The sequence below is a fragment of the Haliaeetus leucocephalus genome, unplaced genomic scaffold, assembly GCF_000737465.1.
Source record: "Haliaeetus leucocephalus isolate CR32 unplaced genomic scaffold, Haliaeetus_leucocephalus-4.0 Scaffold808, whole genome shotgun sequence".
Lineage (NCBI taxonomy): Eukaryota > Metazoa > Chordata > Aves > Accipitriformes > Accipitridae > Haliaeetus > Haliaeetus leucocephalus.
In genome coordinates this window covers 1,047,403-1,112,482 of record NW_010973244.1, presented here as the reverse complement: position 1 = coordinate 1,112,482, position 65,080 = coordinate 1,047,403, and the positions used below count along the sequence as shown (strand labels likewise).

The following is a 65,080-nucleotide window of genomic DNA, read 5'->3' as shown; positions in this document are numbered from 1 at the left end:
GGGGCGAGCCGCTGGGCGGCGGTGTGGGCCGGGGGCGGGCAGCTGGCTTTGCCCCGCGGAGCCGACCTCCGGGACCGGGTCGGGGCCTGCTCCTGGCCGCAGCTGCGGTCCCAAGCGGGGGACGGGCCCTCTGCCTAGGTCAGCCCGGTTTGGGGGGCTGCGTCGCGGTCATCCCCGCGGCACGTTAACTCGGGAGCCTAATGGTGGCAGAGTGCCTGCGTCTCCGCCTTTGTTTCAGCCGACTCTCTTAAGCGAGACGGTGAGACAAACATCGTAGCTTCATGTCCGCTCCTCCTTCCCCCCAGCTAATCCCCGATCTGGTGAATAGCTGAGGCATGTTCTGCCATGGTAAGGAGATAAGTTCCTGACATCTGTCGCTGGATTTATACACACAATTATTTTTAGTGGTGAAAGCAGAATGTGAGCTTTCCTCAAGGGACGAGTACAAGCTGAGGAAACATTTAATATACTGAGTTTAGGAGGAATTGTCACTGGCAGAAGGGAACATGAAGCACTGAGAATTGTTAGGGGCTTTTTGTATAGTCGTGGACCACTCCGTGCATGAAGGGTTTTATAGATGACAAACAAAGCGGGGAGATACCAGAAGAGAGTTTCCATGTTAGTAACAGTAATTCAAATAATAATAACAACGATGCCTTAATAACTGTATCTTCCACTGTTAAGTCATTGACTTAAATGGGAGCTTTGCATAAACACAGCATGATTTAAACTCGTAATGTAAGTGATGTAATGGAACGTAAGCATAATATAGAAACTGGCAGCTCAGTACGTGTTTTTGTTTTATCAAGCTGTAAGCATTCAGGGACAACACAAATTGGTTTGAGCCCTCCCTTCCTCCTCACAATTACTTGACTGAAGGCAGTTTCTAAGTTTGGAAATTCCAGTTTTTATCACCTCAGCTGGAAAGCTTCGACCTCAATGTTCGCATCGTGCAGCCATTGTGCTCTTATTTGCAAAGCAGGCACACTTTAAAATCTCCCTTGTTCTCTGTACTCAGTTTTCTGCAATTTTTGACATCTTGGACATTTAGCCAGCGTTTAGTCCATCTCCCTCTAGGATTTAGTTTCATTTGCCTCACATTTCAGTATGAGCTAATTTTTGCATATTCCACAGAGTCTGAGAAACTGATAGCAATAAAGGAGCAACCCAGATGCAGTTTGTTCTGATTAAAATACCAAAATATGTTCATTTACACAAAGAAATGTTGGATTCTGTTAAATGGGGGAGGGGGGGTGGGAAGGAAAGCTGGCAATACTGAGTCTACAGAACAGCTAAAATAAGACACAAAACAGTTTGGATATTTCATGACATGGAAAAATGTACATGCTAGATATGATTAGCCTTTTCATGAGACCACAAAAATGTTGGAAGAGTCTTAGCATGACCCTGTACATGTATTGATTCAGGGGTCTTCAAGAAATCCTGGCCCAACATCTGCAGCCCTTTGAGTATCTATATACTGTATTACTTCTTAACACATATTCCAGAACCCTTCTGTTGGAAGAGTGGCTGAGTCATAGTTAAGGTGTCATTAATACTGTGGTCTGCAGCCATTCAATACTTCCTAGAGCACAGAGAAGCCAAGAATGATTATTCCCTGTCTTCAACACCTGCATTCAGTCATGCCCTGAAATCACACAGTTTTAAAAATCATCGGTTGCGGGAAAGGTGTCACTGGTGGTTGACAAAATGCACATGCAGTCACTCCTATTCTCCCTCTCTTGTTCCCTTCATCTTTTCTTGACCAGTAATCGTACTCCTTCCCTTCACTTTGTGTGCAAAGGAAGCTCCATTGCTGAAGTCAATCAAGTCTTTGTATTGATTTTAATAGCTGTTTGGATTGTGCCTAAAAAGTATCAAAGACATTCTTTTGGCCATTAGTGCTATGGTTCAGATCAGGAGTACACCTCCGAAACTAAGCTCTCGATTGTCCTGATTTACTCTGCTTTGATTTGCATTGTTGAGTGGTCTTGGAACAGGCAAACTGGATTTGTGTAGGACAGGACACTGAGATGCACTGCAGGAGTGCACCTTGGGCACTTCCACTGCTAATGGGCATTCTGTCCGGGACCAGACTAGAGCTAGTACAAAATAACCTCCTCCCTGTAATACATATAGTGTGGTTGCCAGGACCTTGATACCACCTATTTCACTCTGTGGAAATGCCCCTTTCGCACCATGCTGCTTGTTAATGGATGTGGCCTTTGTCCTTTTCATCTCCCTTTAGAACTATCTTGTTTAAGACAACAAATGTCACTTTATTTTGAATTTTTGTCCCATGGCCCAAGCTGCATATTGTAATGCAATAAAAAACAGTTTAGAGTGTACCCCTCATCCTCTGTTTGTAAAATGCCCCCTGGCACCTTGCCTAAACCAAGTGGAAAAAATGAGCACTTTAATCCAAAACTAACAGAAATACTTCCATGAAAATGCATTACATTAATAATTCCTATTCAATTGTTAGCAAGTGACCATAGTGACAGTATCTCTGTAGCACCCATAACATTTTAGGGTGTGACTCTGGCTCCACAGTGTAAGAGAACAACCGGTCAGAGGAGAGTAGGTATTGCAACTATTCCCCTCCATTGACCGCATAGGAACTTAGGGTTGGGCAGCCCAAGGTAGCAGCACGTTTGAATTGCTCACTGATCTTTGGTGCTTAAATGCTACAGCAGGCACCTAAAACCCTATAGACAGCATAGTAGACATTTGCAACGTGGCCCTAAGGATGTATGTAGCGATTGTCCTTTGTTATGTATTAGCATATGTGCCAGTACAGCTCTGCACATAAAATACTTGCAGAGAAAAATTACAAAGTGTAATTAAGGAGAGTTGTAATTAATTGTGTCCTGGTAGTATTTGCATTATGTACCATAATACAACTGAGAAATCAACTGATACTGACAAGAATTTTATTTATTTTAAAAAGCTAAAGATAAGATGGACATGTCAGACAAAACACATCTGAATCTTTGAGAGAAACACTGATGTGCAACTTCCTTTCCCAGGGAACAAAAAATACTTGTTCCCTTACTTTAGCACACATTTTACAGCACACAATATGTATCTAAAGTATGCATAATTTAACACTGTAATTTTATCTTAAATTTCTGTTGACATGAATGAATGAACCATGTTCTTTGGAAAACCACCTTACCACGCATAAAACTTCTATTCCTCCTTCTAGATCTCAATAAATCATCCAGGGTGAGAGAGACTTCATTTTTCTAAGGGATGAAATAGAAAGGGAACAAAACCACTTCCCGGTTTTTGAGGGCACCCCCCTATTTCAGCCCAGAATCAATTAGCCTGGCATCTGCTGGGTCTGTGGGTGTGCAGGCCTTTGTGTTGTGAAGTATTGCAGAACTGAAATCAATACAGGGAGGTAGGATTTCCTAGTATTATGGGTAATTTCTTCTTTTATGCTGGTGGCACAACTGTATTAGAATTTATTAGACAATGTTTTATTACCAACACATAAAAATGCATGAAATGTATTTGTGATTTAATGGAGTTTCTAAGTAGCAGGACTGAAGGAAAGAAACCACCCAGCTCAAATCCACCATGTATTCTGGGGAGAATCACCCCCCCAACAAAAGGAAAGAGCTAGAAGCTTTCACCTGCCTCCAGTTTGTACCAGTTGTGAGAAATCATAAGTAACAATGAGTGAAGAATACAATAAACTGTTGCTTGGCTAATTATCAACATACTCATACTTTCCAAGTTTGTAACTTTGTGTGCTTTTGTGTGTGTTTATGTAAGGGATGGTCAGGTTTTAGGGACATACTACACTTGAGGTATTTAACTGGTATGCCCAAGTGCAGGCTTGGTATGTAGCTCCCACTTTACACAACAGAGAGCAATGGCTGCCTTGAGAGGGTGCTGCATGTATTGGGGGACTGAATCTCCTTCTGAGTATGCCTGTTTCTCTCAAAAAACTAGCAGGAGAATCTGACGTGACAAAGCTTATTTTGGTGCCTGCTGTTAAGCAGTACAAGTCCAGGTTTTAGGCGACAGCCTACTGGATTGGGATTCAGGTAATCTTAATTCTACTCTGTGGTGCTTTTGGCTGGGATAGAGTTAATTTTCTTCATAGTAGCTGGTATAGGGCTATGTTTTGGATTTGTGCTGAAAACAGTGCTGATAACACAGGGATGTTTTCATTACTGCTGAGCAGTGCTTACACAGCGTCAAGGCCTTTTTTGCTCCTCACCCCACTCCACCAGCGAGGAGGCTGGGGGGGCACAAGGAGTTGGGAGGGGACAGAGCCGGGACAGCTGACCCCAACTGACCAAAGGGATATTCCAGACCATATGACATCACACTCAGCATCTAAAGCTGGGGGGAAGAAGAAGGAAGGGGGGGACACTTACAGTGATGGTGTTTGTCTTCCAAAGTAACTGTTACGTGTGAAGGAGCGGAGCCCTGCTTTCCTGGAGATGGCTGAACACCTGCCTGCTGATGGGAAGTAGTGAATGAATTCCTTGTTTTGCTTTGCTTCTGCACGCGGCTTTTGCTTTATCTATTAAACTGTCTTTATCTCAACCCACGAGTTTTCTCACTTTTACCCTTTCGATTCTCTCCCCCATCCCACCAGGAGGGAGCGAGCAAGCAGCTGCGTGGTGTTTAGTTGCTGGCTGGAGTTAAACCACGACATACTCTTACAGTATCACTAATCTGCTTTGATCCTGGCCAGTCCACTGTCTGTCTGTTTCCCATCCTAACTTTCACCTGCCTTTTATAGTTAGAGGTTAAGCTCTACAAGGCAGGAATAGTCTTTCTTTCTCTATGCTTTTGCAGCACATACAACCCAGGGAGTATTTTTGTGATGTGCATAGATAAACATCAGCTATTCTCAAAATGAAGCAGTCCAGTCCAGATATTGAACACCACAAATCAACACACACAAAGGTTGTGTGGGCTGTTGCTCCTACTACTCTTGCTCAATGCAAAGACATCTTAATGTCAGCTGATGGAGGAGCTTCCCATCATCTGTGACTGCCTTCAAACTTGTCACAGGTGTCCCCCTACACTTGCAAACAGATTCATGCTCCCTAAGAACAAGATAGTGGGATTACTGTAATAAACTGTTGGGATGATAGTTGCATTTGCTTAGCTCTTAGCTGTCCAAATGACATTATTCTCAGTACTCCATCTGAGCTAGTCATGGTGCTTAGCACTCATAGCTTTCTTACCATTTTGAAAAGATAATCCATCCCTGAATGCTTTGTGCCTATAGAGAAAGTGCAGTGAAGTGACTTGAATAACAATGAATCCAAGAGTAATGATGAGTTTGCAGTCATTCATCTTGTCATTCAACAGAGCTAGGAGAGATTACATCATTCTAGTAGGTGACTAGGAATCTGGAAATCTGAGATTTGAGGGTTACAGTACAGTTGGTTTGTGAGACATTAGAATAGACAAAAACATTATCAGGAACATAGTTAAAAAATTACTAAATGTCTAAATATATACAGGCACTAAAATGTATAATACAATGTTTATTGCATGTATTTATAAAAAGTTTTCATAGTTTAATTAGTTTTGGTTTTATAAGATATGAAAAGCAGTATCAAATTGCTTAACCAATATAGAAGAATGTAAAATATGTAGCTTATAGGGAGTACCTGTCTACACAACACTGATGTAACATCTTTAACTGGCATTTGTTGGGATTGAGCTCCTTTATGGTATTGTCTTTCCTGAAAAATATGTCCTTCCCACATACTATTTTACTGAAATCAGTATTTGCCACTGTGTGCTGTTTCTTTTTTTAGTCTGCATATTATGTAACCCATATCCTGATATATATTCAGTCAGAGCACTTAAGCCTAACAATCATCTCCAAACCAATATATGTTTAAAATAGCTCAAAGTAGACCTAAAGACACTTCACTTTTCTGTCATGAAAATAACACAAAAAAATTGTAAAAATATTTTTTCTAATCTTAGAGTTGTTTATATAATTATTTCTCTCATCTTTTCCTTTTTATACCTTTTCTGCTTTCAATGTCCTTCCTTTTCTATTACTCCTGTTTTTTACACTTTATATGGTTTCACACTTACTTCATAGTTTTTACATGTCTTTTTACAGCCTTTCCTCTTGTGTTGCTCCAGTCTCTTTCCCCATCTCTTTCTTTTTCTCTTTCTTTGAAGGTTTCCTTCTTACTTCTGGTGGGGATGTGCTATAGCGAAGTCAGGTAAACTCCGGTTTGGTTTCTAGTTCTGTGGCTGTGGCCAGCTTCAGGAGTCGCTTCCTCTCCCCATCTCTCTGTTTCCCAATCTGGAAAAACAAGATAATTAAACTGCCCTTCTGTGTGCTTAACTTTGAGACATACAGGTGGAAATCTCCTTTAAACACAATTATTCTCTTCCTCTATTTCACCTCTTCTCTACCTCAGTTACCTCCTCAATGCTCATGTGCTCATCATGATTTTCAGTTCCTCAACTAACTCTTGGCTCCCATTCTTTCCCCCCTTCTAACAGTAACATTTTCAATGTGGACATTCAACATATTATGGTTATTACTAATTCTGCAGATTATGTTCCAGCTGTATTCACTTTATTTCTACCTTGAAGTAGAGCTGTTGCAGCTCTTAAGTTATGGGTTCCATTGATTTCAGCTGACTGATGTCGGTAAAGAACATGAATGATGGTGCAACACCTGATTTTAGTTACAAAAATGATCAGAAGAGTCTTAGAAAGATGAGAGATGTAGGATAAGCAACAAATGTTCAGTTATGAACACCAGTTATAGTGTCCTATGAAACCTTGTAAAAAGAAAATGTGCACATGTGAAGCCAGCCCTCCCATTCATGAGGTGATTTAAATCATGGTCGCACGTCTCTAGTACCTTTGGGAAAAGACTTAGACAAGAACTACTTGGAGATTATAATACTAATGTCGAGGAGAAATCAAATGTTAGCTGTATCTTGACTATGCTCTGAGGAAAAGATATGCCCTGTCAGTGTCAATGCATTTCTACATCCCTGTCTATTTGCTACGAACCATTTTTTTGATGTCTGTCTAAACAGCCTTTGGCTTTGAAGGATCTTAATCACCTTCAGTGAAGGAGTAGGAAACAGTCAAAGCCTGCCAGTGTTAAGTGCCTCAGATTACAGTGCCAGAAGTGCTATTCAGTAAGTCGTGAAGTAAAACTGGTTCAGTCTATATGGCTGTAGTGAAATAAAATGCAGACACCAACATTCTGATGTTACTCTCAGGAACAAAGTATTTACACTCCATAACTGTGGAGAAGATGTAGAGTGAAGGAAAGATGACAAAACATATTGTAGTATTTATGGGTTGTAAAGCCATAAACTATAGACTGTATCAGACTAAGCTATGATTCATAAAAGCTAAGCAGCACTGGGTTTAGCCTACCTTAGAAGAGCACCTAGGATACATAAAGGAATTGTTTGAATGCTCACCATTTTTGATAAACACTGATTCATGTACCAGTTACATGCCCATTTTATAGCTCTATCACTGCTGATCACTCTAAAATCCCATGGCACTTTGTGAAAGAACACAGTATTACCTCTGATCTCCTGACCAGGTATCAACTCAGATAATCACAGCAACACCTCTTACGCATCCTGCAGTTCTAACTGGAACCACTGGTTTTCACTGACTGCCCCAGGCCTCAATTCTGTATTTAGACTTACTGTGGGCTGTTATGTAGTTGCTGTTTTCTCTGATCAACAGTTCAGCTGAGGGTTTCTGGAAAGATGCAATTTCAAGATTGTAAAAGCCAGTAAAGATATTGCTGGTGATTTATTTTTATTTTTATTCTTTAGATGAAAAAAGATCAAGACTGGATGTAAGATTAATAGAAAAAAAGCAACCTCCAGCCCCCAAAAAGAAACCAGAAACAAAAAAATACACCAATGTTGCATTGAATATGGAATTCCTGGAATCTTTTCCAAACTGCTATCATTAAAATGTATCAACAGTATGCAAAGTTTTCCCTTGTTCTGTATTAAGTCTAGAGTATTTGCACTGAAACAAATAGTTTACTTGAATTCATGCAAGAATATGAATGGAAAATACATTGACGCTTTCTCAGAAAAACAAAGTGCCATTCAATGAAATGGAAAAAACATCAGAAATGCAAGAAGTATGAAATTACAAATGTTATTTTCATATGAATCACAATGTTCCCAGGGCATGCATTGTAAAGCGTGTTATGGAGTCAGAAATTTAGCAAGATGCGGAAAACCATTACAAAAATAAACAAAGTGGTAATAATAATGAATTTCTCAAAAGGTCCCTAAAGAAGCATACCAGTTTTAACCCTTTAAAAGGAGATAAGATAACCTCAAATTATTTGAGAGTAAGAAAAGACTTTTTTGTCTGGAGACAACTTATTTTGTAACTGTGCACATGAAAGTTTCTTTCAGCAGCAGTTTTTGCTGAACAGACAAAGAGAGTGATCTAGAGCAGGTAGGCATGCAGGATTCATGTGGTAATTCCTATTATCTTTTATACTAATGATAACGCTTGGCTAGTTGCTTTTTTTTTTTTCATGAACTGACCCAGGTAAACGTTTGTGTATCTAATATGCCTGAGATGCTATAATTAGAACATTTTTAATTATTCAGCACTCTTAACTCTTCTCTTAAGTGTGTTAATTTGATACGACAGTTCTGAATACTGGAACAACACCTTGATCCGAGGAGCTTTCTGACAAAGCCTAAGCTGCTGTTTCTCATGTATGATCTTCGCCAATGTTACAATTTTATGTAGATATGAAGGCTACTACTTGTCTTGGAATATTTGTTATGAAAACCTGGCACTATATTGCAGAAAAATGATGCAAATTCATCTGCATACATACATACATACACTGGAGCACAATGGAAAAGGTTATTTTGTGTTTAAAAATTAAACTGAATTTTAGGCTTATCAGCCATGCTGGACTGTGACTACTTAAACTTCAAGTCCTCTGTTTATTTGCAGAACAGCTATTGTGTAGACAAGGTAAGCAGTGGCATGTATCCCTGCATTATTTTGGAAGTGTTGTCTTCAAGAGGGTCAGCAAATATTTTACTTTTTTGCTTATTCAGGACATGATCAAACCACTGGAGTCAGTATCAAGATCACAGAGACTCCAATGAGCTCTGGATCAGGGCAAACATTTATGAAAATCACCACAAAAATATTAAACACTAGCAAGTTGTGGTATGTCATATATGCACACACCCATTCACATGATCTGGACTGAGGCAACCTACTTACTTTACATGTGCCATAGTACATGTTCTTGCCCACCAGAAAACATTTCAATACATTGTTCAAGCAAACCCAAGCTAAAATGCCTCTCTAGAAATGCTGAAAACATGTTTTTAGGTGGATGCACCAACTCACAGCTAAAGCTCATTATAATACCTGTAGTCACTTCTAATGTCAGTTTTAAAAATAAATTAATATTTAATAGCATAAACCAAGCTAATAATTTTAGGGAAGTGTGATCTACCGTAAGTGTGGAATTACATCATCAATTTCCTTGATCACCTTTCACCTCCTTTGTAAAAGCTGAAATGCAAACATATTTAACTCTTCCAGCTGCATTGACTTTCCCTAAGTAATATGCTTGACACCTGTCTGTTTGGAGACAAATACCACTTTTTGGCACATACTTTGTACTTCTCCCGGGATTCCTAGGTTCACACATAGTTTTTTCTGTAATCTTAGTGAGGCCACCGGACTATTTCCTTTCTGCTCAAGTACCTGCATACAAGTCCAAGATCATCTCCTTTACATGTTATGAGACTGTTTCAGGCACTGCAGCACAACTGGTGACAGCTGAAAACAGAAAGTATACTGTAAGACATCTTGAAACGCTGCCACACAGGGTTTATGTAGGAGACATGCTCTTTTTGCTGTAGACCTGGCATTCCCTGGTGACCGAGTTTCAAGCTAGTGCCTATACAGAGGTCCAGGATTAAACCTTGAAGCTCATACTGCCATCGTGCACTGATTCCTATGTACAAGGAGACTAACAATACGAGGTGGCCACAAAAGGATGCACAAATACAGTGCAAACATTATAGATAGCTATAGTATCTTTCCTCCCCCTGCCCCCCTCCACCCCTGAACTAGACTAAAAGCTCCCTTGTGGAGTGCTTCCCTGTTTTGCTGAGTGATTGTTGCTATCATACCTCCTCCTGCCTTTCTCAGTTAAATTCAGCCTTTTCCTGACAATACTACACCTTCTGAAAAGGTGGGGACGGACATTATGCCTTCTCCTTAGGACTTAGGTGTGGAAGAGCATGGCTGACAGGGTGCTTCACTCCTGAAAATTAGCAGAGTTGAAAGGTGATGTTGCTGTGTTTATCAAGCTTCTCAAGTTCAAACACCAACCCCTGGGGACCAGTTTTGTGAGGGAGTAAGCCTTCTGCCTTGTACAGCACCTGTGGGTGCTGTGGTGCAGGTGCTACAAATAGGAGCCCTGGTTTCTTGTGGTGTGGATGCAGATGGAGGTACAGGGTGGGCTGCAGCCCTCCTGTAGGCATCAAGGTGTGGGTGAGTGGGAACATTAGTGGGGGCATGTTCCTCAGTAGGGTTGCTTGCAAGAGCTGGTTGGGGTCCACTGCTTTCTGTTTGTCCAGCTGGTGGAGGTGGCCTGCTTTATAGGAGAATGTGGTTTCTGCTCTCTCATCCTCCCAGCAGGAGGAAGATGTTGCCAGCCCCCACTCAGCATACCTGCTTGGTGTATGCAAAGGGTATAGCAGTCCCTCTCTTAGTCTGTCTCGCTCCCCCCCTTGCAGTACTGCTAGGTCACAGAGGACAATTCTCTGTGGCTGTTGTGCCCTCTAGGTCAAAGAATCGCTTTGCCATGTTTCTTCTGGTCCTAAGAGGCAGAGCAGAATTGGTGGCACGGATGCAATTTCCTCTTATTAATCAGTCTGGAGACTTCCTGCCTGTCTCAGGCTGATGTATTAAGAAGTTTACTCCAGGCTTATTCCTGATGAAATTAGTGGTTATGGGTGTACCACATCCCAGCAAAAAACTTTCTTTGAGCCTCTGGATTCTGTGGAAGGCCAGAAAGAATATTTAGAAGTAGACTGATGATGGACTGAAAATGTTCCTTCTGGTCCCGTTCTCCTTCTTTGCTATCCCAATGAGAAAAAAAAAAAAGTAGTCACAACTCTGCATTGAGATTATCTCTCTGCAAAATCATAGAATAGTTTGGGTTGGAAGGGACCTTTAAAGGTCATCTAGTCCAACCGCCCCCTGCAATGAGCAGGGATATCTTCCACTAGATCGTGTTGCTCAAAGCCCCATCCAGCTGGCCTTGAACACTTCCAGGGATGGGGCATGTACCACCTCTCTGGGCAATCTGCTCAAGTGCCTCACCACCCGCATCATAAAAAATTATCTCTGATTTTTTTATCTCTAATCAAAGTTAGCTCTAATGACCTCTAGGTGGGTGTAGAAATCTGGGTGCCTAAAACCCATGGCAAAGCCTTGGTATTTATTAACAATACAGATATGAGATTGTGCATAGGTAAAGAAAGCCTAGTTGTTTAATAAGCTGAAGATCAGGCTGCATCTCTGTATTTAATATTGAGAATACTTGCCTATACAAAATCTCGCCCTGCCCTTTTTCTGTCAGAAGTCTTATAAAAATTAGATATTTGTATGCAAAAGTCTACTACATTTTTTTTCTGCCTCCTCTTTGGAAGCATAACACCTATGACCTTACCAAGTTTTTATATTTTTCCTCCTCCAACTTTTCTGGTTGCCAATGTAAATACATGCTGTTATATTTAGAATATTTTGACATGTTTTTCAGGTGCTGCGCGAACTACTTCTACAAATGCTTTAATGGAACAGTTGCATTTAAAATACCAACAAAAACCATGGACTGAAACTCTGAAACTTGTCCATTTTTGCATGGTAAGAATCACAGATTAGGTGAGAGGATATATGGTGTAAGAGCAGCTTGTCAAGATGGTTCAAAAACTGCTTGACTTAAAAAAACCCAAAAACCAAAAACCAACACACCCCCCCCAAAACAAAAAAAAAAGCCCACATCCCCAAAACCCCCAAAGCTGGTGCCTATTATAGCCTGGCTCCTGATTTTTCTTACAACGGTGGATAAAAAAGTTTCCTGCATTATTTTAACACTTTAGAGGTTGTTTCTTGCATTATTTTAACTCTTCAGGAATTAGCACTGATTGTCTTAATACTTTAGGTTATTTTCCATTCATTATAATTAACATATTCATAGTATGTAAAGACAATTTCTTGCCCATAGGAATGAGAGAAAAGACTGTTTTTCAGAAACTGGCCTGAAACCTGCTATCTAGACTCTCTCCTGCAGTGATATACCTTAAGTCGTTCCATGTCTCCCACCCTTCCAGTAGCTAATTATATTTAAGAATCATCTTTGTAAAAAGCAGATTAGCATAACTGCTGTGAGCTTAGTATAAAAAGTCACATTTGTTTCCATGCTTCTTTTTATTAATGCTTAACTAAAGCGTTACTCTGAAAACAATGTCCTGAGTGAAAACTTTTCAGCAGCGAATGTTCTGTGTGAATTGAAGTGTGAAGTATGAGAATTTTTCAGACAAGAGCTAGAAGAGAAGCTGGGAGAGTTTGCTTCCTACTTAAGTTAATATCTTCAGCTGGAACTTCCACCCTGAGTCTAACCAAGCACACAAGTGGCGCTTACTGATCTCTCCTTTTCACTCAGGCAGATTCCTCCTAAAATAAAAGTCTAAGTATTTTCTTAGTTGATCTCTAGTATCACAGTGAAATTGGCTGACACAGCTTGTGTTCAGCTCAAAAGAAAAGGGAATGGAAAGCCGCTCCCTGGTCCAAAGGCCTCTGATACATAATTACTGCACAATAGGGTCTTCATGAACCCATTCAGTGCTGTCACTTTAGAGATAGCTACAATCATAGGTCACCTCTATGTTTGACAAAAAGAAATAAGTAGTGTTTTGTTGTACCGGGCATCGGTGTTCTGTGTCTCGCATGCAATGATACTCCTTTTTGGCTAATAATTTAAGTAGTCTTTCTCTGTCTCTTGTTTTCACAAATGTGCTAGGATAAGCCACGGCCTGTCAGTAATGCTCCAGATGATCCATTGCGTTGTTGCATGGAGAAGATACAGAGGACATTAAATGGTAACAAGCTGTCAGATAACTCAAAGGGTATTTTTTTAATATTCTATGGAAACTACCCATCCGTCTCTACTGGTGATGTTCTGCACAAAGAGGTCAAACGTACAAACACAGAGGTGGATATAACACAAGAGACTTGTGACTCATCTTTGGGCTAAGCCTTCAGGCTATAGCTAATTCTCTAAGTCTGAGAATGAGCTCTACCCAGCACAGCACTCATTAATCATAGGGTAATAGTTGTCATTAATAACAAGAAGTCATGCAAGAGATACTATTTTCTCATTACCTAAATCATACGCTTTAAAGAAGGATAATACTAGTTCTACTTCTTGATCATTGCAGCCTGATTAAATAACATTTCTGGTTTTTTGCAGCTAAATCTTTGTTTTCTGTGATGAACAGATTGGAATCTTTATCCAAACAAAAAGGGTAAGTTTGTTTATGAATAAATGCAAATGAGCAAGCATGGCCCCAAGTCCACTGAGGAATACCATCTGGATGGCTTGTCAACAATACTTTTTTTAGCTCTGTGTTCTAATGGAGTGTATTACTTGGAACAGGCGTAACTGCCTATTTTGATTAGCCCTTTGTGGAGGAGGTTGTTGGGTGAAGAGAGGGCATGCATGCCTAGGTCCCAAAGCTACAGACCGAGGTAAATAGTTTTCAGCAAAACAACATAGTAATGCAAAGAGCAGAGCACAAATGTATTGCCTGGTTGGATAGTTTTCAATAGCCGAGCCAAGGAAGAGTTATTTTTGAAGCATCCCTGGTGTCTCTTCCCACGACCAAGTAAACTATACTCATTTCCTTTCTTCATGTGACAGAAATTTTAGATATACAAGTGTGGGGTTTTTTCTTTTTTTTTTCTCTTTTTCTCTTTCCCTCTCCTCAGGCTTAATGCTCATGTTAGCCCCAGTGGGACTGTCTGCTATATAACGTCGAACATGTTTTATGTAGAAGTTCAGCTGGAGAAGGATGGAAAGGTGGTGGATGTAAAGTTGGCTCACCTTGGAGAAGCTCCTGTGGTAAAGTTAATTTTCTCTGTCTCTCACTTCCCTGTAGTCTCCCACCTGGCCTCCAGCTGCCATGTCAGAAAGTCTTTGGCTTCCTCTTGGTCTTGTCACACCTGCCAGCCTGTGCATGACACTAGCTACCTCTTTAGGCACCTGACTGTCTCACCTAAACTTACAACCCTGTTACAGATATTAAGCACTGTAGTGCTAAATGTTAAGGTAAAACGCAGGTGACATGCCCACCTTCCAAGAATTTTATAGTACTTTGCATAAATATTTGTGTTGTCATACTTCGATGTTATCAATATACAGTAAATAACAGGCTCTTAAGATATTTTCCTGCCAAGGTGTAGTGCAATATATATTCCCAAAGGATGTCTTGGAGCTGTTACCAGAGATTCTGTTCTTCCTTCTGCCTTCTTTAGGAGTATGTGTATTCCAACTAAAGGGGATGTTTTTCTTGCAAAATTTCTCATTAAAAGGTTGGCAAAATATCACTCTGCAGTTCACATACCATGTTCTGCAGTTGTTCAGTGTCACAGACAATCCTTCAGATCAAAGATGTAACAGCAAGCTGTTGCGGGGTGGGGGTGGGGAAGCATAAACTCTGATTTTTATCAGTAAGTATCCAAATCATTACAATAATTTGGAGTTAATTTAGTCCCTTTTTTTCAGTTGCAGTCAGCCCAGGAATTTCAAGTTGTTCTGTTTAACCAGCACAAGGCTGTTGATCACAGCACAGTGAGTGCTGGGCAATATTATTAGGATGAAAATGCATATCCAGAGAATTTTAGCACAGTAACTGCCAATAAAAGAAAAACTGGCAAAGTGCAATTTTTTTTTTTCTGGAAAGAATTTATCAACAAATTATTTCTGTTAATTTTATCCTCTTCCACAGAGACTTTGTTCTTCTAATTATTATATTAATATCATGTTTTAACTATTGTAATGCTAGTCTAGTTTTTGTTGGTTGGTGTTTTTTTGGTTTTTGGTGTGGTTTTTTTTTTTTTTTTTTTTGGTTTTTGGTGTGGTTTTTTTTTTTTTTAAGCTAGCCATTCAGCTAATCAAAAGTCATGGGAAACAATCTTATCATTACCAATGACATGCTTTTAAGAGATGTTTCACAAAGTATGGTAAGAAACATGAAACTCCTCTCTCTTATTCCTGTAGGTTTGTGATGACTTGGTGCAGCATCTAAGGTAAAGAATCATGTGCAGAGTCTCTTGTTGAATGGAAAGGAATTCCTGAGTCTTGTGTTTCTGTGAGTGTTGTGGAGAAGTCAAGGCTAGGATGGTTTCAGTGTAAGAACTGAAGAAAAAAAAAAAAAGAAAAAAAGAAAAAAGCAAGAATCAGGAAACAATAATATGAATCCAGAAAACAACAGAAGAACTGACACCTTTGGGGATTTTATTTTATGTGGGACGTTGGTTCCAGTGCTCCATATTGAAGGTTGGTGGTTGTTGTAACTGCTATTACCCACTTCCAATTTGTAAATTCAAAGCTAAAACTGAAACAAATATAAATATGAAAAGATACTCCAGGCATTGCTTATTTCTCAAGTCATTCCACTGAAAACAGCTAAATTGCATCTGCTTCAATGGAGTGAGGCTCCAGCTGCCAGTTGAACACAGCCTTTGAATACTGGCATTTGTGTTGATTGCAAGAATTGTAGAACTACTTGGACCTGTAATTCTGGAAATGGACTGATGATGAAAATTCAGCACTGGCAGATTTACAGATCCAAACCAGATATTACTTTTCCCCTTCTCCTTCCACAAAATACTAAATAGTGTTTGTATTGTCCTTATGCAAATGTCTTAACTACATGTCCTTCAGGCTTCTGTCACAGCAATGAAAGCAAGGTGATATCACCTGCCCTGTTTTTCTTTGCAAATGCATAGAAGGAGATGTTACTTTAATTTTCTCATGTAGCAGTAGGGCACTATATATATATTTTTTTATTTTTAATTTTTTTATTACCACAGTTTGTTCTGTATGAATAGTTGTTGTTCCAGGTCAGGCCACCACCTTAAAAGTCCATTTAGAAGTTCTCCAGCCAATATGATCAAGGTTCCAGGTTTTACTAATAATGAGTATATTTAAGAAATAGGATTCTTGCTTAAGTAACTTGGCAGAACAGTTGAGAGGGAAAGTAAAGAGAAAAAGAATAATCATTGACCTTGCATATTTAATCTCTCTTCTATGTGGACTTGAATGCACCATTAGTTTTTCCAGCCCTCTCTTTCCTCAGAATTCAAGTTACATTATCTTTATGGGTGTAAACAGCTATGTCTTGCATTTTCCTAGGTTTTTGACTCCCAGTGATGTTAACTGCCAGCAGTTTGGCTCTGAGCGATGGCATATAGTTACCATTGGCACTGTTGGTACTACTTGTCTGCCCTCCTGTTTTTGTTAGGATTTGGCATGAAGTGCAAGTATCACTTCTACACCTCTTGGTGTAGTATTTTGTTTGGTTGTAAGGCTGTTGTATGTGTAATGTTTCCTGTGAGTCTCAAAGTAACAAAAATCATGATGAACCAGCCAGCTAATCCAGAGGCTGGTGCTGTGTCTGTGCCTGTACCTGCATGCCTGCTTCCCTCCATTTTCCCTGCTTCACCGCTAGTCCAGTTGGAAAGAGCCATGGAAAAGCTGAGCAACTTGTTTAGGTTTCTGTTTGTAAAGGATTTGTCCCAATGTTAAAGTCCAGGCAGGCTTATTTGGTCTCTGCTGATCCACATTGCAGCCGCATCTGCATGGAAGGAGAAGGTGTGTTTTCTTGAGTACTCGTGTTTTCTCTGTGTGACTGCAGCACTAGAGAGTTTAGTAAGGCTTGTAAAATCCACTTAAGCAGGTGAGTACATACCTGGTGGGTTAGTCCGAGCAGAGCTCCAGGCTATCACAGCTAGTCAGAATCTGCGGGAATTCAGGGTTTTGAGCAGTCTGAACCATTCCTTCACAAACTTACGCAAGCCACTTGTCCCCTGTTCTTTTTTTGATTGATGTATCTATCAATTGTATTTAAGATCTGTTTCTCTCACAGGGTGCTGTGAAGTGCAATATTCATATACTCCCTGATATTTTGATGAAAAGAACAATGTACAAGTGCATTGTATTAGGGAAGTGTTACTACGTGACTAGCTTTATTGGAACATTAGGAAAAGTGCTTTGCAGCTGATGAGCTGTCAAATTTGTGTATCGTGCACATCTATTGCTTTCAGTAGTGTGTGTTTAACCAGTGTCAGCTATAATTACATTGCTTTTTGCAACAGAGCCAAGGATTCACATTTCCTGCTATCTTCTTTAAAAGCAGTACTGCTACTTGCCAGATCTGATAAGGAGGGGGCCTATGTCACTCTGAAATGGTGCTTTTTCTAGCAAGTTAAATATAAAAGACTTATTATCCATCTCATTTAGTAGCATGATAGCAATTGTTTCTTTTTGGTAGGATGAAGAACTACGATGCCTTTGGAGAGATTCTAGAAGACCTGTCAAATCTGTATCAAATTCCAGGAAACAGGTTGCAACTTATTTTTACTTGAAAAACTTAAAATTCATAGCCTAGCTTTTGTTTACTTACAAAAATAAGAATTTGTCTTCTCTTTCTCCTAGCGAAATGAAAGCTAAGGGATACTTTGCTTTGCAGGCCCTTGAAAAAGATCTTTATTCAATGTCTCTTCTAGACAGGTAACTTGAAGGCTACCTCTTCCTCCCTTTCCCTCCACTCCCACCCCTTCATTTCACTAAAAAACAAGTTAACTGATCTAATTATAGAGCAGGATGTGGAAGGCTAATGAGCTTTCTCCCACTGGAAAGCTTGAAACCTTTCTGCAGTTTGCCAACCCCAGGCATGTCAAACAAGACGATCTACTGAACTCCTGTGCTTTATCTAAGAGACTTGCTGGGAAACTGGTTGGTTGCAGAGCTTGGGTGTGTGCGCGTGTGACCACCCACTAGGACCAAACAGTGCATCTGAAAGCCAGCAGTCATGTTTAAATCTCCCTGTGGCAGAAGTAAAATATACCTTTCGGAGGTCCTGCTGTTTGGGTAACTCACTTTGTGCTCAGGTTTTAGATCAGGGGTAGTGGATGCTAACTTTCCTCCTATCCTTCCTTTTCTCTTTTCTCCCTTCAAAGAGTAGGGTTACAGACAGATGGGGAATGGATTTTCCTAAACCCTCTGGTAGTTGTACAATGATTTTCATTCTTTTCAGAAAATCAGAGTTGAGGTCAGTGCTTTCCTTCTGCATTTTTGAAGCATCTTTTCTGATATCTTGCCCATTAAGTACTCTCGGCAAGCATGGCCTTCTGTAATGTGAAACACACTCTTGGCTTATTTTTCTACAGTGTTCCCTTATGAAGCATACCAACTCCATGAACAAATAAATATACTATATCCTTGCTGATCACTGACATCTCAGTAAATATTATTTATGAGTTAAATAGATTATTTGTCCCACCTATGATATAAGTTAATGCACTGCAGAGTTTTAATACACAGTTATGTGATTGTATGGCTGTATGTATTCAGCTGTATGATCACATCTGAGGTTAGAGATTGGTTGGTTGAGTTTATCCAGGTTACTTCCTCACTCCTTGCTCAACCTGCCACTCCAATATTTTTTGTCCCTCTTCATCGCTGGTAAAGAGCACATCAAATTGCAGCATGAAACAGCTTAGATACAGGGTTGAAACTGGAAGCCCAAGTCCTAGGAGTGATGCATGAGTGGAATGATGGTGTTTTGGAAGCTGTCATAACAAATAGAGACACAATCTACTTCCAAGAAAGCATTGCCAGCCTTTGATTAAGGGTGCAAATTATCCTTTACGTTAGCCTAGCTAGCACTGCAACTCGGGAAACACTAATCAAGATGTGTTTTGAACTAGAACACAGGATGTAAACAGAGTTACTGAAGTACTTCACGGAAAAGTAGGACACCTGGTGCCAAGAACTGGAGGTGATTTTTTTTTTTTTTCTTTTCTTTCTTCCTGGATTCAATGAATTGTAATTAAAAACCCTACTGAGTTGATCTTTGTTTACAGTAAAGATCCTCTATTATAAATAAAACATGCTGTAGGGACTTACTGTGTCTGTATTCTCAGATAGTGTAGAGATACACAGAAGGAGAAAATACAAAGAGGCCAGGTCCTTTATCAGCTGCTGCAACATTGACTTTGCAGCAGCCGAAAAGCAAAGCCAGCAATATTCTGAGGTTATGTGGGAAACCACAGTTTGGGAGTAACCATGAGATGACAGTGGTAGTAGCTGAGATAATATTCATGCTACCTAAAAGGCAAATACAGTCAGTTGGTAAGGTTTTTTGGTTCATCTACACTGTCAGAAGTGTGCTTTAACCGTTAACGTGTGATAGTTCATAAAAGTACCTCTAATACATGCTACTGCTATCCTATTGCACAGCTTGATGTGAGTGTCCCTTATGCAACTACCACAACTTTCCCTTCTATTTCAGACTAGTCACTGAAGGATAGCAGTTCAGCTAGTTTTTTTTTAAAGGCTGAACAACAGGTTATTGTGCAAGAGACAGAAACTTAATCTAGCCTTTTCACAGATGTCTGATGACTTTAATACACTGAGGGTTTAGCTGTTAAATGCGGACTAAGAAAATGCTGTGATTTGAACATATACTGTAATTAGAGATGTACTCTTACGAGGAATCCCCTTCTGCCCATCTACACTGCTCTTGGTTTTTTTCCTCTTTGTGTCCAGATGCTTAGCATATTTCCTCTATTGACATGTGTAGTAACCTTTTTTTTTTTTAATTCCTCAGGAACTCCTATGAACATTGAATTTTACATTTCTCCCTATCAAGTTTTGGAAGCAGAACTAAATCCTGGTAAAGCTAGAAAAGTAGAAATAACTAACGTGATAACTTTTTCAGCACTACCTGTTTCGTTAAGCAAAGTTCATTAATGAAGCTCAGAAATAAGATTTAAAATTCTAGTTTAGCAGAGTGATTTATGTGATGAACTTTAGCACAATTATACATCAGGAAACTACTTTCCCATATCTTGGCTTTTGACCCAATTTGAAGTGAGAGTGACATCAAACAAAATAACTGCCTAGCCAGCATGAAAATGACTGGTGGTTTCTTGATCTGTTTCATGGCATGTCCCAAAAGCAGCTATTGCTGCTATCACCATTGGGCAACTTTGGTGTTTTGGGTGTGGTCTATGCAGGCCTCTCCTTGCTGCCCAAGCCATTGTGGCTGTCAGTTGGACCTGACCTTTAAAAGACCTTACCATTGTGTGTTTTGTATGCATAGGATTAATTTACACTGACACGAGGAAAACAATGCAGTTCTCTTTCTCCCTCAGGTTCCCAGGTATGTGGAATAAAAACAGTTGTAACTATTGAAGGCACAGATACGCTCCACAAACTTCCTCTTTCTCCACTGCTTGTAGATTCTAAAGCTGGAGAGGACAGGTGAGGCTCTGGACACTTCTCAATACAGAAATGTACTTAGAAGTCATTGGCATTAACCTCAGCATAACTTACATTTAGCCTCTGCTAAAAGAGGAAGCTCATTTTTACTGATGGCATTATGCTCTATACCAACACCCTCTGTAACCTGTGGCTTTTACAGTTTTCCCAAACAGACTTCAAAATTATTGTGTTCATATTTAACTGTGTCAATTGCATTGAACTATGGATTTATTCATAGATTTGAAGCCAGAAGGAGCCACTGGAACAATATTATTTAACTTCCTAGTATTCAACAAGCAACTCCTGCATGGTTTCAGAGTAAATAAAGCATATATTGAGTGATATTACACCTTAACTATACAAAATAGTTTGTCATCCCACCATGGATACTGACACCTTATCTCTCTCTACTTCACTGTTAGGCTGGAGGGAAAGTCTGAAGTAATTCTCCAAAATAAATCACTATAGAACAATTTATAGCAAACACCCTTGTGCACTGTTCCTCAGTTTCTGGTGGCTCTCTTTTCCTTTCTGCTAGTCTTATTATTAACCTTGTTTTAAAATGTTAAAGGCTATAGTTGCGTTTATAAAGGAAGACTTTTCTCAAGACAAAGCATGGAATGTAGTAAGCTACTAGGGATCTGACAGTGGCCTTGCACTAAGAGTCCTTGTTATGTCAATTCCTGTAACAAGCTTTCATTCTGACTTTTTTCCCCCCAGTAACCCTGCTTTTTTGCCACTGACTGATGAATGCAGCATGGATTTGCCAGCTTTTTTTGTGCTGAAGTTTCACCAGCCTATTCCTATGTCCTCATCCAGTATTGAAGAGATACAGAGGCTCACAGGCATGTTATAATTGTTTTTAAGACTAAGTACTTCTGTGACTATGCATGTCTTATTTGCTTTTTATTTCCCTGTGTTAATGTTGTAAGAGGAAAAACTCGTTTCTGGGGCAGAACGTGTTCTGTTCTATCAACCCAAGTGTAACATTTTAGCAACCAGTGCAAAACACAAAAGTTCTAAGAAAGATATGACAATTACAGGCAAAGCTGTTAAACACTCTACCTCAAATTCCCATTAGTAAAAAAAGGAATAAGAAAGGAGATTGTTTTTGTCTTTTCAAAACATTGGTTTTGTTATTAATATTAGCTTTCATGTACAGTCATAACCTAAACGCTAATAAAAACAAATCACCTGGTTTCAGGAATTCAGATTACTGGCTTGAAACTAGCTCCTCTATATGATCTGATTGTTCAGTCTACCCTTAAAGAAAAATGCAGTGAAGACTTGTCTACACAAAAATCCTGTTTCTTTGTGGTGAGTATAATGTGCATTTGACACACACTCTGCCCTTGTGCAAGATATATACTGAATTACATTTCCCCATAAGCAAGCAACACAGACTTCCCAGAATCCCAACAGTATTTAAATGGTCTTTAGGAAATAGTTCAAGTTATTTACGAAGCAATATAAGACCCTTTCAAGTAAGTGCGCTTCTCATCCTCATTAATGAAACACTGTGTGCATGGCTGCTGAAGTCGTACTAATTAGTGTGTAACCCAAATATTTACTCTTCTAAAAATTGCTCAGAACTTTATCATTAATGCCTTAAAAAGAAGGAAACTTATTGGCTGGTGTGAGAAGCAAGTCCCGAGATGGTACTTACCTAGATTTTTGAAGGTCTTTTTATCATGCTGCATGTCACATCGCATATCACGCTGTTTTAACAAAAAAGTTTTGTTGATTAGGTAACACTAGGAATACTGATTCCTTTTAAAGGGACTGGCAGGTAGAAAAGCGTAAAGTGTTACAACAGTGATGTCAATTACTATCTAGAGCCATGGTTGTTTAACTGTAGATGGCTTCCCTTTTAGTAACTGTTTTATTAACAATTTTTAATTTAGGCTACATTAGATGTAGAGGAGAAGTTTTAGAATAGAAAATGGTGGCTAAGATGCTTTCTGCCAGACTTACATACAGGGCAACTACAAGACAAACTTCAAATATCTACTTTTTTTTTTTGCTAGGAAACATTAATTTTGCAATTCATTCAAAACAAAAGAATAGGGCACTTCTTTCTCTTCTACTAGCAGTGTTAGCAACACCTATTACCTACATAGTTCTTGGAATATGAGGTGGTGGTACAGAAGGTAGCAGTAAGTTTACACCATGCTAAAATATGCTTTAGCTAAGCTTTTCTGTGTAAAACCCATAAGATGGGATGAATTTTTCACTTCTGTTAGATACATGTGAAAGGCTCTGTAACTCTTCAGCAATTCCCTAAAATATTAGTACTTGCTGGGAGATTGTTTTGCTTCTGAGTTTAAAGATTTTATTTCTAGAAATAAATTACTAAATTGAATTCTAACCTTGAAAGGAATGTAGGGGAAACCTTTTGCTCCATGATCACACGAGGAAAAGCTCTTTTATTCTGCTCTTCAGCTTTTCTTAATGTAGACCCTGCTAATTAACTGCCCTGCCCTGTTCTTAAGGTGACAGTTCCCATTTGGCATCCTGAAGTAGATAACACAATATTGCACTTCTAATTTTGTCATAGAATCACTGTCAACATGGACAGGTGGCAAATTTTTCTTACTATCTCCTCTTTTCCTCCTCTTCAAATGAATCATCGGGAGATATTCTAGCCAAACATGCTCCTCCAAAGAAAGCAGTAGTGATAGAGGGAGGAACACCATATGACACCCTGAAGAGATTTCAGACAAAACTGCTATCCTATTTGTACAACCATCAAGCAGCAATACTATGGTATTCTTCTGAGAGAAGATCTTGGTTGTTAACATTTCTATAGCCTATGAGGCTCTGAAGAGTAGTTGGAAGAATTGGTGGCGCTTGAACACCCGGCCACTTGGCTCCGGGTATATTTGCCTAATTTGGATGCATTTGGGAGGGAGAGTGGACCTTGTACCTTCCTCTAAGGATTATACTTCTACCGAAATGCAGACAGACATGATGGACATGCTAGAAGTCTGTCTTCCAAAATTATTTTTGCTGTCAGATTGTGCAGTTGCCTGATAACATCAAGCTTTACTTTCTTGTTTTCAGTGCTTGAAATATCACCATACTTGTTCAGTCTCTTCCAGATTGCCCAAAGCACTGTTACTTCATAAACAAGGGCTCAGAAAAATCAGATTTAGCAGGAGCCTTCATCAGTAAAATCCCATTTAGCCATCCGAAGTGTGTGCCTGGTGTAATAGAGATTCTTCGACATCAAGTGGCATATAACAGCCTTATTAGCACCTGTGTCTCTGAGAAGCATATAAATGAAGGTAAATCATGTGGTTGAAAGTAACAACAGAGTATTACTGAGAAACTAGCTTCTAAGCAGGGTGTTAACAGATTTACTGCTCCCTTGCCAAAATTGTCATTACTTGTGGAGTATTTTAAATGAAAAAAAAAATCCTTAATTCCAGTATTACACTCTGTTGAATATTTAAAAAAAAAATCTCCTAGGCCTGACACTTCTATAAGCATAAATTACATTGCCAAAGTAATGAATAATTAGATTCTACTGCATCAGTATTCTTTAAATTCTGGTATGTGATTCAGCCAGAGTCCAGGTTCAATGGGTGGATATCACTAAATAGTAATTTTATTTCTAGATGATTCAGAACTGCTTTACTTTGAAGTGGTACCACACAAGAACACCAGCTTTTCTGTCTTTTTCCTTCATCCTGTGAAAGAGAATTTAGCCTGTGGTATGTGTGGAATAATTGATACTGTCCTCTTTATTGGGCTGACAAGGTACTTGGTTCTATCTAGGCTCTTGCACTACACTTCTCGGTTACAAATACCTTCCAAGGGCTACTCTCAATGGTGTGCAACCCATGAAAAACATGAAGTAGCACTTGTGTATAAACTGCTTACTAAGAAGTGTTCTGTATTCAGCATAAAACAAAGTGAATGCAAATACTCAAATCCTATTCTGTCTTGGCCTGCAGTTAGTTAATAAATTGTAACTTCTACTATTTCTGATTTAAGCATATTAGGAAAAAGCAAGTCTTATGCAAGAGCATTGCTGCAAGCCCCTTCCCATTGACTTCAGTCTTACCTCTCTTGAAGCATCAAAGTGAAAGAATTGTTTTCAATGTTTATAAAAATGTTTATTTTGAAATACTTATATTCTGTTCTTTCTTAGTGCTAATTGATGTTATAACCTCCAGAGAAGTCCAATGTCGCCTTCATTTAAATCCTCAAGATCCAACTCTAAATTCTAGTGATGACTTTATAGCAAGAGCTGTGAAGCGGTAAGTAGTTTCATTTTATTTCCTAAGTTGGAATGAACCTCAGATGTCCATTTAATGGAAATATCATATGCATTCATAATGCCATAAACTCAGCAACCAGAAAACTTCACTTTAGTAAAAAGTTATAATAGTGAGAATAAGTTACTTCAGTGTCTTAAGTATCTCCTTCAAAAATTTTAAGCATTAATAGGGATGGAAAGTGTTTCTAGTAGAAAGCATGTGGGGCAGGGAAACACTTTTGAATGAAGAGAGTTTCACCTTTTATAAAGATGCTTTTTTCCTTTGTAAATATGCTATTCTGAAGACTCTAGCTGATGACAGTCTCATGACTGGTATAACTTAGAATAGCACGGAAAGGACTCTTTCTGCACCTACCTAATACAAATCAGTGCTTCTTTTCAGAAAGTGAGGTGTTGTGGTGGGCTGACCCTGGCTGGAGGCCAGGTGCCCACCAAAGCTGTTCTATCACTCCCCCCTCCTCAGCTGAACAGGGGAGAGAAAAAAATATAACAAAGGGCTCATGGGTCAAGATAAGGACAGGAGAGATCACTCACCAATTACTGTCACAGGCAAAACAGACTCAGTTTGGGGAAAATGAACTCAATTTATTACCAATCAATCAACCAGAGTAGGGTAATGAGAAATAAAACCAAATCTCAAAACACCTTCCCTCCACCCCTCCCTTCATTCCCAGGCACAACTTCACTCCTGAATTCTCTACCTAACCCCCCTCCCAGCGGTGCAGGGGGATGGGGAATACGGTCAGTTCATCACACGTTATTTCTGCTGCTTCATCCTCCTCAGGGGGAGGACTCATCACACTCTTCCCTTGCTCCAGCATGGGGTCCCTCCCATGGGAGACAGTCCTCCATGAACTTCCCCAATGTGGGTCCTTCCCACGGGCTGCAGTTCTTCACGAATTGCTCCAGCATGGGTCCCTCCCGCGGCCTGCGGTCCTTCAGGAGCACACTGCTCCAGCGTGGGTCCCCCATGGGGTGACAAGTCCTGCCAGAAAACCTGCTCCGTGGGCTCCTCTCTCCACAGATCTGCACGTCCTGCCAGGAGCCTGCTCCAGCACGGGCCTCCCACGGGGTCACAGCCTCCTTTGGGCACCCACCTGCTCCGGCGTGGGGTCCTCCACAGGCTGCAGGTGGACATCTGCTCCACCATGGACCTCCATGGGCTGCAGGGGGACAGCCTGCCTCACCATGGTCTTCACCAGGGGCTGCAGGGGATCTCTGCTCCAGCACCTGGAGCATCTCCTCCCCCTCCTTCTTCACTGACCTTGGTGTCTGCAGAGCTGTTTCTCTTACATGCTCTCACTCTCTCTCTGGCTGCTGTTTCTGTGCCCCAGCAACTTCTTTTTCCTTCTTAATTCTGTTATCTCAGAGGCACTACCACTGTCACTGATTGGCTCGGCCTTGGACGGCCCGTCTTGGAGCCAGCTGGTGTTGGCTCTGTTGGACACAGGGGAAGCTTCCAGCAGCTTCTCACAGAAGCCACCCCCGTAACCTCCCCCTGCTACCAAAAACCTTGCCACACAAAGCCAATACACGCGTATACAGCACATCTACAACACTGTCTCTGGCTTGTTTTCTGAAACAAATTCCAAGAGAGGCAAGTTGCTGTGATATATGAACATATGCTAGAGAAAGGGCTGAGAGCCTAATTCATTAGGCATAAGCTAGTACACAACTATTATCTATTTGGTGACAGCAAGGTCACTGCAGGCTGGATTTTGACCTGTTTAATTAGCCTGCCCTGTCTTAAGTCAGAGGATACTATTCCCAGAACCAGGTAACTACTGTTACAGTGGAAAAAAACTCCTCTAGTCTAGATAGTGTTTTAGAGAAGATATGCTCTGTACCTGTCTTATACAAAACATGAAAGTTACAATTATAAAACTCAGCAAGAATTAATATATTTTGATATTATTAGTTTAGGTTTTCATTAAAAGCACCCTTATGACTTTTTTTTTTTTTAACCAAACCCTCCCACTCTTTCTATCAAAGCTTCTTTGCACTGCTAAACTCAAAAGATCCAGCACTTGACTTTGCTGTGTCAATACATGTTTCTGGTATAGGACATGTAGTTATACTGTAGTTACAATGTAACACCTATTAGGTTGTACAAGGCAAAAGGATGCAAAGAGGTAGTGCTGTTTTCCACTACACCTATCATTCAGGTGTCAGCCACAGTCTAAAAAAAGTAGTACGTTGAAGAATGGATGAAGTCTATAGTAGTGACTAATGTTTCATTTCTTCTTTCAGTTGCATGTCAGTCCCAGTTGTCATGAGAGCTATTTTCAGGAACGCTGCCAAGGTGAAAGCTGATAGTGAAACACAAGATGTGGAAGTAGACATGAAACAAAAACCTGAACCACCAAATGAGCAAATTATGGATTCTAATAGTCTTGAAGAAAGTCTTTCTGTGGCTGGTCAGCAAGATTTGATAGATAAGCCAAGTACTACAGACAGCCCCAAAGAAAATCTCTCCACAGCCGAACTGGAAACTCTGCGCGATAACGCAGAAAAAAGTAGTACCACAGTAAGCACAGAAACTTTGTGCACAGTGGAGGAAAGTAATTCCACAGCTAGTACAGAAGCTGTTATGATAAATAAGTAAGCCACACAACCTATTGTTTGATAATCAAACAAGAAAGCAATATTTTCCCTGGCGTAGATTGCTTTTGCAGAAGTAGTTGGAGAGAACTTGGCAAGCTCACTGTCTACTTAGTAATTTGTGAATGGAGTTTCCTCTTTGCACACTATTAAACACATAGAAGTAATACTCTTGAATTTGCATTTTTAAACTTCCAAATTTGGAAAGTCTAACACTGTTCTAGTAACCTTTATTTTTGTCTGCACCATATTCTACCATAGTATGGAAGAAATTTCTGTCTAACATACGTGATACAGGCTATAACATAACACATGCACCTGTAGAAAAGTAATGTTTATACGTGTCAGCATTATGCTAAATAAATTGAGAAAAAGAAAGTTGTTTGAACAATTTTGTACATACGTAATTAATACAGACAGCCCTATTTTGTCCACTATTTCAGAAACAGGTTCCATAACAGACTCTTAACTGCAATTCTGTTTTCCCCTAATGCAGAAGTGGTACTGAATGGCAGCCAAACTTACTTACTTATTACCTCTATGGCAAGATAATAGTCTTAAGTAAGAAAGTTGTAAACTCAAGTCTCTGAAAATCAAGTAATTTTTACCTTAGCATTTTTTTGGCCTCAAAGTATTGTGGACTTCTGTTTTGTGTTTTAATTTTTTTTTTCTATGTAAAGTCAGCTGTTCAAAATTTAAGTTTGTCTCTGTCTAGACCTGCTTTGTCTCAGACATGAAGGAAAGCAACTTAGAACAAGTAAACTCCTCACTTACTGTAAATCAGTTTAATTAGTGTAAAGCAGAGAGGCATTCACAAAGAAAAGACTTCCTGGCCAGAGCAATTTGCAGCTACAGTTAAGGCAAGCAACAGGAAAAGGAGTCAAATATAGAACGTTGGCACATAAATACAGAGTTGTCAGAAATATGCATCTGTGGCTGACAACGTGTTTCTACAAGAAGGTGAATAACCCTGGGAAAGGTTGGAAAAACAGTATGGGAATGAGGGAGAGAGAGGTCAGGCTAGAGCAACTGGCAAAATAAATACAAAAATAACACAAGGAAGTTCATTAGACTGGAAACATGTTCAGTGTGGTCTAACAGGGTAAGAGTAGATGGTCTAACAGTAAACCAATGGAATTGTCAGTAATTCTGCATTTGAAGAGAATGGTGTGTTTTCAGCAAAAATGAAATAAATATAACTGTATGAGGAGGAAAAAAATAATTAACTGTGAAAGTGCACTGCACAATGGTTACAAAAGATGAGAGGACGAATTTGATAAAAGGTGAAAAATTCCTGTATTTTATGAAGTGACTAGAGAGAGTCACAGCCATGCATCAGCCTGCATATGGTCCACAAACTGAGAATCAAATCCAGTTGAGATAATTTTAAAAACCACAAGACAGAAAAACTAATGTTCCAGTTGCTGGACATGATGGAGTATATCCAGTGATAAGCCCAGTTGCTCTACCAGCCAAATAGTCTGTTCTTTAACCCAAGCAAGGGTTGACCTTTCAGGATCTGTGCAGAGTTTTGCCTTGCTGCACTCAGACTGCAAGCAACCAACCTCACCATTATTTCTACAAGTGTTTTCACCAAAGCTGCCAACATCTTCATGTTTTCCAGCTATAACTTCACTGTACTCTGTCCCAGCTGGAGCTGTGTGATTAAGGTCCATGTCCTGAACAGACTCTAAAATGTGTCCGACATGTGGCTGTTCAATAGAATTCAGATACTTAAGCACATCTTCTTCATGCTTTCCAACCACATCAAGAAGATTATTTATCTTACTTAAAGCAGAATCACATCCATTAAAGTGACACCAGGATAAGAGAGCACTGAAAAGTGAAGAACAACAACAACAAAAGTGATTACATGTACCCACACAGACCTCCAGTTGTTGAAGGGAGGTAGCAATGCAACAAGATTTCTATACTACATAAATGTATACGTTTCATTCACATTTTCTGGGAAATTCAAGCAGTAGAACTGAATAGTAAACTTAAAGAAGTAGATTCAGATAATTTTGGAAGAGCAACTGAAGGATGATTTTTAAGAATGATCACTCTACACCCAGGTAGGCAATTCCCTATATTCAAGATGTGAGAATTCTCAGGTTGCTCACTTTGGGCAGATTCAAAATGGACTTTTTTTTTTTTTTAATTAAAACAAACAAAAAACTGCATGCATGGTCCCTCCGCACACACTCTCCACACACACACTACCTTAAGGAGTTTGTAACCTACTTCAGGGTTCCTCTGAACCGGCCACATGTAACCATCAGCTCAGCACCATGTCTGTAGCCTTGATTAAAACCTTCCTGGAGTGCAAGTTCTTTCGCAGCCTCAATTCCATCCCTATAGCCTTCCTAAAATAGGAGTAGTGGAATAGGTTGTTCAGAAAATGAAAAATTGGACCTTTGACAATTTCATAACAATAAAAAAAGTTTAAACAAGTATTCAGTCTCTTAAATTACAGCTTCTAGATTTGAACATCCCACCCAGCTACACCCGTACTGCCAAACCAAAACATGCTTTTTGCAGTGCATTATGATTTACTGTCTGTAAGATCCAGTTCTTTTCCAAAAGGATTCCCAGAAGGTCAGAAAATAAGAAAAGTATTTTTAGAAACATCAAAAAACAAGACAAATCTAAAGGAAAGCATGCTTGCTTTCATGATGACCAACTCCTTTATGAAAAGCTCCTCAAAGAATACCACATATAGATTTCTAGACATCTAAAAATATATAGGCTGCAAAGCCTCCCCTTTAGCACAGGTACTTTCCTGTCTGTAATCCATATACCTGTTTTCACAAAACTAATTATTGAGCCTCGCTTCTCTGTTTGCCGGATCTCACTCCATTAAAGAGTTATACTGGAAAAAAGATGGTGATGGAGTGAGTCACATATAAATACAGATAACATTGTGATTGCTTTCTGTAAGAAACAGCTAATGATTGTAACGCCAATTAATTTCTTTATATTCTAATCACATTACCATATAATGTAGAATAATTCTTAACTTTTTTTCACACCAAAATTGCAAGTTGTAAGAGTGAAAACTTCTAATTGCTCATGAGAGAAGAAAACCAGTGGCCTTGCTAGAGAAATAGCCAGGAACAAGAATGTTTCTTTATTTCACCCAACATACAGCTCTAACCTCAATAACATTTTATGATTTTGCAGTATCTACTCATAAAATACCAGAGGAATTTGTGTAAGAACACTAAACAGCCCCTTAAGAAAACCAGTCATTTCAAGGGACTCAGATGCAGGAAACTCTTCCTTGGAGAACAGCACAACAGCTCCATTGTAACACCCTTCCTCATCAACAGCCTACACAACAGCTTCCATTCATGTTCTTCAGCCAAATGCTGTTCACCCGTGAGCAGACGAGCCCTACTGGCCCCACTCTGAATGATAACGTATCTGTTGAAGTAACCTGGATTTATGTACTTGTTTTGTTCCCTGCAGAATTCCACGGAGGGAAGGGCTGCGGAAACCAGCTTTCATAAAATATTTTTTTCACTAGAATAAATAAGCCAAAGAGCTACCCAGACCGCAACGTCCAATTGTGGTTCCACATGGAGTCACACATCTTAAATCTGACTATGAAGAACTCTGCTTAAAAACCAAACATCTCATATTTATTTATTAGCACTGTTTAGCTGTGTTGCCCTACATCTACTAGTGGTATACCTACAAGTATGAAGCAAATAACTCACATCAGAATTTAGCACTGCCTTTTACAAACGCATATGGTTGTACAGAGGGAGCCGATGTCTTGGTAAAACAGTGCTTTGCTCTGATGACTACTAGGATAGAATTTCTGTAAATCCCTGCTAAACCTTCCTGACATTCAGAAGAAACTATATAATAACTTTTACGCAGCCACTCTTAGTTTTCTGCTTTAAATCAGCCATATGTTTATCAAGGTATGTATCAGTAAATCTAAAATGGTTAAAAAGACTACTAAATCATTGTTATAGAAATACCTTCAATCTTTTTTTCATGGTGCTGTTCCATTCTTTCTGTAGTAGATACATCTCATCTGCATCTTCATCAAATATATCCTCACTGGATTGGCTAACTGCAACTTGTACCCAGGACATAACAGCAATGATGACTATGACCTCTGTTTATCTGGTAAAAACAGTACTGAGAAACTCTCAAAAGTCCCTCTGGCGAAGTGTCACATTAGAAGTATAGGCAAAAAAATTGAGTTCTGAAGAGAAGTCATGTCAGGAGCTGATTATTCAACCTGTACATTTGTTTCCACATGGAAAACAGATGCTGTTTACCATCAAGGTGCATCTGTCAAGAGAAGACAGTCAGATCATCACTGGTAAAGCAACTTCTATAATTTATGAGAACAACTTAAGACAGTAGTTTCTACCCTTCTTATGGCACTGACATGCATATGCATGTCAAATTAGTGTTTTTAAATGTTGCTAGTACATGAACAGCAGGCAGAAACAACTTTATGACTTGATCCTGATAGCAGCTGACAAACAGCTCCACATAGCTTCCATGCGGGGCATTAAGTTTACACACAGGTAATTGTCTGCAGAGTTAATAACTGGCAAGGACTTCACCTTTGATTTTCAGTTTCCTGGTTATGCCAAATACTTAACCATCTTATAAATCTTGAATAGAAACATTCCTTTATAATTTAAATAAAGAATTAGCTACTTCTACTGCAGAGAGAAGAAAACAGAATTGGATTATTTCATATTTTCCACTGAAAAAAACCTTACTAGGCCACTCACAACTAATTCACTGCATCGGTAGAAATTCCTACAACCCACAAACGCTGTTTCTCGCAGAGGCGCCAACGGCTCTCAGGGAACCGAGGGCGGCAGGAGCCATCCCGCCCTCGGCCACGCTGCTTTTCCCGGGACACAACGGGCTGGAGTCTCGCCGTCCGCGGGCTCCCTCCCCGCGGCGGGCCAGAGGTGCACCCCACCGTCCCCACGCCCTGCCCAAACCCCGGCCGAGCCCACAGACCCCTGCCGCGGCACCGGCCAGACCCCGACCCACCATTTCACGGCCGGCCGCTCAGCCCGGCAGGCGCCCAGCTCCGCACAGGCGGCCGCGCTGCGGGGAGCCTCCTACCCTCCGCTGGCGGCGGGCGCAGCCTCCCCTCCCCTCCGCTCGCCTCCCCTCTCCCGGCTACTCGCTCAGACCCCGCCGCCAGCCCAGCCCCGCGCCCCGTCCCCTCACCACAGCAGCCTCGCCAGCACGCTCCGCCGCATACTGAATGCCACCATTTTAACTGAGGGCAAGCAGGCTTCACTACCGTCGGAAGTAATAGTGGCGCGGCAGCCATGTTGGCCGAGGGCAAGCTCCGCGTAGGCCGGAGGTAAGGAGCCGCCATCTTAACCAGCAGCTCTGTGGCTTCAAAGCCCGTCTGAGACACTGGAGGCGGGCAGCCATCTTGAGTGCGGGCGCAGCCTCCCATCCTCCTCAAGGAGGCGGGGCGGGGTGCCCGGGCTGCTGGGCCCTGCTGCCCGCCGAGGGGGTGCGAGTCGTGGGAGGAGGCAGGCCGCTGGCTGGGCGAAGGAGCCGTTACTGTGCTGCCCTGTCCCGGCTTTCTGGAGCGAGGGGCGTGTGGCTGCCTCCGGCTAACCCTGGGGGGAGCGTGCTCGCCGGGGGGCGGAGGTTTCGTCCTCTTTTCAGTCATAACTTGTGGAATTTAAAAAAAAAAATCTGCCTTGTTGGCTTCTGAATCTTTAAGGTCCTTGTGTGGGAGGCGTGCCCTTAAGCTGTCCTCCACAAGATTTAGGCATTACAATAATAAATCCTTTTTAATATGAAGGGTGCCGGCACGAGTCAAGTGTTTCATTGCTTGCTTCTATTAGAGAAAACAGTAATATCCTTCTGACATAAATGCAACAGAATAATGTGTTTTTCTCGGTGCATGCTGCATTTGGCTTATGAGCATAAGTTTAAACTTGGTTAATCTTCATGAACATACCATACATGAACCTTGAATTCAAGTTGTGTGTTTCTTCAAATTGCCAACTCCTGTTACAGTAAAAGCCCTTGTGCTGAGTGCTTTTGCAGGTCCCTGAGAGGGAGCATATTTGGTCCTCGTCTGGAGAGGCTGATTCGCCATTTACCAGGCTGGCCATGATACCACACTCACCCTCCAGCGACTGCTGGGTGTCCCACCTCCTGTCCCATGGATGGCTGGCAAGATTCATTACAGCAGGGCTAGGGACACTGCTGTGGATGACAGGAAAGCCTGTCCTCACACTGCACGTACTGAGAGATGAACGATTGCATGCCGTGACTCACAGAGCCACAGCACTCTCATTCCCCTTGTCCCTCTTCTTTTGCAGACAGCCTGTCCTGCTCGTGGCCCTTCTCTGACGCTCGCTGCTGGTTGCGTGCTGAGGTAAGAGTGGCCGAGCAACCCAAATCTGTCTAGAAACTGGTGTGTCAGGATGAAAAGACACTGGTGCCTCTGGATGGCCAGAACTGTGCATATCTGTTGCTCAGCAGTTACTATACATGTCCATGACTGCTGATTTCCTAGCCCAGTTCTATCACTTCTACCTCCTGTCCGGTAGAGGCTTATTTAGCTAGCTCTGCCATTTTTTTTTAAACAGGCAACAACGCTGAATATAGCCTGCATGCATAGATGCACAGTCACAGAAAAGCCTTCTAGCAACAGAAACTCATGACCCCTCATGACCAGTCATAATGGCACTACTAAACCTGCATTAACCCCTTGCTTATCCTCTTGCACTCTGTCGCCTCAGCCTCTTGCTCTTCCGGAAAAGATATATAGGTAATGTCTCAGCGTCACTGTGATTTTCCCAAATTCACACTATCTCAGTTTAAATGTCTTACAGTTACCAAAGCTGATCATTCCACATGGGTGTTTGGTTAACCCTTATAACCATGAGAAACAATGAAGAAAGTTCATATTCCCACCCCTTTCTCTTCATAGTTGTGGGTGGATAATTTGGTGAATCATTGTATATGTAGAGCAGCATTGTTGGGTTATGAAGTGCAGTTGCAACCTGAAGACAAGTTGGTTGTATGCTGTGATGGCCTTGGCAGGGCTGCTGGCAGGGCTTGAGGGTGAGGTGTAGTGCCTCAGGGTGTGGATGTTTTCCACACCTATGTATGTTCTAAATAAAGCAGTGGCTGCATATTACGGTGACACTTTGTAATGACACATGCCAAAGGATCAAAACACAAGAACAATATTTCACAGGCTACAAAACTGTTCTGGCATTTTTGCAGAATAAAGAAAAGTTACCTGAAAATGTGAAAAACAAAGTAGTAGTTGATTTGTGACATGTTGTAAAATTTGTCACTGCCATATCTAAGATAAAAACTGGCTAATTTTAGGATTATGGTACCCGTTATACCAAAGGTACCTCTGAGCCATGAACATGCTTGCCTCAGCAGTTACTCCCTGCACACCTGCAGTACTGGGGAGAGGTTACAGAGGAGCCAGTACAAGTCATGCAGAGCTTATGACTACCAAGGGGTTGCAGGAAATTCTGATTTCAGATTTCTGTCAGCTTCAGCTTAGTGGTAAGGTTTGCCATTAAGCAATCAGCCACGAATAAACATGGGCTGCTCCTTTACACCTTTATTATCGTACATAATGCTTCAGATAAAACATTGCTCCCATTCATATCATTGTTACACACTCTTGTCTTTCAGTCGTCATTGCCTCAAACCCAAACTGATGGGAACAGCCACTGGATTTTGTCATAATGCACAAAGATGCCTCAAGATTTCAAGATTTTTGAAGGGTGGTTGATTACCATAGCCATGACTTGTGCTGTGTATCGGCTACTCTGTGGGGTAGGATGATCACATTCTCACTAGGGCAATTTCTACTGCTGTGTACTGCTGTCTCAGGCAGAGTTGAGCTAAGGCTTGTGAAGGGCCCAGGCAGAGGACTATTACACCGTAAGTTATTCTCCAATCATATATGCTTATTGTCATGGACTGACAGAACGATGTTTCATTGGCTCTAATTGTGGGAGTAATACAATCCTTTTAAGAAATCACAGCTTTTAAATGGTGTTTGGGTGAATTTCAAGAACATTTAAATCACTGTTCACTTGTTCTCTGTAGTAAACAAGACTGAAACATAATGGAAAATAGTAAGCTATTGAAATGTGAGGAGATTGAAAACCATCGATATTTAATAAAGATGGTATATGCATTGTCACCAAACATCACACAAAGTTTCTGAAGAGCCTTAAACCATAAGTCCCTCCCAAAATGTGTATTCTGCCTATGGTCAGGTCTGTAGTCTTTTCCAGGTATGTGGCTCTACTGCCTGGTCAGATTCTAGGCTGTTTTCCTTGAATATGGTGAATAACAGGGCATTGGTAGGACTGCCCACAACAGCAACAAGACAGACACATTCATGCTTACATGCAGCCTTCGTCTCTGTCTTGATCTTGGCTCTCTGCATTTTTCCTTCATGCGAGGTATGGTGGGGTTGTGTACAGCTGGCTGAATGTTGCAATAATAATACAGTGACCTCCAGTGCTTAAATCCTTTGCTTCCAGACCTACCACAGGCAAGGAAACAGTGAGCTAACAGGTTAACTGCAAGGTCATAGGTGTAATGAGGTTTTAAATATTGCAGCTCACAATACAGGAGACTATAATGATCCTAAATTAAACAAGAGGGTTAAAATAAACCCCTAGGATCAATGATTATTACCAGGGCACAGTAATAAACATACATTTCTGTGTTTTCCTATAACATCTCTCATTCAGGATGTTAAGGTAATTTACTAGTAAAGCCTTATCACCCTCTTGTGATGAAGGTAAGTAATACATAGGAATCACTTCCCCATTTTTGTGAGATCACTTCTCTAATATCTAATCTCTTCTTTAATAACATACGATAATATTACACAATCCTTTGGGTCAAAATGTCTCATTTAATGTCAGAAGAAAATGGAAGAATATGGAAGAGAGCTAGGAATTTATTAATATATCAAGGGTAAATGTCTTAACATTCACTTCAAAGCACCACAGGAATCTTTATAACCGTTTTGCCATTACTTCTCACACAAGCGTTTTCAAGGGAGAGTATAGTTTTCTGCCTCTTCCTTCCCCCATATTACCAGAGTCGGAACTCTGATAGTTAAATATTACAACAGGGCAGTTTTCCTACTTGCAGAATCATTACCATTTTGGATCCTGGCAAAAAAAGAAACCTTCCCTGAATATTCCATGAACTGCCAGCAGTTTGACTTGTACTGAATTATAAGTGGAAGTGGTTAAGCAAAGTAATAATTTTTTTCCCCCTCCTTTCCCCAGGCTTGCTTTGAATGTCCCCAGGGAAGCCAGGCTTGCAGTCTGAAAACTGTACTCTGAACTGTTGTGTACTAAACAGAGCAGCATGTACAGTTTATTAACACCAACGCAGTTCCCCTCCATCTGTCATTTTCCTTGGTTTGCTCGCTCCTCAAATGGGTGAAATTTGTTGTCCCCAGATGTAGTCCATATTTTCATTCTGGATCTTCAAAAACAACTCTAACATTGCAAAAAAGATAGTATGGCTGAGGTCAAAACGAGCTATATACACATTCCAGCTCAAGATTAATGCTGACAGAAGAGAGCGTAGTATGGGACTACACTATCCTTTTTAGAATATACAACAGAGAAGCAAGGAAGGAATATTCTTAATTGTCTTCAATCTGTTGACAGTGAGATTTTACAGTGTGAAATTCCACATGAACAGAAAAAGGTTATGTCAATAAGGGCAAGAAAATGTAATAAATTCTATGTTTTGGTTGTGTAGCTGAATCATGTGTCTACTGAAATTGTAGTATCAGTGATGAGTCTGACTGGTTTTGTATCATCAATAAATCAGGACCTTGTAGCTCTGTGACTCAGATATCCTTCAATAAGATTTTTCTACTTTATTGGTTACATTTTTTGATGCAGAGCTGCCTTTTTTGTTTGTGTAATAATTGATCATAATATGCAAATAATTACTGTAAATGTAATTGGTCCAAGGAAAATGCTGTACTCTACTTAAGAATCACACAGACTTTTTATCACACTTGCATTGCTTCAATGGGAGAGAAATGCCAGCTCTTTTCCTTTGGCTAAGAGATGAATTGCCCTCTGTTTTATCCCTTGTATAAACTCAGGCAAATGATGAAAAACTGCAGGAGTAGCAGCTGTACAATGCTGATCCAATTGTCTGAAGTGAATAGAGCTGCTAGGAGGCATAAAACTTGTGGAGTTCACTGATTTCTTTGGCACCTGAAACCATGAGAAAACAATTGTTTCAGTGACAAAGCACTGTTTCTGAAAGGTTGAGGTTATGACAAGGGTGGTTAAATGGTGGCTTTTGAATTGCATGTGGGTTGTGAACAATTCCAGTACAGCATGTATGCCATATCTGCAGCATGTAATTGGTTGTTTGGCTGTGCTAGCACAAAGGCTGCTGGGCAATTCATATCCTCAGCTGTGGAAGAAAGCGAGCTGGCATCGCTCTGCCTCTTGGAACCCAGCTATACACTGGGGCTGGCTCCCTCCCACAGGGAGCTACAGCCCCCTGCAGAGCCACTGTCATCTGTAAACTGCTACCAGAGCTCTCTGATAAGGGCCCTGCTAGGTGAGACAAAACAATTGCCCAGGACAGCGTATTGCTGAGCACGGCAAAATGTTTATGCTCCTTTTGCCCATTTTTACCTTGCGACTGCTGCTGCAGCCAGGTGGGGTGTTAGATGTTACTGCACCGCCCCGGCAAGTTGGGCCATGACTTTCCCTTCTCCTAGCTTCTGTCTTTCTTCCATTCTTAGTCCTTAACCAGCACTGGAAGAGCAAGTACCACTTTGCTGACTGCTCTGGCTCTGATTTATGCTCAGCCAACTGGAGGTGATGGCATGTAGCTAAATACTCAGGTATTTATTCTCCTGCCTTCCATTGAATGTGATCTTACCACTTTCCTGGGTTACTTTCTCAGACCTGCAGGTACAGGTGCTCATCTTTCACAATTACCATCGGTGTCAGTGAAAGGTGCTATCTTCAATAGCAACTGCAGGTGCCATGCAGCTAACAGAACAGGGAATCTGACATTTAAACAGGATAAACCATTGCATGTGGCACATCTTGAATATTACTCACTAGTCTGGAAAAGACTGAGCACGGTTACTCCTAGTTACTCCACATTTGTTTCACAGGACTTAACTATATACATTCACACATGCAGTTACCTGCCTATACTTTGCCATTGTATTTTGCTCAGGAACAAACAAATGCAGTTCATCTGACCCAACAATAAACCACCATCTAAACAAGTAACATTAGGTATTTTTTTTTTCATTGAATTATTGTGGTCAGTATCTGTCACCCTGACTTATGCTGAGAAGCACATTGCTATTCAGGTAGTTATTGATTTCTGTGGGTTTGCACTGAGGGTGATGCAGTTCTCAGCGTGCAGGATCACAGAGAAGGTGAACTTTCTCATCAAATTTTCAGCAGCAGAAGACTTGCTAGCTCCTTAAGAAAACTGAAACAGCAGTGGCCATGTTACAAGCTCAGCCCCTGACTTTAGAGTAATCAGATGATACATTCAAAGTCCAAAGCTGCCTTTTTTACTCATCCAAAAGCTGCAGTGAGTACAGTGGCTCAATGGGATATGTCAGGCAAACTTGGCTCATATTTTAAATAGTGATAAAGAAGAGCTTCAAAGTTCTGCAAAGAACTAGGAAAAAAGAGCTACGAACCATCCTTCCGTTTTGTGAAATAAATGAGGTCACACCTTCAGCAAAACTATATGTTGTATTTTGCCACTGACTCAAGGTATCAGCTAACTATAAACAATCTTACAAGTAATGCTGGAATTACATAGCAAAATTAGAATGAATTCAGCACCACCTGAAGGCTGAGAATTGAATTCCATGGCAATGTGACAGGCACTCTAAGTTACAGGAGATGAAATCTAAGGGAAGATAATTTGAGGCAATTTGTGCAGACACGGCAAAAAGCTCTCTATAGAAATGGGCTACCTCATTTTATTTCTTCCTAAATCCAGATTCCAGTCGTTTCTCTTTCTAACTCCCATACAGATATCAATTCCTCTGAGAAACTTATCTCGCTGCAATGGGGTTGTTTGGGTAGTTCAACTCAGGTGAAAAATACACCTCAGAATGGCAACTGTGTTATAATTTTAATTATGTAGCAATTGCAAACTGATCACGTTGTATTTTGTAAGGTTTTAGAGTATCCCCTGTCTGTGGAATATTAGTATCAAGGTCTATTCCTGTTATTTGTAGACATGCTATACACTGAAATTAACTGTCAGTTCTGTTCCCAGAACTTTATAAAAAATTCACATTTTAAAGGCTTTTTCTGAATCATGTAACAAATTAATTTTTTCCTTTTTGTGAACTATCATATTCTATGGAGGAGCACCCATTATCACAATGATTGGCAAAGGCATTTCCAGTTTATTAAAGAGACTGTGATTTAATAATTTGGCCAATGAAAATCTGCAGGTCCTCTGAGAATTATCTTAGCACATGTGGAATAGGTCCCTTTTTTTCTAGCAAAAAAGAAACTAGTGTATAAATGTTTTGCTAATGTGCTGAGGGCTACACTTTATCCTCATGCAATATTAGCTTCTCAAGAAAACTCTCAGAATCTATTAAAGCATAAGATGGTGTAGTCTGTGATTACTTGAAAACGTAAAACCTTGTTTTGTCTGTCACTCCTACGTGCATACTCCTGTGCAATTGCTGTTTTCTCTTTTCAGAAGCTAAAGCAACACAGACAAACCTTGTTTCCTGAATGACTGATGGGGTAATGAAAATTAATAGTGGCCCCTACAAACACCATTGATTTTTTAAAATCTCAAAGATTGACACCTTATTTTTGTATTTATTTGAAACAAGCATATGTCTGTTTGTTGTAATAAATGTAGGTATGCATGTATACCCTGATACCTACGAGCATTGTCTGCAGACTCTGAGGCGCTCAGGGGCATATTTCAAATTCACTTCAACAAGGGCACCAGGCTGTGTAATAAGGATTTTGTAAAAATCCATCCCTTAGAATCTTGTAAGTAATCTCTTGCATATCCTACAGGCTCTCTTTCATAAAGCTTTCAACAGAGTTGAGTGGGCTGTGCGCGTGTGTTTGAAGCTGCCCTGATTGAAATGCCAATATTCTCTCTCTCTGTGCTCTGAAATTTACTATTGCAATAAAACGGAAGCATTCCCTTGCATACCAAACTGAAGTGCCTGTGAAGAACAACCACTGAAATCCTCATTTATTTCATGGTTTCGGTTTAATTGACATCAGCGTTCAATCCTTCCTACCGGCCTATTCATTGTCTCCCTCTCCTGGAGATTCAGTTTGGATTCAGTGTACAGCAAATTCATTACTAAACTGCAGCACCTTCCCTCTCTGAAAGGAAGGGGAAAGAAAGAAGTTACACTAGTTAGAATCAGAAGAATCTAATCTTAGTATTTTTCTTTTATCTACTTTTTTCATTTTTTTAAACTTTTAAGTATTTCCCACAACACCCACAGCAAGCAACCCACACCACCTTCCCCATTTCCCTGTCCAAGTCTCTGTTGAGGGAGAATACGTCAAGAGGATACTTACCTATCTTCCTGACTCCAAATAACCAGTGCCAAAGATAGCGTAATACAAATATTTCTGAATAAATCATGAAATGATTGATGGGTAAAAAACATTGCAAACAATGTATTTTAGGCATATTATTTAACCAGCAGCAATAAACCTGCTCATTTTGTAAAGAATATGAATAATTTGTTTTAATACTAAAGGATTAGAATTCCTGTAATTTGTAAGAATGACCCAACCAGCTCTAATCAGAAACTGGGGAGCGTGTGGATGAGTAGCATGCAGTGTGCAAATACATAGGCAAAGATGGGAGGAAAAATAAATTGCTCAGAATGGCGAAGGGTCACTGGTACCACCAGTCCTTCCACAAGAATGGGGCCCAAAATGTGTTTGAAATTAGGATAGAATAACTGGTGTGGTATAAAATAAAGAGAGCAAGGAGGCAGGTTTGGTAAAATATTGCCTCACTTGAGGAAATAAAAAAAATTATTACCTGTAGAAAATAGGAAGAATTATACGGGTGGGGCACAGTTCATGGAGTGTAGCCTCCATGTTAATGCAATTTCTTGGGAAAGTGTTGGGGGAAGGATGTGGTAACATATTAGGGAGTACAGTGCTACAGATGATACTTTTTAATACTAAACACACAATGATCCTAATGCTCTTTTAGGCATAGTGCAGTCCATGTGGGGAAAAGATCCCCCAAAACCTGGCTTTCTGGTATTTTTCTCCTGTTCTTGGGACAAATCCTCTTCTAGAGCTCTCTCTGACATATGTATGACAGTAGTTGTTATCTGTGGGGACCGCGTAGCCTTAGAGCTCAGCTGTGGTAGGGATGGTATTGTGGAGTAAGATGATTATGAACTCTATGATAACCACTAAGAAAATACTAATTTACTCTGCACTTACAGCTCACCACATTTCTAAATTGTGTCAAAATTCTGGTAAAAGTTAGGGGCATTGGCCAGTGGGATTTCACAGCAGATGCCACATCAATGCTATACAGCATAGCAGCATGGGGGGAGACCATGGTGAGAGCAGAGCCATTCATAAGATGGAGCAAGTTTATTGTTGCTTTTGTAGCTGAGAACTTAGAAAAGGTCCTAACTCTTCACATTACATCTGGCTAAGTGGAAGGACAGTCTCAACTTCTACTGTGGGCTTAGATTCCGCATTGGTACCTGATTAGGAGTCAGTAGATTCAAAGTAGCTGAATGAAAGCAAAAAAGTGAGGTAGATGCTCTTTTTCTACTCCATTCAGTGCACATTTCCTAAGTATTTAGTCCTTAAAAAAATAAAGAAAAGAAAAGTAGAGGTATTGTGTAAAAATATCTACAGAATCTAAAGCCCTTCAAAAGAGCACTCTGCTACTAAATAATGTAACGGTGTGTATCACTCATTCATTAAATATCAATAAATAATTTAAAATTATAGGTAATTTGAAATACTTCTGAAATTATATCCATTCCCCTGTTTGTTCTGTATACACTTGTAAGGGGAGTTTCGTGGGCTTTCTTTGGTTTAAACTGTTGATTTTGAAATTTTTCTTTGCAGTCATTAGCATTAAGAGAAAATGGAAGAAGAGTGGATAAATCATTATTTATTTGAGATGACTATTAGGAATGGAATAAAGAAAGATTCCTTGAAATGAGAATAAACCCTTTCTTTGGCAGATTAGCTGCTGGCTTCTAAATCTTCCTCCTGAGAGGACAGTACACAGGAGGTAACAGGATATTATGTCTTTCCCTCCAACTAGCTGTTAGCAGATTTGCAAGAAGTCCAGGCCATCCCTTCATTAGTTCTCATGCCCTGGTTTTGGGCAGCAGGGTGTGATAGCGAGGCGTGGGCCTTGGGTGAAACTCTGACTTTGCTGACATTAATTCAACAATTCATTGACTCAGTAGGCAGGATTTCAACCCGTGTGTCCCAGCCAAGTGCAGGGCACAGGCTAGCCCTCAATGTTTAATTATAAGGTGTGGGTTGTTCAGCAGCATTTTACATCTATGACAAAAAGAACCTTCAGTCAAATCTTTGTGGGTAATTGACGTATTATTCCTTCTTTGCTGGATCAGAAGTAGTGGCCTGACCTTAACCATGTCACTGTCTTCCTGCTGTATACATTTTCCCCCTCTGTAACAGAAAGCAAGGAACTTTACAGATTCTGAAGCTAAAATAATGAGAATTTGTGTATGCATATGAAACTCATTTCCCAGTACAGTGCCATAGATAAAAATCACAACAAATGTACTTTAGAGTAAATGAATGAAATTTAAGACTGATACTGCAAAATAAATTTGGACTGGCTTTTTTTGGTGGGGGGAACTCATTAGACTGTGAAAATTAATCACACTGTGCATAGTACCCCATTGGCAAGACATTACTCACTGCAAAATAATTCTGTTGTTTTGGGACTTTGCATGTATACTAGATTGATGGTGATTCAGTGTTTATTGAGATTTTTGGTTTGCATCTCATTTATGTTTATGCCTACCAGATGGTCTTTATTTGTCACAGTATTTCTTAGGAATTTTTTTTTTATTGCAGATTTGAGTGTCTGCATGATAAAGATGCTCTATAAGTGAAAGAAGAAATTGAGCAATATTAAACATCACAGAAGACAACTGATTGCTAAGGGTAAAGAAAGCAGATTATGGTTACAAATAATAGTTTAAGAGAAAAGCCTGAAATGATCTGGATTTTAGTTCTAGGGATAAGATCTTCAACGAAAATGCGTATCTTGCTGTGTTTCTAGTCTTGGATTTGGGGATTTAAAGTTAGGAAAAAAGCTAAAGTAGGTCAGTCTCCAAGAAAACTTTTTTAGTAGCAAGACTTCTTTTCTTCTAAACAAGCCATTAAAATCTCATTGCCCGAGACATTAACACAGAGAAGCCCAGAGTGCTTAATATTGTATTATAAGCGTAATATAGGAGTAGTATAAGAAAAAATATCTGCCTAAACCTTTCAATCCCTCCTCCCCAGAATAGTAGACTGGCTCGTGTTAGATCCACTGGTCCGAGGTTCAGTCCTCACTGTTGAGTGTTGCAAAGATCAGTGTTACAAGTGGCTTCTTGTATGAGAAACAAATCTTGGCCCTTGGTTTCCAGGGAGGGACACTGACGTGTATGGTATTGTTTGCTTGGGCAATATTGATCTTGCTCCCTCCCTGCCCCCAGTCCCTTCCTGGAATAGGAAAGGCACACAAAGATTTTGGAACCCATGAGAAACCTTCCGTCATTTCAGATACTGGAATAGTCTTTTCAGTCTTTAATGGCTGAAGCTTTATGAACAGGAGTTAGGTCATACATCCTCAAGGAAGAGTTTTCCCACAGTAGATACCAGAGAAACTTTTGACAAATTTCCAGGAAAAGGACATCTTTCTATAAGATACCCTGATAATCCTTCCATGTACAGATGTAGAAACTGGCTTGAAAATCTCCTGGGTCTGTTAATCTTGCAAAATTCAGCTAATAGTCAGGTATGCTCTTCATGAAAAGTCAAATGAAAATATAACTAACACAGCTCCATAAATATGTATAGGGAGAACAAAAACAAAGAATAGCCTTAGATAAACCCAGGAGGCAAAAATACTAACTCCAGAAGTCCTGTTTCTGTCATGAAGCTAACTGAATTATTTTCCTTCAACTGTGAAGGAAATCAGTAAGCTTGAGACATGATGCTGAAGGAAAGCTAAAATAACTTGAGTTTGGAACCATAGACCATTGTCTCAAAAAGAGACAATGCAAACAAGAATTAGTTACATCACAGCACTTTGTTGAAGTGTAACAGTGAAGAACAGGAGGCAGTGGTACCAATTGCTTGGTATAGATTACGAGAGGAAAATTGTTTTCTGGTAAACTGAATTAAATCCAGAGTGACCAGAGGAGATGGTAGATTGAGTTGGTAGTGAAATATATTCAATAACTTCTAAATCCGTCTTCTTAAGTCCCTTGGTAATGGCAATATTAACGGCAATCATGGTTAGAAGTCTTTCACTAAAATAAATAGAGCTTTGGCTGGAGTCTCCACTTCTTTCACAGAGTAGGTTAAAATAAACTTCTATTTTCTCACCCATGATATGGTTCTTCCCGTTGGGAAGTACTCAGAGGTGCCTAGGAAGAATCAGAAACCGTTCTATGAAAGGAAGAAGGGAGGACAAAGCAAGTAAAGATTGGGAGATTTGGAAACCCTGAAAACAGACACCAGATATTTTGCCATGCACAACAAAAAGAGCAAAAGTATTGGTGTATCTGAAGTATGGACAGCAGCTCTGATAACTGATTAAGACTGTGATATGTCTATACTGTACATTATTAAGAGCTGAAAAGCAGATAGTAGTTGGTGTTAATTCAAGTTGATCTTTTCTGTGTTATCCAAGTAGTTTCCCCAGTAATGTGACACATATTTAAGGAGCTCACAGGAAAAAAAGACTGGTGACAGTTCTGAAAAGATATATCTGGCCTTCAGCAGATAAAATTTTTACCATGCCTTTTCTATTTCTTCATTCTGTATTGACACCTTTCCTCCATCCCCATATGTTCAAGTTCTTCTGAACAAGTTTTCATTTCGTAGAGTCACTACTAAAGCTGTAATCACAGCTGGGTTGGGCACCATGTCTCACCAGCCCAAGGCAACTCAGATTCATTGTTTTTGTGGGACCCAGTGGCAAACAGAAATTACAGCATCTTTACCCTGTTGCAAACACTCCTTTTTCCTGACCTCTTTCAATTTGAGGAAGATAAAAACTGTCACAATTCTCTTCAGGCAGTAATTTTTCAATAGCCATTGGTGAAAAGCACTATATTTTAATATCTGTGCATTCTTATATGGACCAATGTGGCTATTCAGAGTGAATAGGCTTTTCAGGAATTATACAATCCTTTTGTAAAGTTCTTTCTCACTAATCTACAGCTATGCCATTAAAGATATCCTTGGAGAGATTTAGGAGAGCAGTTCTTTGCTCCACTTTAAATTAAAAGAAAAAAAGAAAAGCATGTTAATTCAGTACTGTTATTAGCTCAGTAACATGAGTAGTATATGCCTCATCATAAATATCTTTTCTTGTGATGGAGTGGGCAAGAAAATGTTTTTTTCCCCTAAAAATAATCTTCACTCTTTTGCACAGCTCTCCTCTGGCCTGTAGGTGTCATAGTAATGATATGGATGAAATAGATAAATCTTAGTCTACTTACATGAAATAACTTTTTGAAAAGCAATGCTCTTGGTAAGTAAATACTGTTATTTATTGAAGCTTTGGAAGTGGAGAAACCACTCTAGTGTATAGACAAGCATACAATATAAAGGATTTCATTGCACATTCTCTACCTGCAAAGGTGATGTTTCTCACGTTTCTTAGCTAAAAAATATTTTTCTCAAAAGTCTTATCCTGAGGCCTCCAAATCTGAACTTGCCTGTCTTGATCCCACTCTTCATCCATTCTCCCTCTCACTCTTGCTTCTTCTTAATATCTAACTCAGATAAGAGTCAGATAAGTGACTAAAAATATTGAAAGAACAGCATGTTCCTCCACCCCTTGAGGGAGTAGAGCGGTGGGCTGTAGGTGTAATAAGGCCACAGGATGAAGCTGCAGCAAATACTAGGGAAACATCTAAGGAACCTAGTAGTATCAAATACCAATTCTCAGACTCTGTTGCCTACTAAGTAGTTAAGGACACCAAAGCTTAGATTTACCCAGGCTAACATCAAGGCCTTTCCTGAACACCTAAATTAAAAATGTTGTCACATTGTGTAATTGATGCAATGTTCAAGCATCACCAGGAGAACACTGGTCTACCCAAGATGTCAAGTTCTCTCCAGCTGCAGTGGAAGCCAACAATGAACTCCTATCATGACATCCAAGGTAAATATACAAAGTCATATGGGGTAAAACTAGGCCAGTTTCACATTAACGATAAGATATAGTAGGATCTGATAATACATTAATAGGCTGCTTACATAAATGTTATTTAATCTACCATTGCTATGCAGACAACTTTGTAAACAGAGTACAACAGCTATTCTGCTTGGCCAGTGCTCAGCACTACAATTTGTAGAAAGAGCATAATGTCCTCCAGGGGAAGTTTCAGTGGGAATTCTAGTTCATCAAGGACAGAGGTGCTGGAGCCTTGGACATTTGTAAAACATATAGAAGAGTGAACTCTGAGGAACAGTTTTGGGAATGTCAGTTTAAAGCTTTGCCTTTAATAACTACCTGAAAAATGGGATTAGAAAAAGGAAGTTCTGTATCCTATGCATAGATGTGCAGTGCAAGAAGGATTATAATTTAAAGATTTAGCCACATGATTAATTAGAATTGGTTACTTTCTGTCTTGAGCCTTCTTTTCTCCTCAAATGTGAGGAGAAATGGTAAACAATTCTTTGATGTAATTTGAAAAATATCTGACCTATGATGTAGGACCTGAGGTGGTAAAAATAGAGTCCTTGCTTAGAACTGTGAACCCCTTTTCTGGTTTACTAGGTAACTCAGTAAAAATTTCTGTGCTTATAGCTGTAGACATTCATTTATAGAAAGATCTAACTTAAGGATTTCTGATTATTGCAGCATGAAACCAGGCTTTAGTAATTCTGAATAAGAAAGGCCCATCAAATATATACTGAGGACCCTAGACCTTGACATTTCTGCGACACGTGGATCTATATATTAATTTCCTCATGTATTTCCAGATAATGATACAATCTTATCCAAGAATTTTAGGATGCAACTAGAAATCACACTCAGTTTTCTTGGAGCTGTATGGCTTCTTTAGCTCAACATTATTATTGACCCCTGCTACCTGGAATAAAGCATTTAGCATTTCCATGGGTATAAAGAGATAAAGGCTGCATTTGGAAGCACTAAGGGATGTTTACAGTAGATTTTCAAATCCAGTTTCAATACCTGGATATTTCCATTCTGATCCAAATATTTTAAAACCTTCTTAAAGTAGTCTAAATGAAGCTTTGAAGTTCATGCTCTATAACAATCTTACTGCTGATCACATTACACAGTGAAACACTTCACCATGCATTTGCTCCAGACTGTTAACTCTTAGTCAGCTGTAACACACAGAGCGACATGTGCTAGGAGATGATGATAGTTTTGTTCATTTTCTAAGACACTCCCCTCTCAGATACTACTGTATGTCTGCCAGACATTATGTGCTATTAGAAGAAACCGGTGTGTGTGTGTTGCCTTGCGGTCTTCTATTTCAATCTGTTGGTGGGTAGTCTGGTAAGAAAGGGGTGCCTGAAACTTACTGTGTATCTTGTAGCTGGCACCATGCTTGAATTGCTGTTGAAGACAAAGGGAGTAAAAGCTGCTCTGAATCAGCTCTTTAATTCTAAAAGGTCAACACATGAGGACACTACTCACAATTTCCAACGGAAAGCATATTAGTTTAAATTTTGAAGGTCTGGGCTCAGTTCCAGGTGCACCCATGAAGTTGGCTAATCATTCCAATATACAGAAGTCTGAGATGTGTAGAGAGTTTTGTTTTTCATACTACTCAGACTAGTACTGGCTAAATTAAAAGGTCCTGCCTGTCCACCTGCTGTAGAAGTATTTGACTTTTTATGCAAAGTTTTGCGCTGGCTAAACTAGAAGTGACACTAGGAATCGTACTGTGCTCTGCCTATGTTTGAAGGCTGCGTCTAAAGCATTTTTTTTGGTCTGTCCCTTGGAAGATCTTCATGTCTTTCAGAATGACAGGGACATGATATGACTCACTTCACACAACTTTGTTTCTTCCATATAGATATTTACACATCTGAAGAAGTCATCCTTGCCTGCCCTTATAGATATTGGGCAGAAATAGACAATTTAAAGGCATGCTTTTTGATATAGCTAATTGTTGCCTAGAAGTGTCCATTTTAGCTCCATTGACTCTAAAGGTGCTCAAGACTATTAGCTCAGAGGTAAATGTGCATTTACTCATATAAACCAAACAAAAAAGCCTGATCCCATACAATGAAACAACTAGGAAGATTTTCAGTTACTTCAGGGAAGTCTGAATGCATAAAAAGATAAGCTGGAAGGTTGGATGATGTGAATCTTATTGGACATTTTTGTATGTAGAAGTATAGCTGAATTCTGCATGAATTACAACAGCCTAGTTAGAGTAGGCCACACAATGGATTAAATTGCAGTAAGAGCAACCAAGGACATGGATTGTTTAAAAAAAATGAACAAACCCAATCAATATATCAAGATGAATAAAAACATCCCCCATCATGTAATCTGATCCCACTAGGCAGGGTCTAGGGCAACCCTTCTTTAGGACTGAGATGTTACTGGTGAAAAGGGAAAGCTTTCTACATAGGCTTCTGGGAGTACAAGTGAAATGAAAAGAGTTTGGAAAAAAGTTTGTAGAAAATAAGACAGAATCTTCTTTTGAAACCTTGAATTTTTTTTTTCTTCCTTTCTGTATCTAGAGATTTCTCATGCCCTTGCAACTATTTTAGTTTACCTTTTTTATAGCTAGTCAGCACACATGCCACTTTTTCTTTTGCAGGCTCTGGAACTTACTGTTGCAACTGAAAAGAGATGCAACAAAGACTTCCTGTCAGAGACAAGGTTGTCCCCTCCCAGGATAGCCTGTTAAAGCTATAGCATCAATGTTTAGAGAAATTCACAACTTTTTCTTCCTTTTATAAAAGGAAAGGGAAACAATAAGCAAAAAAAGTAAACAGGAAAAACCTTTTCCAAACCCTATATGAGGCCCATATCAGAAGACTTTAATGATCTTCATCAGAAAAAACAGTGTATCAGTAACTGAGTTCAGCAGCCTTACTCAGTAAAGCAGCCTAACCCATACAGGCAAAAAATTTTAACGCATGTAAATTACGTTGGTGACAGGAATATTCTCAGGAGCAACAACTGCACTGATTCTTGATGTTTCCTTTTACAAAACAAGAAGTAATCCCTCAATATATCTCAACAATACTGGAATGTCTGTGGTTGAAAGGCACCTGTCACTTCGGAGATTTACCTAGCCCCATAGCTTTTAAACTCAGATAACTAATTAGCATCTGATTTATGAGTGCTTCATATCAGCAAAGAAACCTGAAGTTATTGGAAAGGGTCCTTGTCAGAAAGTTGTGCTTAAGGAAAACTTTACAAGGTTTCTCTGCAACCAGCGTTATTTCTTATTCTATGAAGAGGTAAAAAATCCTGTAGAGCTCTTTTAAGTCCCAGGTAACTTTAGAATGAGTTGGGTTTTTTGTGTTTGGGGTTTTTTTTGTTTGTTTGTTTGGTTTGGTTTTTTTTTTTTTAGTTTTTGTTTTGTTTAATGTTTCTCGGAGGAAGAATTGTTAGGTGCAGCACATCTCAATCATACTTTGACTCAACATGTTTTTGTATAACATCCTGGCAAGCAGCGAGAACTCTGTTATTTTGTCAAATTATTATTTATTTAAGGGTTTTCTGTGACTTAATGATGCTCCCATACTTCTAGGGAACCTTTTAACAGAAAGAATTCCAGAACCTGCTGTTCCAATGTGCTACAGTATGCCAGAGCCTCTGCTCTCAAGAACATAATGTTGAAATGTTAAGTAAATAAAAATAATAAGAGCTGTTTTGAAGGAACTGGTGCAGGCTGGCTATTGTGTGTGCTCCTTAGTATAAATACAGGTATAAAAAAGTTTGGATCCTGACTGAACTGCAGCAGTAAGAATGGATGTGAATTATATTTTTTAAATTATTTACAACTTCACAGTGTCTGTGGCTTTAAATTATTGATGCTAGTGACAGTAACTGTCAATGAGACAAAGCTTCCACTGAAACAGCAGCAGCAGCATGCTATGGTGCTGGGGACTGGTTTTGTTCAGCCCTTCCAATCCTTCTTATTAAGGAAAAATGTCACTTCTCTCATGTTAGGAGAGCAGAAAAAAGGAAGCAAGATCATTATTAAAGGAGAAGTTTCCTGCAATAGTCTTTGATTGCAGTGTGTGTCTCAGAACTCTTGGGATAGCAAAAATGTTCTAACTCAGCATGAAAGAGGTCAATCTTAGCAGTAAGTGACTGCATAATGTTTGCTATAACACTTTTTTTACATGTAGGGTTATAGCAGCAAAAAAGTCCCCGCTACACCACAAAGGATGAGGAAGCACTGCATGTTAGAGAGACTTTAGGGGGCACATTTGTTCCCTCCTACACTCCACAGTGCATTGTCTAGGGCAGTGTAACTCCACATTCAGTCAATACCTCTAGGACAAAGGTATTAGCCTCTCCAGATGTGTTAGAAGCGCTTGCACCTCTGTTGGTATAGCAGCAACAATCAGTAGTACTGCAGATCATCTGTCTTCTTTATTACTGCTGCTCTCTCCCGCTGACCTATGCAGCTGTAATCTCCTGAATCTGTCTGTCTATATCTGACAGCTTCCTAATAAAGTTCTGTTGCTTTAGGTGCAAAATGACATGCCTGTTTTAAGTATGGTGGTATAGGGCTCTGTTTTTCCTGCTGGTTTATTCAAGTTCAAAGCAACAGCACACTAGGTGAAATTCATGAAAAGAAAAGGAGTACCTTGTGTTATTTGGAGCTGGGAATTTGGTTGGACCCATTACAGCTGAAAGGAGAGAAGATTCATGATATGAAAACATCAGCGAGCCACATGTGTGTGCTGCATATGTACTGGCAGAATGGAAGAGAGCTGTGTGGAATGTGAAATTGCATCCTGTACTGCTGGGGATCAGGTGCCAAGCTGTATAAAGACAAGTGCTGTATTAAGAATGGGAAAATGACTGAAGAGTGACTCTCTGTAGAGAATGATTTCCAGTAGAGGAGAAGAATCATGCTTCTTTTGTGTCCTCTTATGTGCACAGATGGAAGGAGAGAATCAAAAGTCTTCTGCTGTCATTTAAGAAACAAAGACCATCTTAATGACTTAGGAGATAGTAATAGGCACATGAAAACATGCTGAGGAGTCTGTGAAGCTGCAAGAAATGAAATATGCTTTTATAGTTAAGGTTAAATCTCACTAAAATGGACTTGGATTAATATTGAGGCAATGGCTGCCCTCTGGTTGCAGGTCACCAAAATGGCAGGAGTTCTACCACCACACAGGATCTAAATGGGGCTCATCTGTGTAGCCTAGAGGGACCTCCAAGTCTGCAGCTTTACATTGCCCAGGGCAATGGCCTCAGGAGGCTATCCCTGGCCCATCAGCCATGCAGAGGCAAGTGGCCTGAATCCACATTGCTCAAGGGGCTAGTCCCTTTTTGCAGCAGAACAGCCACAATACAGTGTTGGACCTGAGCCCCAGTATAGTGGCCGTAAGATAATAATTAAAAAAAAATTTTCCTTTTTCCCCCACCCTTCAAAGTACCTGAAGTAATGACAGCATTGTCTTGTAACAATGTAACATAAGTGCACTAAGTATAATCAAGAAACAGGGACTTGGCACAATGACAGAGAGCTAAGCTATTTGACAATGCAAGTGTACTGTACAAGACTTAGACACCCATGAAAAGATTTGCATAACTGTATTGGATGGTTGCAACTGCAGTATTAAGGTGAGAATTTAAGGGGTCAGCAAAAAAAACCCCCAGCAATAGAATCTGGTAAGCTGGCCATAAGAAAAAGCAATGTGAGGAAGCTTTCCAGGTGAATCCTCTTTGACTAAAGAAGCCATGACTAAAGAAATAGTCTTGTTTGGTTCCTACAGTGTTTAGGGAAGCAGAACACTGCTTCAGAAATAAAGAAGATTGCCAAGATAACTAAGATGCTCAATCCCATCACTGTTGTTTCTTCTTTCTACTAACACCCCACAGAGGCCTGACATTTGGTTGCTTAGGTCAACCGTGTCTTGGTCCCACCTCCTCAAATGGGTAATGCAGCATATTGCTCTGCCACCATTTACCTGACCTCCTTCATGGTCATAGCATGAAAGTATGCAGTATATTGACAGTGACCTCACAGTTTCTTACATAAAGATCCTTTCAGCAGCTTTTACTGTAGTTAATAGCGAGACTGCTGACATCATAAGGAAACGGATCACATCATCACTTCTTTGATTCTGTATAAAATATTTAGTGTTCAAGGGCATTGACTATAGAGTACTGACATCAGATAGCACCTACAGACTGAAAACATTAAGTTTTTTTGAGACTAACTTGCAGGATCCAGCAAGAATATTTCATTTTGTAGTTTAACCACTAGTTAGTAGCATAACAACAGCAGAAAAATGCAACAACTTTTATTTTCTTTATATAAAACACTGAGCAGGGGATACTAATGGGAAGATCTCATTGATAATATGCCATGAAGAAATGAAAACTAATGAAATAGAACTATTCATATAACATGGTGCAAAGAAAGCATTTGTAAGCAGAAAATAACATTTCTTATTTGTCTAATTCCATCCTGCATTTCTCTTGTATAAACAGAAAATTCACTGAAGTACATACACGAATTCATTACTTGTAAGAACCATTGCATTTAACATTTTTTCACAGATTCTCTATAGTGATGTACAACTGTGTTCGTTAGGTTGGGTCTTTCTCACTCATCTCATGGGTTTATTGCCTTGCCTGCCACTGAACATAATGGGGTCTGAGGCCTTTCACATATTCTGGGTACAGTGACAAAGCTGAAATGTGTCCAACTGTATAGATTCTTCTATCAAATGCAGGTAGATTTTTCCAGAACCTGGCCACCTGAGCATTTCAGTCTTTTTGACATATATTCTCATATCTTCCACAGAGTTAGCAAAGGACCAATACATAGCTGCATTTTTCTTAGCAAACTAGGAACTGTTGGTCACATCTTACAGGTAGGAAAACTGGAGAACCAGGCAGTGCCCCAAATTAACCAGCTAGTGAATGACAGAGCTAGGAACTGCAGATCTTCTGAGTCCTAGCCCAGTGCGACATCCATTGGGCACTGCCTAGTTTACATTTTACAGAGGAGGGAATTAAAACAAAGAGAAACAAAAGATTTTTGTCTAGGTCATGAGGACAGACAGCCACAGCAAGTAGCACCCACCTCAAGACTCACTTAGGCTGGTGCTTGTCCCACTGAATACTACTTCTTTATGGACAGAAAGATCCCAGACCGAACTTACCTCACAATAGCACAATGGAGGAGGCAGAGAGCTGAGCAGGTGCTATGGTTTCTTCAGCTCGGGGGAGAAGAATTTCTGTTTACACAGTGCTTTATCCTTCCCAAAGCCATGGTTGGAAGGCTGGCCTAGGGGACAAAACCCTGGATTATCACAAGTGTAACACTTTCTGTGCTCCAGCCTCTCAATGCAGGCTCCTATTCATACAGGTCGTGGGTATGGTCTCCCCCCCAAACAGTATTTTTTAAATTTACATATTTTTAACTAGTTTCTATACAGATATATTTAAAAATGGAATAAAACCACAGCAGTGAACAGCAGGTGGTGCTGTAAGACTTGGGATGGAGCACTCTCCTGATTACAGCTCTCTACAATTGTCACTGAAGAGGGAGGAAAACAGGTTGAGCTTTTCCTCTTATCTGTGTAAAAGGTCTATAATTAGAGATTATGCAGATACCGTGACTAAGATGGTTGCACTCGGAAACAAAAAGAAATATTAAGCTGTTTTATACCAGTAATTTATGTTGCTACTTAATATGCTGGAAAAACATGGTAACAGGGTCAGCCCAATTCAGATAAGGCCCCTTTGGTCCCTGCTTTTGGGCTTCTGTTAAAACTTCATCTGGGAGATATTCTAGGGCTGGTAGGAACCTCAGTCTCAAGGTGAATTTTTGCCTGCAAAAAAACAACCAAACAAAAATCACTGAACTCAGGAAGTGGAAAGTTTAAGTGGACAAGTAGAGGATTCTTGCCTTGAATTCCAGTGGAAAATAAATGGGAATTTTGATTTCCATGTCTCCTGCCCTAATTCTTATGTTCTTTTTCTGTTTACATCCATGGTAGATAGGAGATTAACAAATCCATCATCAAAAAATTTTCAGTTTCACCACTTTTAGCACAGTGCTTATTTGCTGTCTCTTCAGGCACCTGATCCCCAGTGTAACACAAAATGTAGTTTTACACTTCAGTTTCACAACACAACAAAAAAGTTCGATTTTAATTTGTGCCACCACATTAGAAATCGAGTTTTAACTAGCTCCTCAGAGGAGCCTATGTCAAGCTCCTCACCACATTCCCATGGAATGAAGCTAGCCCTCAGCCTTTACACCAGATAGAATGTTACGTTGTGTTACACTTTAAGAGGCTTGTGCCTTTTGCACAGATTGTTTCTGTGGACGATGCTGTAGAAAAAACCTCAGTAAGAAGAAATGCAGATTTCAGTAACTGCTATCAAAGATCTAATGCCATGTAGACATGCATAAAATAAAAAAAGCTTTGTATACCAAAATTGTTGTATCTACATCCAAAGCATTAGGATGTGAATATCTACAAAGGCAAGACAGGGGGGAGTGGGGGTGAGAAACTACCTGATCTGCTAATGCAATTCCGTAGTAACTTATAATAAATAAAAGTCAATTTAGTTTTCCTGTTTTGTTATTAGTACCCAATGGATCCTATAGCAAACGTGACATAGGAAGTGACAAGACAAAGCATGAAAACTTGGGTTTAAGTTTAGTAACTCAGAAATATTCATGCATTCAGTTAGTACAACAGTTATACTGCTTTATCTTCCATTTGTTTCCTTATAGGGGCAGAACTATAAAACACAGACCCAGTGTTAACAGATGACAGTTGTTTAATATCTGTAGTCTTCAGGAAAAGTAATTCACAGGCTGTTTTAGTGATTTTGTTTGTTTGTTTTTCACTGTTTCAACACAGATAGAAGTACAGTAATATTTTCACTGATTTTGCTCAAGGACAGAACTGTTTATAATTCTGTTCTTAAACAAAATCACTCACAGAAATTTAAATGCCTATTTTAGAAACCCAGAATTAAAAATTTCTTCCAGATGAGAACTGATTTAGAGAGCAAATAGAAAAGTTTGAATTTCACACACTTTTCAGCTTGAGGAAAAACACACAGGGAAATCTCACAAATAAAAACTACCAATATCACTCTTTCCTCACAAGTTTTGTTGCTTATGATGAAAGGCTGGACCAATAAATGCTTTAGAGAAATATTAACAGGTTTCATCATTAGCTGGAAACTCCTGCATCCTATTTTGATGCAACAATATTATAGGTAATCAAGTACATTCCTACATTGGAAACAAACTGGAAAATCTTTATGAATTGCTTTGGCATTCATTGAAGTGTTTCACATGGCTTCAGAGTAAACCTCATGTAAAACTTCTTAACTGGAATAGCAGCCTATCTGGCTGACTGCCTTTAATTACATGTCAGAGGAAACTTACTTGTAGCCCTATTAGCAGAAAATCACGTGTTTAAATGCAGGATTCCACTGCTACTGTTTGTGCTGTTATTTCTGGTAGCTCTATAACTGAATGTTCAGATGTAATATTTGAAATGAGAAGTATGATTTTCTTCCTGTCTCACATGGCTGTTTAACTGCTTGTGACTTCTTCCTGCTGGGCAAACACCCATCCCAGCAGGAGCCTCATTTAGGGCTTGCATTATATGTGAAGTCTGTATACTGCAACATCATTCCCAACTACATTTAGAAAAACCTGTTGCATATTATATGCCTTTCTTCTCAACTATTCTCAGCTGTTAGCATGGCTTCTCCAGATGCTGTTACATTAAGGACAGTGGCTTGCTTGCTTTCTTCCCTTCCTTTCTGTGCTTGTGGAATGAGATTTGACAGTCTTCCCTGGGGACTTCAGACTAAAGTTTTGCATTTGAGAAAGTTGTCACAGAACTTCTCCTGCCTTCCTGATTCCCTCGGCTATACCCTCTGCTGGTTTTAATCTTGTTATATCTCAGCTCAACACACGTCAGCTGGGAAGTGCTTGAGCTGAACATATTTAGGCCATATTCCCCTCTGATATAAGGGTGGGAAAGTACAGACCAGTCAATCTGACTCTGGGTCATCTCATGTGGCAAGTATAAATCTTTTCACTGAAAAACCACAGATGAAAATTTGTATTTTATGGCCCCTGCATAGATCCAGGTTAAGTAAAGGTCACATAGCAGGAGATCAAACTCCTTGCATTGACTTACAGGTACTACTTATGTCTGTCTTTTATCAGGAGCTGCCATGGCATAAGGTTGCTCTTCTCTACAGGGAGAGAAGAGGTTGTAGCTGTCAGGGAGCAGCATAAGCAGGGCTACACCATGACAGGGGCCAAGCGAGGAGCCACAGGTGACCCCAGAGCAGACCAGGCCCTCACTGACAGGGTACGATCCCACAGGGCCCAATCTGGGTGAGCAGAGCTGGAGGTTTGAAACAGGGTCCACCAACAGCCTCTGACATGGTAAGGAAAAAAACCATGTCCAGGGTCTGGCCAGAGACAGTACGGGAAACAAGGCTGTGCTGTGGGTCCTAGGTCCATCCAGAAGGCAGGGCTGAAGTCCAGCCACCTACAACACATATCCCAGCTCCAGCCAGGAAACAAAGCCAGGCTCACAAGCAGAGACAGACACCACCACAACTCAACCTAGACAAGAAGTGGGTGTGCTGGTCTGAGCTGAAAGAGGGATCCTGGGCCAATGGGCAGAGGGTGTGGGGAGGCTCCAGGTGAGGCTGGTCAGGGCTATTAGAGCCCACAGGGCCCTGATGGTAGCAGCTGAATGCTTGGCTCTTTTGTGATTGACAAGAGCATGAGCTGCAATGTGCATGTTCTTCAGCTAAGAAGTGAGCTGCTGTATGTGAAACAACAGGCACCAAGGGCTGCATGCTTTACTGATTCGAGGGCATGTGTCAGAGCCAGGGGCTGATCACCTACACTCTGCATCACCCACTGGGAGCTGCCATTCCCTACTTGCTTCCTTACAGAGCTCCCAGTGACTTTTGTCACCTCTTCCTTCATGCCAGCAGTTGTGTGTTCCTTCCTGACATATGGCAAGAGTCCTTGCTGCTTTGCTCCCTGTGACTGCGCACCAAGCAGCTGGCAAAAACAATCAAATAAAGCAGAACTCCAGTGGGAGTGGTAAGCTCTGAATGATTGCTGATCACCTCCTGGTCTTTGTAAAATGGAATAAGAAAAGAGCTGGAATGAGAGAATGGAGCAACTAAAAGCTCCATTGGAGCCAAAACTCTCTGGAGATTTGGAAAACTCACAGGAAGTTTTAAATAGCATGTCACGTTGTGCTTGCAAGCATCTGTATTAAGATACCAGCAACAGAGGAAATCAGTTAGAAGGTTGCCCTGTTTCTAGAATAGCTGTCTTTGAAGTGCTTTATGTGCCTAACAATCTCCACGTAACTCAGACAAGAGGAAAGTAATGCTACGGCTGTTATAAGGAAATCTGAAGAGTATGGCACCACGCAACTGCAAACGGTGAAAAATACAAACTGAAGGTGAAACCAGAGAACAGTCTGTGACAGAACTGAGGCTGAAGAGCAATTTTGAAGGGCTAGATATGTTCCCAGCAGGAGATGAGTCTGTGAGCAGAATAAAAAAATTCTGGGGGCTACTACAGAAATAATCAGAATTAAACCCTCATGAAACATTTTGAGTTCACCAGGCAAAGAAAATCAACCAGTCCACACCAAATACTATGGAGGATGGTCAGTGCTCTGAACTTGAAGACATAAGAAAATCCAAACCACTATGAGCCACCTGAGGCAGAAAGTCATGCAGAGCTCAAAGTTTCAGTCTGGCAAAAACAGCAAGTGGAGCTGGCATGTATTCATCTCCCAGGGTGTTTTATGGGGAAATTCATCAATATCTTGATGGGATGGAAGGCATGAAGGTTTAATTCAATGCCGTTTTGATCTGGGAAAAAACACTAGCTGAGCATGGCTGGAGGCACAGAGCAACTATGGAGAGAACCAGAACTAAACTAAAGAAAACTTTAAACCTGTATGATGGAAGTAACACACCTGGAAGAGATATATGTTGAGATCACAATAAAGCTGAAGGTATCACTAACATAGCTCTGATAGATAAATAAGAAGCTACAAAGTTTCCTTGAAATGCTGAATTACAGAGAGAGAATTGTCTCTAATCTGCAAGATGCGCATAGAGCCCTAATAAGGGGTTGGAAAAAGTCAGCAGCTGCTCAGAAATAGATCCTGCAAGATGACATTATGACTTTCAGCACGGAGTGGCCACATGAGTGCACTCCCAACCCAGCTTGCTAATCAGAGAAGAGCTCTCAGTTGTCATCATGTTGGAGGCAGACTAAAACACATTTAAGATGTGTATTGCTATCATTTAACTTTATAAACAGAAACAGCAAAGGAGAAAGGGTTAAAAAAATGGCTAGGGACCAGCTCCAGGATGGTTTTTGCCAACCTCCATTTTAAACCATAAACATACAGTTCAGTCCTGAGCTGCCAAATAGTCTCTGCTTGCATGGTGGCTTGCCTACTATGTTTACCACATAATAATTTCCTTTGATCAGCTGGGAGGTGGCTGACCTGGAAAAACAATCGGTATTACTTTAGTTTCTGATTGTCTTTGGGTCCAAATCTCTGCTAAAGACAGTCAGTATTGCTTAAGGAACTACAAGGTTCAATTGCGGGAACAGCAGGAAATCTCAAAGAGTTCAGTAATAATAGTAAATATTGTTTGAAAAGGGTTTAAATGGGCATGCCTTCAAATCCCCTTTCATCTGACAGAAAGATCGGAGAATTTGGAAAGCCATGGCACCTCTATATACATGTTTCATTCCTAGCTCCATACAGAAATGCTTCATGATCTTTCAGTAGCTCTTGATAGGCTACTGGGGAGGGAGAAATTGCCAGGGTATAGACAGCATTCTGGTATGTCTTTTCTCTTGACATGGTAGAAACTGTAAAGCCATTGAGTTGGAAAGCCTTACATTTATGGAAAAATTATCAGGCGTGGCCAAGGATCAGTTGCCTTTTGTTTTCTTTGTACTGACAGAAAACCGCATTGGAAGGAACCGGAATCTGTCAAGGCCTTTCATGGCTACCAAATGAGAAATAAGAAATCCAGCTCTGCCTTACTGTCGTGGTTTAACCCCAGCTGGCAACTAAGCACCATGCAGCAGCTCACTCACTTCCCCCTCCATCCAGTGGGATGGGGTGGGAGAATCAGGGAAAAAACAAAAAAACCCTCTTGGGTTGAGGTAAGAACAGTTTAATCGAACAGAAAGGAAGAAAAGAATAATGATAATAATAACAATAATAAAATGACAATAATAATAATAATAATAATAAAAAGAATTGGAATATACAAAACAAGTGATGCACAATGCAGTTGCTCATGACTCACTGACCAATGCCCAGTTAGTTCCTGACCAGTGATGCCCCCTCCAGGCCAACTCCCCCCAGTTTATATACTGGGCATGATGTCACATGGTATGGAATACCCCTTTAGCCAGTTTGGGTCAGCTGCCCTGGCTGTGTCCCCTCCTGACTTCTTGTGCCCCTCCAGCCTTCTTGCTGGCCGGGCATAAGAAGCTGAAAAATCCTTGACTTTAGTCTAAACACTACTTAGCAACAACTGAAAACATCAGTGTGTTATCAACATTCTTCTCATACTGAACCCAAATCATAACACTGCACCAGCTCCTAGAAAGAAAATTAACGCTATCCCAGCTGAAACCAGGACACTTACTCAGATAAGAAGTTTGTAGGAAAATTTGCATGACACAGCTGTATATCTTGTTAGACATGATGAGAATTTACATATTATGCTGTACATTCATTTCAATATCAAATTTCAAAGGAAAATAAAGGTGTGCTTGTATTGTCCTACTGTCCTGAATTCTACCTCTGATTGCCATTGCTCTGTCCACATTGCTTTATTAATGCAGTTTCAGACAACTTTGCTCTATCTACGACAAATTTAAACTTCCGCATGCTGCCACTAAAACAAACCTCTTTCTTTGCCCTCCAGCTTTGAGTTTTAGAACATTTACATGGTAGCTGAACTTGTTGATTGTCTGAAGAAATAAAAAAGTGAAAGTGCTAACTTCTGTGATGTGGCCGGGAAACATTGATAAGTGATGAATTCTTCTAATAACACTCTTCTACATTTTCCCAGACTTTGTACTGAAACAAGGTGAGACTTATCCTGGAAATATCTGTACTGATGTCATTGTAGTTACACCACAAATGGACATAGCCCATCAACTGCACTAGAGTTACATTAGACATGAATCAATTTTTATATATATTGATCAGCATTAGGTCATGATCTTTCCATGAATATACACTCAAGAACTCAAGGATAAAGTTGAAGTATAGAATCAGCCAAGAGTATAAATATGACAATTTTTACCTCACCTTAGCAGTGGTAGTGTTTTAGTTTAAAAGGATATATGCAATATAGTTTTATATTTCTTTTTTTCACAAAAATTTCACCATGCCTTGTGGGGAGTGTACTAAGAATGTTCCTTATTAATACCTAGGTTCATGTCAGATACATTAGTCTACTCATCTTCTACTCCAGTGAGGTCCTTTTTTGTGAGAGGTGAAAAGGGGAATTTTTAGCTGTAGCCTACTGAGGCAGCCTATGTTTACATTCATGAGAAGAGGTGGAAACATCCATTTATACGCAGTGATAGTAGTCCAACTTTAACTATAGATAACAGGGCATTGAGATTAACAAGCATAGACCCTTTTACCCCTATGTATTACATCTATAAAAATGACCCTTGCAAATTTCCCCATCAACAGATTCTGCAAAGAACAAGCATTGATTAAACAAGTGCCACATTCCAATACTCCAAAGTGTAGGCAGAACAAACCCTATCTGATGCTATCCAGTGTGTTGCTTATTACTGCTCAATCTGCCCAGATACATGGTATGATAGTTCAATTGAGGTCATGTTGGTATTCTTGTCATATTGGGTATCAGTGGATGGCAAAACTGACAGTGAGACCCTCTAATTGGGACAGTACCAGACATTTTCCTTTTTCTTCATGAGCCAATAGTGCATTATTGTACACAGACAACTGCAAAAATTCCGTGGGCAGTGGGTGATTTTGAAATGAGAATTGCCAAGTCCATTGAGGTCTTTGTGTGGACTAGAACAGCTAGAGCATCACTTAATCCTGAGTTGTTTAAATTATTCTCTGGTAATCACAGTCCCCTCCTGTTATAATGCAGGTGTACTGCTGTGACTCTATTAGTTGTTCTCCCTGGAATTTCACTACAAATGATTACTGGAACAAGAAGCATCGGTGGGTGGGGGGCAAAGATTTATATTGTAATGAGATGATGTACTCTGTATGGCTTCTAATGCTATCAGTGTCTGCTTGGAAATTAGGTGTACTATTTCCTCTTTTCATGCCCAAACACAAATTCAGCTGTGGTATTCATGCAAGCTCATTTGCAAAATATATGATACAGTATATGTTCTACACATGTTTTAGATGATCCTCAGAAGTTTTTTGTTCCCTTGTCATTTAGCATCTGCCTTAACTAGTGGTTCCTATTCAATTTCTGTCCTGCTAGCTATGCTTTCACTGAGCCATAGAAGCTAGAGCTGGAAAATAAGACAGCTAGCAACTCTGGGCTAGCAACTGTCTCACAAAAACATGTTTTTACCTTCCTTACTTTTTTACCTGCGAGCCTTGTTCAGTTAACCCTTGCTCTTTAGCCAATCACTTAACTCCTTGATACTTTTCCTGCTTTCCATCTGATCTATGTCTTTTTAATTGTAAACCCAGTACTTGATAGGAGTTTGCTCTTGCTAAAGATCACCCAAGTCTTCCTCCGGGGCAAAACCCAGAACTTTTTGTCTATTTTTTCCTTTTTAATCTTCTGGCTGCTTTTGGCACTACTGGTCTCTCCCCTCTCATAAACTGTTTCCTTTCTGGCTTCTCCTGATTTTCCTCTAGCTATTTCCACCATATTTGTAAGGTCTCCCTCACTGTCTGCTACATCCCTCTCTTATCTGTCACAAGTGTCCCTGAAGGCTTTGCCGCTGGCCTCATGTCTCTCTGAACCTATTCACAAGAAGAACTTCTGAGAGCTTCCAGCCTTCTGTTCTGAAATAACTTCACTGCAATTAACAGGCTGCATGCTCTTATTCCCCAAAGGTTAGAGACTTAATTTTTCTGACTAACTAACTTGTTTATTTTCATTTCTGGGGAGAGAATGAATGTGGCGAGAGAAACAAGGAGTGACAATATAGTCTATGTAATTGGACCCACAGCCCATGCATTGTAACAGCTGAAACCACCACTGGCTCAGTTATCCAGGAAACCTTAGGATAGAGAAAGTCAGAGAAAACCAAACAAAACTAGACATAGTTATGATATAGAAAATATGTGCTAGAATCATAAAAGTGCCATTTCACAGTTACCATAATGAGAACAGCCTTAGATTTTCCTTTTCCACTTTATTCTTTTTTTTTACTACTGAAGTTTGGAGGATGGAGACAAAAAGAGTACAAGACTGTAATAATAAATTACAGACAAAAATGATTCCCCAAATCATATGTACTTTTTAAAATTTCACCAACCAGCTATATACTTTGCTTCTTGAAGTTTGAAGTTGTCCCTGCTTTGAGGGTGTGCAGGGTGGCTGAACCAGATAACCTCCTTCCAAAGTTATGCTATTGCTCTAAAAAGCCAAAAGAAACCTATTTTTAAAAAATTCTCTCTTCACTGGCATTTTTATTTAAAGCCTTTTAAAGGGTTTTACTAGCTTCTTAAATGATTTATTTGACTGAGACAATTGTTATTTACCACATGCTGTACCTCCTTATTCAACCCAGTTTCCTGAGCAAGGCCTCCTTGCAGATCCACTGCTTCCCAGGCTGACAATGATCTGTCACTTGTGATTTCCACCAGTTATAAGTAAGAGAGATGAAATTTATACCTCAGCTGGACCTATCCTGTGAAAACTGCTCTAAAGCAGACATAAAAATGACTATGGTTTAATCTCTTCAGTTTAACTTCCCTTAGCAATTTTCATGCATACACATAAAAGTCAAATGTATATGCTACCCATGTTTCTTTCCTACAATAAACACATCTAAGGGAACGGTTATAGTTATTTCTGTTTTTAAACTTACTTGGTTCTCAGTTGTTGTAGTGAATAAGATGAATATTGCCTGTATCTTTGTCTGAGAGAGGTAGGTTAGTCACAGATAGCTGTATAATATAGCAGTGACTGAGACAAAGTATTTTATTTATCGTATGATGTTTTCTTTAAGAACACAGTCATACTGGAATCATTCATTCTCAGCTTTTGTCCAGCTTTTCTGTTGCTAAAGGTGGATGCATGACATGTAGATGACAAGGGCAAAGTTGTGTTGCTAATGCAGATGAATTTTCTCATGGATTCAGCTTTAGCTGCTCAAATCAGGCCATTACCCAAGATTCTTAGAAATATATTTTGTCTTTGAAAAGAAAGCTATTTCTTAACTTTGGAACAAAAACTCCGTAAGTGTGAAAGGTAATACCTCTTCTCCAGGAGTATCTCATAAACCCCTGCAAATTCACTACTTTTATTCACTACTCTTATTTTTTCCCAGGACCCATATTGGCAAAACAAACAAACAAAAGCAAACACTCCCTCCAAACCCAATCCCAAATCAAATTAGATTCCCTATTATAACCACAGGATTTTTCACAGATCTACAACAAGGATGGCTGTTGAACCATTACATGAAAATATGCCTTATTAATAAGGTAGAGCCTTTTCTTAAAAGAAAATGTGTTAAAAGCAGATGAAAAATTACTTCTGACTCTGCTTAGATTTCTAAATCTTAGTAATACTTTTGACTACTTTCTGAAAGTGTTTTATGATAATGAGTTGCTATTAGTCATCTACTAAAGCTGAACTCTGCTGAGACAAATGTTAGCACTTTAATTAGCCAGTTTGAAAAGAACAAACATAAGAAATATTGAGTCTGTCCTATCCCTGTGAACCTGTAGAATCACTACAAATTTTCTTTCTCCAGCCTACAAGGCAGAGACCACAATGTCTTACTGAAACAGAGACACTCAGTTCCTCCAAGATACCAGTCAGTGGTGGAACATAAG

At 39.9% G+C, this 65,080-nt stretch overlaps 1 protein-coding gene across 6 annotated transcripts; it reads right to left on the bottom strand.

Annotated features, from left to right (window-relative positions):
• Window positions 1-26,410: 26,410 nt before the first annotated feature.
• On the bottom strand, window positions 26,411-32,935 carry YAE1D1 (Yae1 domain containing 1). Of its 6 annotated transcripts, XM_010581774.1 has the most exons (5): window positions 32,718-32,935; window positions 31,490-31,629; window positions 29,742-29,863; window positions 29,068-29,333; window positions 26,411-27,190 (listed from the first exon to the last, which is right to left on the bottom strand). In XM_010581774.1, exons 1-5 carry the CDS (start codon window positions 32,869-32,871, stop codon window positions 27,123-27,125), a joined length of 750 nt encoding a protein of 249 aa, XP_010580076.1. In that variant the 5' UTR covers window positions 32,872-32,935; the 3' UTR covers window positions 26,411-27,122. The 6 variants fall into 6 exon arrangements, with proteins under 6 accessions (XP_010580076.1, XP_010580075.1, XP_010580077.1 ...); XM_010581773.1 differs by having other exon boundaries at window positions 26,411-29,333; XM_010581775.1 differs by having other exon boundaries at window positions 26,411-29,333; window positions 31,490-31,808; window positions 32,718-32,761.
• Between the last annotated feature and the right edge of the window lie 32,145 nt (window positions 32,936-65,080).

Excerpts from the sequence above, each read along its gene's own strand:
- YAE1D1 (XM_010581773.1), bottom strand. The coding sequence starts at position 32,871 with ATGGCGGCTCCTTACCTCCGGCCTACGCGGAGCTTGCCCTCGGCCAAC. Across the intron at positions 29,864-31,489 it reads CCATGAAAAAAAGATTGAAG|GAAGGCTATAGGGATGGAAT; the intron begins GTATTTCTATAA and ends CTCCTATTTTAG. Across the intron at positions 29,334-29,741 it reads CGGTTCAGAGGAACCCTGAA|TGCTCTCTTATCCTGGTGTC; the intron begins GTAGGTTACAAA and ends TTCACTTTTCAG.